We start from the raw sequence: 60,948 nt of genomic DNA, 5'->3' as shown, positions 1-60,948 counted from the left end.
GCAGGTTTTGCATCCCCATTGAATTCAAAGTCAAGCGCTGCGACTTTTGCGGCGGAATCGCAGCGATTATCGCCACAAAAAAAACGCAAGTACGAAAAAAAATAAAAAAGCTATACTTACCCAGAATTCCCTGCTTCTCCAGTCTGGCTGCCTGGGATGTTTCATCCCATGTGACCGCTGCAGCCAATCATGGGCTGCAGCGTTACACGGCCTGCAACTTCCTCGTAGGAGGCTGGACTTCACACAGAAGAGAGGGAAGGAGTAAGTATAATTTTTTTTATTTTTTATTTCAGCGCTTCTTTTCGCAGCGGACATTCCACTCGAAAAGCCACAACACATTGTGGTGTGTTGCGGACTGAGTGTGCTGCAGGTTCCAGATCGTTTACACTGCATAGTTTTTACACAGCGTATCCGATCCGTGGGAATCCGGCCTAAGGGTGCAGTTAAACGTGGCAGTTTTTGTTACAGAAGTTTTCTGCGACCAAATATCAGTTCGTTATTGAATGAGGTTGTTTCTGCAGCAGGTGCATGGAGTTCTGCACGTTCAATAAATGATAAATGAAACCAAGTGTCAGTTGCAGAAAGTTTCTGCAACAAAATCTGCTGTTTGTGACAGCGCTCATGTACACAAGTGTATTAGGGTGCAGAGTCTTATAAAATGAGCAGAACGTATCGCAAGGGTGTGTTCACACGACATCTGCCCATTGATTTTAATGGGAAAAACGGCATTCCGTTCCCACTGTTTATAAAATCTGCTGCGTAAAAAAGTGCATGTCACTTCTTGAGCAGTTTTTCATAGACTCGATAGAAAAACAGCTGTAAAAAATGCAGAAAAAAAATGCAAGTTGCTTAAAAAATGGCTGAAAATCAGGAGCGGTTTACCCTTAAACTGCTTTGTATTTTCAGCCGTTTTTTGTTAAGCATGTGAATATAGCCCAAGGCTTCTCTCACACACACACACACACTTTTTTTTTTTTGTAGTAAAATGGTCCATGTGTTCTTTCTACGGCCAAAAATTGTTTTACTACCTGTGTTTTTTCACATTGCAAATCCATGTTATAAAGAGATTATGTGATGCAAAGATTCCTCTTTGCAACACATGATTCTGAATAAACGCCATTAAAAATGCAATAGAGTGAAAACCCTGTCTATGGGAGAAAACGCCAGTAAGTGTCTGAAAAAAATGCCAAACCAACTCTTTCTGCGTTTCGGAAAAAACGCCACGGAGCCAAAAAAACGCAAGACAAAGTAAAAGAAAAAAACATGCTACCAAAAATACAAAACAATATTTGTAGAGCATTTAATATTTCTTCATGGACTTCCAGTTGACCTCTGGCTGCAGCATTTTCTGCTGCACAAAATTCCAGGAAAAACGGTGCAAAAACGTGGCGTTTTTCTTAAAAATGCTGTCTGTGAATCCATCCTCAATCCTTCTTTGGGAAAGGCTTTCCTTATCTCACAGGACAGGATCTAATACCGTCTTTTATACTAAATCTATATCTAAGGGTATGTTCACGCGCTTAACCAAAAACATCTGAAAATACGGAGCTGTTTTCAAGGGAAAACAGCGCCTGATTTTCAGGCGTTTTTCACAGCGGTTTTACAATGGAGTGAATGAAAAACCGCTCCAAACACGGCTCAAGAAGTGACATGCACTTCTTTTTCACTGGGCGTTTTTTTACGCGGCCGTTTGTTAAAAACGGTCGCGTAAAAAACAGCCCGTCGGAACAGAACGCCGTTTTTCCCCTATTGAAATCAATGGGCAGATGTTTGGAGGCGTTATGCTTCTGATTTTTCAGCGGTTTTTTGGGACGTTTACGGCCTGAAAAATGGCTGAAAACACTACGTGTGCACACACCCTTATGCCCAAACTCACTACTAAGCAGGTAGGGTTGCTCTATATTCATAATGTAATAATGTTCTAGAAGAGTTTATACACTGCAGACCACCTGTTGACAATGAATGCCACCTAGGCAAGAACACCTGAAGTTAGGCCTAGTTCTCACACCCACAAAATAGCACAGAAAGCGATGTGTGAATATAGCCGAATAGGGAAGAACCACATACTTCCCTATTAGGCTATGTTCACACATCGCGATTTCTTGCAGATTTTTCAGCCAGAGGCAGAAGTGGTTTGAAAAGAAATGGGAAATATAAAAGGAAGAACTTCTCCCCCTCTTGTATCAACGTCTGGCATTGACTCAAATCTGCATCAAAATCCTTTTTTATATTCTTACAAGCGCATTTGTAACGTGTTTTGAGGCGCATTTTTATTCAGCAGCGTAAAAATTTGCCTCGTATGAACTACACAGCGTGGAAATCAATGGGTAGTTGTTTGCAGGAGTATTTCAAGTGTCTTTCGGAGATTAATACGAGCAATGCATTAGCACATAAGTGACAGACCGCTGAAATCCGTGTGATTGGTTGTCACTACAATATGCTGCCCTCCGTGAAGGCACAATAATGTGGATGACCGGTTCCCTTTAAGCTGGTGCATGTCCATAAGTAATATATTGTTTGTAATGATCGACGAGTGATATCTAAGGTCTGGTAATGATATGCAATTCAACCTCCCTCTTTCCATGTAAAAATGAGCTTTCTACATGCATTATGCCTCTGAATTCTAAGGGTATGTTCACACGGGCTATTTTCAGCCATTTTTCGGGGCGTAAACCTCCCGAAAAACAGCTGAAAAATCGAAAGCAGAACGCCTACAAACATCTGCCCATTGATTTCAATAGGAAATACGACGTTCTGTTCCAACGAGGTGTTTTTTTACGCGTAGTTTTCAAAAAGGTGCATAAAAAGATGCCACGTAAAAAGAAGTGCATATCACTTCTTGAGCCGTTTTTCATTGACTCAATAGAAAAACAGCTCCAAAAACGGCCGTAAAAAACACTAGTTGCCTAAAAAACATCTGATAATCAGAGGCGGTTTTCCCTTTTAAACAGCTCCGTATTTTCAGCCGTTTTTTGTTAAGCGTATGAACATACCCTTGGGCTACATGAACACAATGTTGATTACGCGCAGATTTTCTGCACAGGTTTTCCTACAGGAAAAGCCGCAGGATAATGCAGTCCCAGCAAATTAAATGAGGCTTCAAGTAATCTTGTCTAGACATTGCTACATTTTTCCCAAACAAAAATTGACCTGCGGTGCATATTTTAAAACGGAAATGCAAGATAAATTGACTTGCTGACTGTCTCAGGCCCCATGCACACGAACGTAGAATTTGTCCGTAATTGCAGACCATAATTACAGTCCGCAATTACGCACCCATTCATTTGTATTGACCACGGACACCATCCCGTATATTTACGGGAAGGTGTCCGGGCCATAGAAAGCCTGGGCAAAACATTGGACATGTCCTATCTTTTTGCTTTTTATGGGCCGTGCTCCCATACAGAGTATGGGAGCACGGGCGAAAATGCGGGTGGTTGTCCACAGCATTTACAGTAGCAGCAAAGTGGATAAGATTTTATAAATCTCATGCCCACCATGCGGAAAAAAAAAATGCAGTGAAAACATTCATAAATTGACCTGCGGTGCGGAATTTAAATCTGCAGCAGGTCAATTTATGCTGCGTTTTTGTTGCTTTTCTGTTGCGGGTTTTCCCCCGTTGAATTCAATGGGGATGCAAAACCTGCAACAGATAGCCAAGTGTTGCGACTAAGAAAAAAATAAAAATTCATACTTACCTAGAACTCCCTTGCTTCTTCCTCCAGTCTGGCCTCCTGGGATGTTTCTTCCAATGTGATGGCTGCAGTGGTCACATGTGCTGTAGCGTCATCCAGAGAGGCCGGACCGAACGACAAAGGAGGGACCCGTCACCATGACAACGGCCTAGGTAAGTATGGGCATTTTTTGTTATTTTATTTCTACACTGCTTACTGCAGGGGAAATTTCGGACGAAAAACTGCACTACACAGTGTATTTGACCCGTGGGAACCACCTGGCCTTAGAGTGTTTCCACCCACAGAATACACTGTGAAATTTCAGCAACAGAAAATCTACAGTGTAATCTTAAAAAAACAAACACGCAAATAGTGCGAGGATATTGCTGGGGAAACGCTGCAGTTTTAAACATGGATTATAGCAAACTTTATGCGCACCTGCAGGTTTCCAGCAGTCATTACTGCGTTTCCGCTGTAAAAACCGCAGCAAAACAAATCTGTTGTCAAATTTATGCTCCCCATTGAAGTCTCTGGGCAAAACACTCAGGATTGTAGGTCGCGCTGCAGAACACTTTCCGCACAACTTTTCTGCGGTTTTTTTCCCGCAGCGTGTGGCTGAGATTTGCTAAATCACATTCGCTTTGCTGCTACTGTAAATGCGGCAGAATTCTGTTGTGGACATTCCGCAGCATTTACACTACGTGGGAACCCGGCCTTATATTACCAGGTATTTGCTCATTCCCCTGAAATACTAGACCCTTTGTAAGTACAAAGCAAGTCTATTTACTGATCGCTAGATTCATTGTGGTCTGGGGGCCAGAAATAAGTGGGAAAAACCATTGACCGTGTAGTCAGCAGCGGTCAATCAATTGCTGTCCTGAGAACACGGACTATAGTGCGCTTTGTTGTACCGTTATAAGAAATTGCTTCGGACCGGCTAAGGAAAGCTACGGTTTTCCATTTGTTGGCTTGAAACTGAAGAGTGAAAGTTTACTAGCTCTGACCTACCCACCCAGTTATGTAGCACTACTTTAGTATTCCGATATTTATATCTGGCTATTTGCAACACTGGTAGCCGCTCCTCCCCCATCAAGTCCCTCTGTAGACTGTGAGGAGGGGGGCCGTGAGGTTCTGGAACGTGCCTGGCCATTGGTTCCACTTGGCGTTCCCAGGCGGTGGCTCATTTGGGAAGCAGTGTCATCCGATTCCCATCGCTCTAATTCTTCTCTCACCAGGCGCTCCATTTGATCTCTATGCATTTCATTATCCCGACCAAGCCTTTCATCCTAGACGGCAAAGACAAAAGAAAATCAAAACTTATGTTCAAACTAAGCAAACATACAAAGTCATTAGGTTGTGGTTTAAATACGACATATTAAAAGGTAATGCTGCCCAAAACCATAAAGAATCCCTTGTGAAGGATTTTGAGCGAGAATTATGGGGTACTCTTTAATTTTATATTTATAGTTTAAATGACTGTTTATTTACAATTCACAAGGATAAACTAATAAAGTAACTGGAGGGTTAGGTATTAACCCCTTAATGACCAGCCTATTTTAAACCTTAAATGACCAAGCCATTTTTTAAGTTTTTCCATCGTCGCATTCCAAGAGCTATAACTTTTTTATTTTTGCGTCGACATAGCTGTATAAGGTCTTGTTTTTTGCGGGACAAGTTGTATTTTTTAATAGCACCATTTTGGGGGACATATTATTTATTCATTAACTTTTATTAACTTTTTTGCGGGGGGAATAGAAAAAAACCTGAAATTTCGCCACTCTTTTTCGCGTCTTAAATCTACGCCGTTTACCGTGTGATATAAATAACACAATAACTTTATTCAGCGGGTTGTTACGATTGCAACGATACCAAATTTGTATCGTTTTGGTATGTTTTACTACTTTTACACAGTAAAAACGCTTTTTTTTCCAAAATTATTTGTTTTTGTGTCTCCATATTTGAAGAGCCGTAACGTTTTTATTTTTTCGCCAATGCGGTTGTATGAGGGCTTTTTTTTTTTGCAGGAAGACTTGTAGTTTTTATTGGTACCATTTTGGAGTAGATGCGACTTTTTGATCACTTTTTATCACATTTTTTTTAAGTCAGGATTCACAGAAAACAGCAATTTTTCCATAGTTTTTTATTAAATTTTTTACGGCGTTCACCGTGCGGGTTAAATAATGTAATAGATTTATAGTCAGGGTCGTTATGGATGCGGCAATACCAAATATGTGTAACTTTATTTTGTTTTTTTAATAGCAAAGCATTTTGTAAGGGGAAAAGCTGGGTTTTTCATTTTTTTTAATTAACTTTATTAAACTTTTTTTTCACTTTTTTACTAGTCCCACTAGGGGACTATAATATGCGATTCTGCGATCACATTTATAATACACTGCAATACTTTTGTATTGCAGATGCCTGTCCGTTTAAAACGGACAGGCATCTGCTAGGTCATGCCTCCGGCATGATCTAGCAGGCATTCGCTCCAGGCAGACCTGTGGGCCTTTATTAGGCCCCCGGCTGCCATTGGAGACACAGACACTTGGTGATCGTATCGTCGGGTGTCAGTGGGATGAGGGGGAGCTCCCTCCCTCTCTCCAAAACCACTCAGATGCGGTGCACGCTATTGTGCACCGCATCTGAGGGGTTAAACGGGTGAGATCGATACTGATATCAAACTCACCCGGCAGAGCAGGGACGCTCCCAGCCCTCAGCTGCCTCTGGCAGCTGAGAGCAGGGAGATTTGACGCTCCCTGCTCTGTCTACTTTATCCGGATGCAGTGCCGTAAAAAGGCATATGCATCAGAATAAAGCCCGTTAGTGGCCGCCGTTAAAAGGCGTATTGGCGGTCACTAACGGGTTAAGGGTAAAGTTCCCAATGACAATAACTACACTGTACTAAGTCTAAGTAGTTCTGCTTTACTATTCGGTACAGGACCATGGAGGTGAAGAAGGTTCAACAAATAATGAAGGGTTATTAGACTTCATTTAAGGAACGGTGGAGGGGTTGTCCCCATAGTAAACGGATTATTAGACTTTGTTTAAGGAACGGTGAAGGGGTTGGCCCCATAGTAACCAGATTATTAGACTTTGTTTAAGGAACGGTGGAGGGGTTGGCCCCATAGTAACCGGATTATTAGACTTCATTTAAGGAACGGTGGAGGGGTTGGACCCGTAGTAACCGGGTTATTAGACTTTGTTTAAGGAACGGTGAAGGGGTTGGCCCCATAGTAACCAGATTATTAGACTTTGTTTAAGGAACGGTGGAGGGGTTGGCCCCATAGTAACCGGATTATTAGACTTCATTTAAGGAACGGTGGAGGGGTTGGACCCGTAGTAACCGGGTTATTAGACTTTGTTTAAGGAACGGTGAAGGGGTTGGCCCCATAGTAACCGGGTTACTACTTTTACTTTACAAAAGACATCTGAAAACCATTGGCTGCCATTGCCACTTTTTCTATGCTCTGGACTTTATAAATCCCTTCACGATTCCACCAGAACGCATAGGATGAGAATAAAGTCTTTAGTGAAGTACATACCTCTGTGACTCCATCCAGAAGCCTCGCCAGCACCTCCCTGCGCTTCATTTTAGCTCTCTCCATGGCTTCCAGTTTAACAATCACTGCATCAATTTTGGACACGATACTTCCAATGGAGTGTTCCATCCGATCAACTCGCCTGACCAGACTAAAAGAGAGACATTACACTATCTGTATCATATGCAGTCAGCATTAGGTGTATCAGAAACATGGAAACTTGATGTCATCTCCACTGTTTAGAGGGGACCTGGCAGCAGGTCTCTTACTTTCTTAGATCCACTTTGTATACACAACATTATACTCTGTATAGAAAGCAAGAAATGGGGTTTCCCAGGGAACCTTAATCTTCCTGGAGAGCAGAAAGTGCAGCAAATGCTGAGCATTATCCAGTGGGAGCTGCTGCCTGCCTGGTAGAGGGCAGATGCCTGCAGGGGGCACCTGTCTGGGTTAAAGTGCAACAGTAAAATCCTTTTGACCTCAGCACAAAGCAACGATTCCAGTTTGTGTTCGCACTACTTAGGGCGGATTTACACGAACGTGTAATATGTCCGTGCAACGCGTGTGGTTTTCACGCGCGTCGCACGGAGCTATGCAAGTCTATGGGGCAGTGCAGACTGTCCGTGATTTTTGCGCAGCGTGAGTCCGCTGCGGAAACTCACGACAGGTTCTATATTTCGGCATTTTTCGCGCATCACGCACCCATTGAAGTCAATGGGTGCGTGAAAATCACGCGCACCACACGGAAGCACTTCCGTGGGATGCGCGTTATTCAGGCAACAGCAGTCAAAACTATGATTGAAAACAGAAAAGCACCACGTGCTTTTCTGTTTACAAACATCCAAACACAGTGTCATAATGATGGCGGCTGTGCGAAAATCACACAGCCGCGCATCCATATGAACATGACACACGGAGCTGTCAAGTGCCTTTTGCGCACGCAAAAATGCACACGCTCGTGTGGATCCCCCCTTAGTCAAAGTTCACAGATATGCCAAATCGTAGGCAGATGTCTCTCTCTCATCTCCCTCTCTTCAAAGGCTCTGCTAGTGCCGTTCAGGATAGAAAAGAACACCCACTGGCTGGTTCCAATATAAAAGATTGCATTCAAATAGATGCAACGCGTTTTAACCCTCAGCCGGTGGATGTTATCCTCTATTATAAACAACGATATAGCAGTCCCTTGGGTAAGAGAAGTACGGTTTGGTTTTACCTGCTTGCTTTGTATTTACCTCGTAGGATCTCCTACCGACAGCAGCTATTGATGCAGATGATATAGCTCCATCCGAAGTGCATTATAGAGTTGTGCCTGTCATCTAGCACAACACTAACAGGTTAGTGGATTCTCACTATCTACCCTTTTTATACCACTGAACACGACGTTATTGTTCTAGGGAGCGCCCGTATTTTTTACCACCAATAGATAAAAAGGTGCACTCACACTTGGAACTCTTCATAGGAGACCCCACTTGAGCTGCTACCTCTCCTGCGGGAGCTGTGTCCACTGTCCTCATCATCATCCTCTTCGGAGTCATCAAGGCTGCGTGGGAAGCTACGACTGCTCATTGGACGAGGCAGAGAGCCCCGGTCCAGCTCCAGGTCCTCCTTGTAGGAAACAAACATGCAGCTACTGATTGCTGATCATGGGCAGTAAAGCAGATTTATCACTGATGCAAAATGCAGGTTTTTCATTATGGCTTTTGTTACTTTCTCATTCAATGTCTTTACTTGAAGTTTAGCTAAACGTTTGACAAACCTCTGACATGTTATAGTGACATGTCAGAAGTTTTGATTGGTGGGGTCCGAGCTCTGAGACCCCCACCAGTCGCTAGAACGAAGCAGCTGAAGCGCTCAGCCGCTTTGTGTCTGTTCTGCTTTTTCCGGAAGTTTGACATGTCACTATGACATGTCAGAAGTTTGTCAAACATTTAGCTACACTCTCAGCTTCTAACATGGATGGACGCAGATTTGTAAAGTTAAAACGAAAGAATATTTTCCAAAAATACATATCTGATACGCTATATACAAACCACCTGCCACCTACTGTGTAAACGTGGCGATTGCAATAGTTTTCAATATTGGGTTGTGGCGCACACAAGCTGGGAGGAAAGTTTGGCTCATACCTTTAGGGTAAATTCACACAGGACATATTTGTTGCAGAAGTTTCTGCACCTGTTCCATACATCTAAATGGGGGTTTGTAAAAATCCATGCACATGCTGCAGGAACATCCACAGTCAGATGCTCGGATGGATTTTCAGTCACAGAAATTTTTATGCAATAAATCTGCTGTGTGAGCACATACCCATACAGACCTACTTAACTCATGGGTGTTGGTGGGCTTGTAGTGTGAACACATGGCTTGTATTAGAGTGAGATCTGGACTTTGACCCAGCCATTCCAGTGTTCATTTTGTTTTACTTCAACAATTCTTTGTAAGGCCAGGATCACACACACATCGTTTTGATGCAGTTTTTTTTAAGACAAAGCCAGAAGTGGATCCAAAAGTAAGGAAAGCTATGAAGAAAAGACGGACGCATCTCTTGTTTTGTCTCCACTCCTGTCATAAAAACGGAGCCAAAAAGTGGGAGGCCTTATTCACACGAACGCGTCCACTTTGCGCGCGTAAAAAACGCAGCGTTTTTCCTGCGTTGCAGTTCCGTGTGACATCAGTGTATGGTGCTTGTCAGCGTTATTTACGCGGGTATGTCATCCGTATGTTACGCGTTTCACGTCAGCAAAATAAACCGAAGGAGGCGTTTTTCTATTTCTCATCATTTCTTTAGCATCTCTTTCGTGAATCACGCACAGCACACAGATGTGCGTCCGTGTGCCGTCCGTGATTTTCACGCACCCATTGACTTCAATGGGTGCGTGATGCGCGAAAAACGCACAAGCATAGGACATGCAGTGACTTTCACGCAGCGGATACACTCTGCGTGAATAACACTGAATGTCTGAATGGCCCCATTGACTTGCATAGGTCCGTGCGACGCGCGTGATTTTCACTCGCGTATCACGGATGTGAAATACGCTTGTGTAAATAAGGCCTAAGTGTGTGTGTTATGTTTTCCTGGCCTAATAGTGTGTTTAGGTTTGTTGGTTTGCTGCACCATCTCCTGCTTGAGACCCAGAAATTCTCCAGCATGATTAAAGTGGATTAGTCACTGGAATATATAGTGTCCTATATAAGGGCGGCACATTATGGTACAGGTCCGCTGCACTCAAAAGGCACAAAAATAAAATTGCGTTTGGTTATTAGATTAGAACACAGAATACAGCGGACTCATAGCTACAGCGGTTCTCTACGATGAGCAGTGAGCACTTTTTTTTCCTCGAGGTTGGCACAAATCTCATGGGAGGCATGGTATGTAGTTACAAGCTTTGGTGGTACAGCCACAGTAGAGCAGGACCATCTGAACTCAGCCAATTTTTACTCCTGCCTCTCACTATCCCCTTTAGGGCCCATTCACACGAACGTCAATCTCATCCGTGTGCTGTGCGTGGAAATCACACACAGGACACGGACGCATTGATTTCAATGGGGCCGTTCACAAAAGTGTGAGTTTTGACGCAGCGGCAGTCCACTGCGTGAAACTCACTGCATGTCCTATATTGGTGCATTTTCACGCACCTACGCGCCCATTGAAGTCAATGGGTGCATGAAAATCACGCACAGCACACGGATGTACATCCGTGTGCTGCGCGTGATTTGCGTATCAATTCCATTAAAAAGAAAAAAAATTAAGTGCTTTGCGAGTGCGTGAATAACGCATGCCCCTCGCAAAGCACACTGATGCATAACGCAGAGCACACAGACCAGATTTACGCGCGTTTTGTACGCGTGTAAATCTGACATGCTTGTGTGAATGTAGCCTTAGGCTTTATTCAAGTGCTGTGATAGAGAAAAACTTGATCGATGAAATAGAACCACAAACAGAACTATGTGGGCTGCAATGAGGTTTGGTTCCGTATTGCGGACCATCTTACGGATGAAAAATACACTTGTGTGCAAAACTGATGACCCTAGTGAAATAAAATCACAACTTTTTACCATGAGGGAACCCCGGGTTAACCTTTTCTTAAGGCCCCATGCACACGACCGCAAAAAAACTCCCGTAATTACGGGCCCATAGACTTCTATTGGCCACGGGTACCTCCCCGTATGCTTACGGGAAGGTGCCCGTGCCGTTGAAAAATATAGAACATGTCTTATTTCAGGCCGTAATTACGGCACGGACAGCCCATAGAAGTCTATGGGGCTCCCGTAATTACGGTTGACTACGTGTGTGCACCTGTAATTACGGGAGCGTTGCTAGGCGACGTCAGTAATTAGTCACTGTCCAGGCTGCTGAAAGAGTTAAACGATCAGCATTAACTGTTTCACCTCCCGGAACAGTGACTACAGATCACAATATAGATAAAGCTGTAAAAAAAAAAAAAAAAAAAAAGAAGATGTTCATACTTACCCAGAACTCCCTGCTTCTTCCTCCAGTCCAGCCTCCCAGGATGACGTTTCAGCCCATGTGACCGCTGCAGCCAATCACAGGCCAATCACTGGCTGCAGCGGTCACATGGACTGCCGCGTCATCCAGGGAGGTCGGGCTGGATATCAAGAGAGGGACGCGTCACCAAGACAACGGCCGGGTAAGTATGAATTTCTTTTACTTTTATTACGGAAAGGGCTGTCCCTTCTCTCTATCCTGCACTGATAGAGAGAAGGGCTGCCGATTAGTGCAGTGCAATTTTGCAGCCAAAATAACGTCCCCGTAAATACGGGTGGAATACGTGTGACCAAGGACCCGTATTTACGCCAGTATTTACGGGTGGACAAAAATACGGTCGTGTGCATGAGGCCTAACCTTGTGGAACTCCAACTAAGGCCCCATGCACACGACCATATTTTTTCCCTCCCGTAAATACGTTTTTAACCCATATTTACGGACCCGTGTCCGTAAATACGGGTCCGTTGTATTCCAACCGTATTTACAGACCCGTAAGAGTGGGGCTAGAAATTATGTCACAATCATGTCCAAACCCCTTAAAAGGGTCACATGATCGCTCAGACACCATTTTCGCTGCTTCTCTTTATTCAAAAATTTAAATCCCCTGACATCGCCTAGCAACGTAGTCACCCGTAATTACGGGAGCCCCATAGACTTCTATGGGCCTGCCCGTGCTGTAATTACCGCCTGAAATAGGACATGTTCTATATCTTTCAACGGCCCGGGCACCTTCCCGTACACAAACGGGAAGGTACCCGTGGCCAATAGAAGTCTATGGGCCCGTAATTACGGGCGTTTTTACGGTCGTGTGCATGGGGCCTAACATAGAGGAGCAGTCACTACGATCACACTGGAAATAAGCACACAGAACGTCATTGCACAGACAAGACACACACTTCTTATACACCAGGGCTGGACTTTTGCAGAATTTATTAACCCTCCCGCTTTTCCCATGCATTTTTTTTCCTGAAATTTACCAAAGAGAAAACAAAAAACACAAGAAATGGTATGTCTTATGTTTGAATACCTTTACAACATATTAGATAAAGATTTAAGTTCAAAGTTCTGCAGAATGTCTTCACAAGCCTTCTAGAAGCTCTGCTCCGCTAGTGAGGTCACTGACCTGGAACAAGTGTCACCTGCAAACATTTTCCCGTTCAGTGACATCAATATACAGTGAAGCGGTCAGAAGCACGGTGCAAAAAAGGATCGGACTTGAATCTGCCATATTTTTCTGCTGACATATTCCTTTAAAGTTAACTGATTGTGTAAAATCAGACAAGTGCAGGTTTTGTTATGTTGCAATGTTTCCTACACCTGAATGACGGGTTATTACACAGAAATGTACATTTATTCTATGTCTAACACTTTCTATGTACAGTAAAACCCTACAAAAGAGCACTTCTTAAAGAGCACCCCTGAACATGTGCTCTCTACCAGTCCTGGCAGGATTTATACATCTTGTTACATTAAAATGCTGAATCCCATCCCAGAAAACTATATCTCCGACCTCTATACCCGATGCTGCCCTCAGGGTAATATAGGAGTCACGTAGCGTAATACCGTACAAGTAAAGTCTATGAGATTCCAGGTAATCTCATGTCCACGCTGCAGTATTTTTCGAAACCGCAGCACGTCAATTTATCTCGCGATTCCGCTTGCGAATTCTATCCCTGTAGTTCTAAAGCAGCAAAACCCACAGCATGAAAAAGCAGCTATTTACGCAGCAAAACTAAAAAAAACGCACTGAAAAACGGATTTAAAAAAATGCACCTTCGGGTGCGTTTGTTTCCTCATACGCACTGCAGCTCCATTCAATCTCTAAGGGAGAGCCGGAAATAGCCGAACGCTATAGTGAATAGTGAGCATTTAGACCCCAGAGGTATTGTGAAAAAGGTAACACACAGCAGATGATTTTCTATACATATATGCCATTTCAGTGACCGATATATTGTGCCCAGCATGTGCCACCGGAGTAATACACCCCATAAATTTGAATGTGGGTTCTCCTGGGTTTGGAAATACCCTCCATGTGGCTGTTATCAGCTGCCTGGGCACACGGCAGGGCTCAGAAGGGAAAGATGAGGGGGATAAGCTGTGCGGAGTGCATCAGGGTAAATGAAAAATCAAGGGATGTATGATACATTTTAAAACAATCTTTCATACAGAGCCCTGGTTTTTCGGGACACGTGTCACATTGATATATTGTGTCCTTCCTTATCCCCCTCTTATAGCAGACTCTGCACCTCTTTTGACTTTTTCCCTTCTTGCCAGTTTGGGGAACTTCTCCTGGAAAGTGTTGCCCTGGTACGATGCGTGTGGCCTCGCTTCCAGAAGTACTGGGTGCCCCCCCTTCTTGGTCCCTAAAGATTAGGTTCTTGATAACCACCTCTTGAAATTCCAGGAAAGTTCCCCTCTGGCCTGCACATCGACGTAGCACGTACGCATTGTATACTAGCATCTGAATGATGTGCACGGCCAGCTTCTTATACCACACCGCATGGTGCTGTAGGGCTTCAGGACTTGATCTGACAAGTCCACCCCTCCCATGTTACATAGTTACATAGTTAGTACGGCTGAAAAAAGACACATGTCCATCAAGTTCAACCAAGGGAAGGGAAAAGGGAAGGAAACATTTCTATACATAGGAGCTAATACTTTTTTGTTCTAGGAAATGATCTAAGCCTTTTTTAAAGCCATCTACTGTCCCTGCTGTGACCAGGATGCAGTCTGGTTTGGGGGTCTCTGTACTGGTACATGGGTACTGGTGTGGCATCTCTCTTGTCCTTGTACGTAACACACAATATGTTGCTGCTAGATTGTGCCCTGCTCTCACCCCTTCTGGGTGTTTGCCCAAGCAGAGTCTTAGGGAGGCCTCTCAGATTTCTTCTAGCAGTGCCGCATGCCGCAGGACTTCTGGAAGCGAGGCAGTTGAAGAGTGGGACGCTGGTATAAAAATTATCCAGGTAGAGGTGGTAACCCTGGTCCAGCAGTGGGTGCACCAAATCCCACACAATTTTTGCGTTAACTCCCAGTAAGGGGGGGGGGGGGGGGCATTCTGGGGGCTGAGCACTAGTGTCCTTCCCTTCATAAATACTTCATTTGTAAGTATACCCTGATGCACTCTCGCACAGCTTATACATCTTCACGCCATACCTTGCCCTCTTACTCAGCAAGTACTGGTGGAATTGAACCCTCCCTTTAAAATGTATCAGGGACTCATCAATAGAAATACACTTCTCGGGGGTGTATGCTTGGGCAAACCGGGCACTGAAACGGTCTAATAGGGGTCTCAGTTTATTAAAACTATCAAAACTGGGGTCATCTCAGGGTGGGCACTGCTCATTATCAGTATAATGTAAGAAGCGAAGTATTGCCTCATAACGCATCCCGGACGTTTCCATGCGGTACATCGGGTGTGGTATAACAAGTATGTGCTCCAGTAGACCATAATGGAGGGCTTCTTCAGAAGTCCCTTGTTCATGTGCAGTACCAAGAACTTGCCTAACTCTGCTGCGTCTACAGGAGTCCACCTGTGGGATTGGGCATAAAATGATGTGGGGTTCTTTGTTATATACTGTTGGGCATATAAATTTGTCTGGGACACCATAAACTTTATAAAGTCATCAGTGAAAAAGAACTTGAAAAAGTCCATCTCACTGAGCCCTGCTGTGGTAAATTTGATCCCTGGGTTGCCCGTGTACTCAGGGCTCATAATTGTCTGGTGATGGGGTCACTTTTCTCGGGTGTTTCAACCATGGTGGTGGTCATGGGGCATCTCCTAGGGGGTCCCTCCTCTTCACCACTTGACAAACGTCTCACTATACGACAAGTCTGTGTCGGAGGCAAGAAATGCATATGCCTCTTCGTCAGTAAATGACTGTCGGGACATGTTTATTATTTATGTTGTGCTTCGACATGTGTAAAAAAAAAAAGGGTATTTGGTATACTGCAAAAAAATAAAATAAAAACCCTGTAGAAAACAAAACAAAAAAAACAAAACTATATATCCCTAACTAGAAGCAATAGGCTGCTACTTAAACTATCCAAAACGGTTTTGTTTTTTTAACTAGAACAAGTGGACTTCCCTACACTAAACCCAATTAGGGCGAGGGTTTCCGAATACTAAACCTAACTAGATTTTTTTGTGACCTTCCCTGGCATGATGGATCCCCAACGCTAAAACTAACTATGGTGACAGATTCCTGATGCTAAATTCCCTGACACTAAACCTAACTATGCTGACAGTTCCCTGACACTAACTAACCCTAATACTAAACTAAGGCCTCATGCACACGACCGTAAAAACTCCCGTTATTACGGGTCGTAATTACGACCCGTAATAATGGGCTGATAGACTTCTATTGGCCACGGGTACCTTCCCGTTTTCTTACGGGAAGGTGCCCGTGCCGTTGAAAAAGATAGAACATGTCCTATATCAGGCTGTAATAACGGCACGGGCAGCCCATAGAAGTCTATGGAGCTGCCGTAATGACCGGTGGCTACATGTGTGCACCCATCATTACGGGAGCGTTGCTAGGTGACGTCAGTAAATAGTCACTGTCCAGGGTGCTGAAAGAGTTAACCGATCGGCAGTAACTGTTTCAGCACCCTGGACAGTGAATTCCGATCAGAATATAGAGCAACCTATAAAAAAAAAAAAAGGACGTTCATACTTACGAGAACTTCCTGCTTCCTCCAGTCCGGTCTCCCGGCCGTTGCCTTGGTGACGCGTCCCTCTCGACATCCGGCCCGACATCCCTGGATGACGTTTCAGCCCATGTGACCGCTGCAGCCAATCACAGGCCAATCACAGGCTGCAGCGGTCACATGGACTGCCGCGTCATCCAGGGATGTCGGGCTGGATGTGAAGAGAGGGACACGTCACCAAGACAACGGCCGGGTAAGTATGAATTTCTTTAACTTTTATTACAGAAAAGGCTGTCCCTTCTCTCTATCCTGCACTGATAGAGAGAAGGGGCTGCCGATTAGTGCAGTGCCATTTTGCAGCCAAAAACGTGCCCGTAAATACGGGTGGAATACGGGTGATACCGGACCCATATTTACGGGCACGGGTCCGTAAATACTGGTGCAAAACGGGTCAAATACGTGTGACACCAAACCCGTATTTACGCCAGTATTTACGGGTGGGAAAAAATACGGTCGTGTGCATGAGGCATAACTAACTGGTGACTATATAACCTAACTTTCTTTTGACTTTTACCTTTTTTTTTTTTTTACACAGTTTTATATAGAAAGAAAAAAAAAAGCACCCAGAGACCAAAAAATGTGGCCCTGAAGACTGCAAAGTGGTTAATGATAAGAGATTACTGACCGCTTTGCAGTTTTCAGGGCCACATTTTTTGGTCTCTGGGTGCTTTTTTTTTTACTGGTCAGTGATAGTAGATCACTGATCAAAAACGTGTGGGGATGATAAGGGGGACACAAGGAGAAGGGTGACAGGAGTGGGAAGTGGATGGAGGACAAAAATTCTCTTAGCAAAAGCACAGCACAATTTTTTCTCTTCACAAACGCTCCTAACTCCTTCTCTGAACGACTCACTAACACCAACAGAGAAGTTCAGGGCGGGTGCAGCAGGATCGGATGTCAGCGATAGCTGCTATTGGTCAGTAGTCACTGACTAACAAATAGTGGCGATTTCTGAGGCGGGACCACCGCAATTGGTCTCTGGGGATTGCGCTGTGATATCACAGCTCATGCACGTGCCAGGGGAAAAATGGCGCTTTATTAAATCCCCAACGTACTATTACTGAGGTGAGCGAAAACGACTCGCTCAGCCCGGCGTAATAGTAATGCGCACAGCGGGAAGGGACTAAAGCTCTACAGATTATTATAAATGACAAACTATATCCTTTACTTATGAGAAGTGAGAGCGGGTGTGGGACAGCTGCGATGTAAAAGATGCCTGTATTCTGTAAATTTTACACAGAAGAGCAGAAATTAGATTTCTATATGGCTTCTCTTCCCTATTACCCAAACTGTTCAACTAAAATCGCGCAATAATAAACTCCCTATACAGTAATTCCATAATATTCTCCTAATACACAAGCAAAGGTTCACCAAAAGGTAAAACTACACTGTAAGTAACTATAAATCGGAATCTTAAAAGGGTAAGACAACAAAACCGCAGCTCACAACTGAGTCATGCTCACCCGCTCCTTCTCCAAATCATCCCGCATTTGCTGATGTTCATGTTCTGTAAGTTCCTGGTCCCCATCTTGGTCATATTTAGCAAAAATAGCCTCGATTTCTGCATCGGTATGGCCTTTCCTGAAAGAAATAAATAGACTTTTTAGAATAGAAATTTAGAAGCTGATATTGAACAGGTAAAAAAAAAGTTGAACATGACCATCCTAAATTATTTATGCTGCCAACATATTCTGCAGCACTTTACAGAGGCTGTCATTCACGTTGGTCACTCCTTAATGGGGTTTACAATCTAATCTTCCTATCTCAGTTACATACACACTAGGACCAAATACCAGTCAGTATATTTTCCTTAGAGTATGGTAGAACGTACAGATGCCATGCAGATGTTGTCCTTGGTTGGAATCACCCTTTAAACGTCTACAAGTTTTAAAGTGTACCTACCATTACAGTTTTGTCCACAAGAAACCAATTGCATCCACTAGGGTGTTGAGCTGTATGTGGCTACTATTCAGATCGATAGGCGCTGTATAAAAGCAGTATATATGGAGGATCCCCCTCGACAAGCAGCTGTATAGGGAAAAAGGTACTACAAATCTGAGCACTGTAGGTGTACTTTACAGAGCAGGTACACTTCACACAGTAGGTGCCCTTTAATGTCTTGCAATTAGAAGTTTGTGTTGTGTGATAATTTTTTGTGCATATTTCAGTTCGGTATTACAGGCACATGCACGTCCTTGTCATTTATCCAAGAACAACAGTCATGATGAGTGATGCATCAGATAAAGCTGGTGGGAATAGGACATTTATTTCTAGGTGACAAGGGGGAAATTTAGGGATTTTTTTTAATATTAAATTTTATTTAACTACTTAATGATCGCTCACTGTCTGTTGACGGCAGGCGGTGCAGGTGCTTCGTCTATAGCGACGTCTTTTGGCGTTGCTGTAGAAGAGGCTGATGAGCGCTCGTGTGAGCGCTCATCCTCTAAGCAGGAGCTGTAACTAACAGCCCCTGAACTTAGAGCAGCCTGCTGAACACAGTTGGATCCGAAAATATTCTGACCTCAGCCGTTTAACCCTTTGATCGCTGCAGTCCATTAACCCCTTGGCGCAGCCTAGTTTAGGCCTTAAGGCTCAGAGCCCATTTTTTTCAAATCTGACGTGTCACTTTATGTGGTAATAACTCTGGAATCTTTATACCTATCCAAGCGATTGAGAATGTTTTCTCGTGACACATTGGACTTTATGTTAGTGGTAAAATTTGGTCGATATGTTCAGTGTTTATTTGTGAAAAATAGCAAAATAGAAAGAAAATGTTGAAAAATTTTCATTTTTCTGAATTTAAATGTATCTGCTTGTAAAACAGATAATAATAATACCACACAAAATAGTTACTAGTTTCCCATATGTCTACTTTATGTTTGCACCATTGTTTGAGTATTCTTTTATTTTTCTAGGAAGTTATAAGGCTCAGAACATAAGCAGAAACTTCTCATATTTTGAAGAAAATTTCAAAAGCCTTTTTTTTTTTTTTAGCTACCAGTTCAGTACTAAAGTAACTTTTAGGAGCCTACATATTATAAACCCCCTATAAATCACCCCATTTTAAAAACGGGACCCCTCAAAGTATTAAAAAAACAGCATTTAGAACGTTTCTTAACCCTTTAGATGTTTCACAGGAATTTAAAAAGAGTGGTAGAGGTGAAATCTACAACTTTCATTGTTTTTGCAAAAAATCCTTTTTACGCCATTTTTTTTTTAACACAGAAGGTTTTACCAGAGAAACGCAACTCAATATTTATTGCCCAGATTCTGCAGTTTCTAGAAATATCCCATATGTGGCCCTAGTGTGATAATGGACTGAAGCACCGGCCTCAGAAGCACCTAGTGGATTTTGAGGCCTCCCTTTTATTAGAATATATTTTAGGCAACACGTCAGGTTTGAAGAGGTCTGGTGGTTCCAAAACAGTGGAAAATTCCCAAACGTGACCCCATTTGGCAAACTACACCCCTCAAGGAATTTATCTAGTGAGCATTTAGACCCACAGACAGGTTTTTTTTGCTGCATTTTGTATAATTAGGCTGTGAAATTAAAAATAAAATATTTTTATGATAAAACGTGCAAATTTGTAATTACTACAAGGAATAAAGGAGAAAAATATTTGAAAATCAGTTTCTCCCAACTACGGCAATACCCCATAATTGATCATAAACTGCCGGTTGGACAAACGGCAGGGCTCAGAAAGGCAGGAGCGCTATTTGTCATTTCGACTTTGCTGGATTGGTTTCTGGGCGCCATGTCACATTTGCAGAGCTTCTTAGGTACCAATACAGATGAAACCCCTTATAAGTGACCCCATTTTGGAAACTAGACCCCTTGAGGAAGTCATTGTAATTTTCATGGGGTGTATGTGACTTGTTGATCAGTTTTTATTCTATTTTTTAAGAGTCGTGGTGACTAAAAAACAGCAATTCTACTGGTTTTTTTATTCCTTTTTCTGTTTACAGCGTTCATCGTGCGCTATAAATGACATCCACTTTATTCTGCGACAGTTTTTTTTATGTCTCATGGCGTTTGCACAATAAAATACTTTTTTTTTAAAAAAATCATGTACTTTTTGTGTGTTACTATATTCTAAGAGCCATAACTTTTTTATTTTTCAATCAAGAAAGCTGTGAGAGGACTTGTCTTTTGCGTAATGGACTGTAGTTTCAATCAGTACCGTTTTTGGGTACATGCGACTTTTTGATCTGTTTTTATTCCATTTTTTGGAAGTGAAGAAAAAAAATTGTGATTCTGGTATGGTTTATTATTTTCTTGTACGGCGTTCACCGTACGGGATAAATACCAAAATACTTTTGTTAGTCAGGCCGTTACGAACGCAGCGATACCAATTATGTATAGTTTCTTTTTTTTAATAATAAAAGGACTGAAAGGAAAAAAAAGGGGGATTTTTACTTTTATTACTTTAAAACTTTTATTTTTACACATTTTTTTTTTTTTAAGTCAGGAAGCCCTAAACACTATTCTAATACACCCCACTACATGTAGTAGGTGGCATAGCCGGAGGCCATTGATAGGCCAATGGTGTTTTAACCCCTTAGAAGCCGCGATCGCTATTGAACACTGCTTCTAAGGGGTTAATCATTGGGGACCACCTTGATCGGTCCCGGGGAAGGAGCTGTGACAACTGCTGTACGTGACAGCAGTTGTCACAGCTCATAAGTGTGACGGGAGTTGGGGCGGAATGGCGGTTATTCCCAGAACGTACTATTAGGTCACTGAGGACAAACGATGCGCTCAGCATGACCTAGTAAAAAACCTACACATATTAGCTATCCACACGACGGTAACAACCTGAAGAATTAATTTAATAAGTTATTTAGCGTGAAATGTAAACGGGATAAAAAAACAACAAAAAAAAACAATAATGCAGAGAGTCGATTTTCCCTAAATTTACACTGTGAAAAAAATGATATAAAAACTTACAAGGTGAATTTTTTCCACCCCCAAACTGCGCAAAAAATTATAACATTTCTGGTGCATAAAACAAGGCCTCCTACAGCCACGTCAATGAAAAAAGAAAAAAAAAAAAAAAAAGTTATGGCCGCTGAGTGGCAGAGGCAAAAACTGAAAAATGTATCTGGTCATTAACTGGTTGCCGACACAGGACGAGTATGCTCGTCCTGAGCGGCGAGCACTTCGCGCATTAGGACGAGCATACTCGTCCTGTGTGACAGCAGTCTCTGCCGTCTCTGTGTGTGCGATCGAGAGCGGGGCAACGGCTGTAATACACAGCCACGGCCCCGCTCTGACAGCGGAGAGGAGAGAAACATCTTCTCTCCGCTGTTAACCCTTTGAACGCCGCGATGACAGCTGATCGCGGCGTTCAAAGAGAGGGGACTGCACATTGATCGCGTCACAGAATATAACTGTGACGCGATCAAAGCCCACAACTCGTATGGCCAGACAGCCCAGGGTCCAGTGAAGGACCCCAGGGCTGTCTGAACATATTTCCTGTTGTTAGGGCATACTGAGGTATGTCCTAACAACTGCCTGTGTACGATCAGTAACAGGCTAATGTACTGGCATATAGATCTATGCCAGTACATTGCAGTTACAAAATAAAAATCAAAATGATAAATCCCTTTATGGGATTAACAAAAAAAGTTAAATGATTGTAAAAAAAAAAATAATGGTAAATAAATAAATAAAAAGTAAAAAAAATACACAGAAACACACATTTTTTATAATAAATAAACTTTTTAAAATATAAGTCCAAAAACATGAAATAATATAGACATATTTGGTATCGCCACGACCGTAACAACGTGTACAACAAATGTATACCATTATTTATGATGATCGGTGTATGGTGTAAAAAAAAAAATATTAAAACTGCTGCGCAACTGCTTTTTTTCTGCATTTTAATCTAATTAAAAATTTATAGAAATTAAACGATAATGTATTTGTACCAAAAAATGGTACGTACATAAAGTACAACTCGTCCCGCAAAAAACAAAGTCTCATACAACTATGTCGTACAAAAAATAAAAGCGTTATGAGCGTCGGGATGCAAAGAGGGAAATGTAAAAAAAATTGCTCTGTCCTCAAGGCTAAAATTGGCCGTGTCCTTAAGGGGTTAAGGCCTTTTCACTTCCAGTCATTAAGGGGTTAAGGGACATTGGAAGGTGTACACTACTAAAGTTTGTAAACATAACTCAAGCTTTATCCCAAACTACAACATTTTAATACAGACAAGAAAAATTCTCTGCTAAGATGTCCATTAAATAAATCACTCCACTAAGGCTATGTTCACACGGAGTATTTTGCAGGAGGAATATCTGCCTCAAAATTTCGTTTGGAAGTTTGAGGCAGATTTTCCTCTCCCTGCATGCCGATTTTCGCTGAGTTTTTCGCCCGCGGCCATTGAGCGGCGCGGGCATAAAACACAGCGAAATACGCTTTCTCTGCCTCCCATTGAAGTCACTGGGAGGTCAGAGGCGGAAACGCCTGAAGATAGGGCATGTCGCTTCTTTTTCCCGCGAGGCAGTTTTACTGCTCGCGGGAAAAAGACGCCGACGCCTCCCATTGAAATCAATGGGAGGCGTTTTTGGGCCGTTTTTGCAGAGTTTTGTGACGCGGTTTCCGCGTCAAAAAACTCGTCAAAATACTCCGTGTGAACATAGCCTAAATGTGACAGTATAATAAAGACCTGATTGCATTTTACTAAAAATAATCTTACCCTTTTAAGTCCTGTCGTAGTTCATCAAAATTGAGCTTCCCCCCTCCTTGCCGGAGGCTCTCAGATATATCATCCACCGCAGTTTTCTTGAGCTTCATTTTCACCATTGCTTTGCAACAACCCTGGAAAAATGAAGTCTATATAGTATCTATGAGTGAAGCCCCTAGACAGAATGCTTACTATAATACAGAATGCCATAATACATAGAGAGGAAACCCACTAAGGTATACCAGCTTGATACGCGTTAAAGCTCCATTTTCTCTGCTGATCATCATTTAAAAAGGTCATCCTAACAGGAAAATATTAAACTTTTTTAAATACTTTCCTAAAAAAAATTCTGCTCAGATGACTTGTTATCCTAAATAACGAAAAGTCATGCGACTGCAACAGCCAATCGCTGCTGGCCACAGTCACTTTTTGTCCATAGTGACAGCATGTGCATGGATTTCTTCTATTCAGAAGAATGGGTAGTCACAGAAATGTCTGCAACAAATCTTCCACGTGTGGCTGTGAGTCCTTCCATACGTGTAATATACAGTATTTATTCTGATTAACCAGTTCTGGAAGGGATTCTCATCTTTAGTGCCTGGAGGCTGCTAGGATGGGTGAGGAGAGGCTTCTTTAGTAGGAAAACTGGACTTGGAATCAAGGAGAGGAGGGCAGGCACAGGGGTGTTAGGAGGTCATGGAGTTATACAAGGAAAGAGTGGCCTTCCAGAGAGGTTTAATTTTAGGGGTGCTTCACCAAATGTGATCCACTGTCGGAGAAACACCTCCAGCATGAGTCCGGGACTGTAGGGTATATGCAGTGGAGGCAACCTGGACAATGATACCATTAGTTTGCAGTTCTTCTCTTGGGCATAGCCTGGTATGGAGCTCTTGTGCGCGAGTGTAAAGATCTTGGATAGATCCTCTGGGTCAAAGTAAATTCCGAGATCTCTTCCCATCTCAATAGGTAGGGGGGGGGGGGGGTCGAGGTTTAATCGGTCTTATTCCTCAGCAGTCCGTAGAGCAAAGTGATTGTGTGGGGTAGAGGATGTTCTCTGGAGAGAGCTACAAAGAAAAGATTCCATGATCTGTTACCAAGGAAGAAATCCAAGGAGGAAAGTTCGGATTGTCCCCTGGCGCTGCTACTGTTACACTTGGTTACAATAAAGTTTAATTTATTGTGTCTAAAATGCTTTTAGACACAATAAATCAAACTATTTATTATTAAGATCGCATCCAGCTTTATTGTAAGCCAGTGCAACAGTAGCAGCGCCAGGGGACAATCTGAACTTTCCTCCTTGGATTTCTTCCTTGGTAACAGATTATGGAATCTTTTCCATGAACCTCTCTCCATTGTGTATCATCTGGACCATATTTGCCCAGACCGGAACCCAGGCTGCAGCTCCTTTGAGACGTCCTGATTATATATATATATATTATAATTTTTTACGTGCAGTATTAATAAAGATCTCCTTCCCTAGAAGTTATTCAGTGTTCCACATACCAACAGACATGTGCTGGGAAACTTTGCAGTGCGGTTATGTTATAGATCTCTGACTATGGAGGTTTGCTGCAATGCCGGTCATTCCTAGTTTTGGGTCAGAGTTTTGAAGGATGCACAGAATAGCTATCGGAGATGTCCTCTGAAGTATATTCCTGCATAGAAAAACACTGAATGGTGACACAATGAAGTCTTACCTTTTTAATCAGATCGGCCAGTTCCATTTCACTTTTTTGCTGAGCCATATCAGTTTTGACTTCTGAATAGGTGTCGCTGATGATGGCCAAAAACATGTTCTGTTAAACAAGGATTGTATTAATGAAACAAAATCACATTAAAGCGAATGGGACTGAGCTGCAATCCCAGCCGCAGCCACTATGAAAGCGTCAGAACCTAAGCCTGGTGAACAATAAAGAGGCCGCTGCGATGAACTCTGCCGCCCCTCCAGTCAGCTGATCGGCGGAGGTGCGGAGAGTCCGACCCCAACCAATCTTATATTGATGACCCATCCGAAGGACAGTCCATCAATATAAAAAGTCCCAGAGAACCCTTTGAAGGGTCTGTTCACACTAGCGTCAGGGTTTCCATTCATAACGGAGCCATGACAGATCTGTTTTCTGACTTATAAATGGGTCTGTTAGGGTTCTAGTATTTTTGACAGAAATGGAGTTGCAGACTGTGCTATACATGCCATCCAATATAACAAAACCCCTGAAAGAATGGCAAAAATTACAATGTGAATAGAACCTAGATTGTAGATATCTGAAAAAGCACTTGTGTCCTGTAGCCATCTAATAGTTACACTTTTTCAACTAGCAGTTATTATGGCAAACTTATCTGACATAAAACATTCCATATTCAATAGCTCTTGGGACAGCAGTGACAGGTCTGTGAATCACATCATTATCACTTAAAAATATATATGAAAAAAATCCAGTAGTTCACAAAACACGACACCAGAACAGGCTGTAATCTAACACAAAAACGGTGAAGGAGAATACACAAATTCCTACGCAGTTTTATTAAAATATCCCTTAGATTTTTTCCCATTGAAGACAATTATGGTATATCCATAAGATACGCCAGAAATGTTTAACAGATGCGGGTGCCAGCTCAAACTTGAGAACAGGGTACCCCTATTCTTCCTGCAGAGTCGGTCACCATGAAACGAATGAAGAGGTGGCCATGCACAAGCCTAGCTCTCTCCATTATGTTCTATGGGAATTATAAAAACAGCTGAGCCAGCTGGCTTCCTATCAGACATTTATGGCATATCCCGTGAATATGCCATAAATGTCTTAGGCTGGGTTCACACAGAGTTTTTTGGAGCGGAAACCGCTCCGCAACACTCGCCAATAAACGGCCGAAAATGCCTCCCATTGATTTTAATGGGAGACGGGGGCGGTTTTCTCCTGCGAGCGGTAAAACTGGCTCGTGGGAAAAAGAAGGGACATGCCCTATCTTCAAGCGATTACGCCTCTGACCTCCCATTGACATTGGGAGGCAGAAAAAGCGTATTTCGCTGCGTTTTATGCTCGCGGTGCTTAATGGCCGCGGGCAAAAAACGCCCCGAAAATCGGCATGCAGGCAGAGGAAAATCTGCCTCAAACTTCCAAACGGAATTTTGAGGCAGATTTTCCGCCTGCAAAAAACGGTGTGTGAACCCAGCCTTAGATGGGAATACCACTTTAACAGAAATGGCATATACGTATATATACATCTACTTTCCAAATGACTCACAGGTCAAAGCAGAATATCTGTAAACAACTTTTTTTATATCATAAAACAAAGTTACCAAACCAGAACTTACAATTGAAAATACTAACATAAGACCCTGCATTAGTGTAAGGCTACATTCACACGAGCGTAAAAGATTTAAGCACGGAAAAAATGTGCGTAAATCTGTCGGTGTGCGTTGCGTTATGCATCAGTGTGCTTTGCGTGTGGCATTTGTTTTTCATGCACTCGCAAGCACTTTTTTGTCATTTGTAATTGATGCATGAAACACGGACAGCACACGGATATGCATCCGTGTGCTGTCCGTGGTTTTCACGCACCTATTGACTTCAATGGGCGGCTAGGTGCGTGAAAACGCACTAATATAGGACATGCAGGGAGTTTCACGTGACGGACACACTCTGCCTGAAAAATAAACGCATGTGTGAGAGGCCCCTTTGAAAACAATACGGGGGGCCGTATGCTGTGCGTTGTTACAACGCACAGCACACGGACGAGAATCACGCTCATCTGAATAAGCTCTTAGATAACGGAGCATAATGAACGGATGGAGGTTTTCCACTAAATAAACAAATGTATTTAACACAAAGAAAAAAATCAAATAAATAAATAAAGGTGACAGTCTGATAAAGACAACATATAATAATATGAATCACGTACCAAAAGGATGAAGAACATAAAGAACACAAAAGACGTGAAATATATGGGCCCCAGGATTCGATTTGCGTCCTCAATCTCAGTGAAGTTGAAGTCTCCCAAAATAATACGAAACTGGGTAAAACTAAAATAAAAGAACCAAGACAAGTCATTCAGTTCATCTCTACCGACAGTACATCACAAGAGTTCTGCAAAGCTGGTACCGGCACAAAGGTAATAAAAGGTGTCCGCCGAAGCGTTACGCAGGACACTTCCCACTTCACTTCGCAGACACCTTAACCCTAATTGGCCTATGGCACCTTGAGGAATAAATCAACTTTTTCTACACTTTTGAAAGCCCCCACATATGTAATAATGGTTTGTGGTCCCTGTGTTACCCTATTCCCATCTAGCGGCTGGGGGGGGGGGGCTGACTCCATTTTAAGAGGATCCACGATGGATTGATTTTGTAACTTATAAACGCAGTAGACTTTACTATTCTGCCCATCAAGAGCAACGGAAATCTGACTGGATGGAGTCATGACACAAGTGTTAACAGAGCCTCTACCAGATCTGATGGTGGTCATAGAGGGGAACTATGAAGAAAGACACCGATATTAGAAGAGGGAGAGGGAAGGGGGGAACCAAGGTCCTGGAGACATCGATCCTCATCTAAACGACATCATTTCCATAGTCTCCCGAGTCTTAGAATTCAAGGCCCTAGAGAAGTCAGTCCCGCTTACCAAGGTCATGATGTTCTCCGCTCTTATACTTCCAGTCATGTTTGAGAGCCGGATACACAATATGGGAGGGTTTATCCATTCCTTTTTTTGTATTTATTTAACATGCCAAAACTTGGTAATAAACGATGTGGCTTAATTTGGTTCCCAACCCCTTATCAAGGGTGCAGGTGCTGGAGTGACAGACGAGTGACAGATACATGTGGCTGTCCATAGTTGTAAGTGAGAGCACATCGTATTAGATAGGAACGCACTATTGGCTCTGCACAGATGTCACTTTGTCACCTCCCATCAATGGCATATGGTTTGACACCATGTCAACCTTGTAACTGGCTAGTCTTGCTGACATTTCAGTTCCCATGTTGTTTCCCTCTCAGTTTGCACTTTTAACCCTTCTATAACCAGGCCTACTTTGGCCTTAATGACCAGGGATTTTTTTTTTGTTTTTTCATCTTCGCATCCCAAGAGTCATAACTTCTTTATTTTGTTGTTTGTAGAACGAGTTATAGTTTTTAATGGCACCATTCTACAGTACATATAATATATGGATCAACTTCTTCAGGGGGGGGGGGGGGGTGAATTTGCACAATATAAACACTTTTGAATTCAATTAATTTGTTTTTGCATCACCGCTGTCCGAGTCATAACTTTAGTATTTTTTGTCGATGTAGCCATATGACAGTTTGTATTTTGTGGGACGAGATGTAGTTTTATTTGGTAGCATTTTGAGGTACATGGGACTTATTGGTTAACATTATAATAATTTATTTTTGAGGGGGGGGGGGGTTGGAAAGAAAATGCAAATTCGGGTTGTTATGATTGTGGCGATAACACACACACACACACACACACACACACACACACACACACACACACACACACACATATATATATGTATTTTTTATACTTTTACAAAATATATCCATTTTTTACGGAAAAATAAATTTCACTTTATTTTTTATACTGCACACTTTTTTTTAATATAAATTTAACAATTTTATTTAAAGGGGTTTTCCAGCTTCTGACAACTGATGACCTATTCATCAGTACATGATCTGTGGGGGTCCGACACCGGGCCCCGCACAGATCAGCTGGTCCGGTGCGTCCGTGCACCGAACGTACAAGCCGGAAGCAGTTGGCTCCGGCCACGGAATAGCAGCCGAGCTGCAGCTCTGTTCCTATTCAAGTGAATAGGAGCAGACCTGCAGCACGGCCACTATGCTATGTACGGAGCCAACTGCTTCCGGCTCCTTACATAGCATTATGTGCCACAACATCCGGTGCCCGCAGGCAACCAGAGCAGCTTATAGGTGCGTGGTCCGGGTGTCGGACCCGCACCGATGACATACTGATGACCTATCCGGTGGATAGGTCATCAGTTGTCAGAAGGTGGACAACCCCTTTAAGCCCTACTAGGGTTCTTCACTATGATCTTTTGATCGCTTAGGCCCCATGCACACAAACGTATTTTTGCAGCCACATTCATTTCAATGGGCCCATGCACACGAACGTGGTTTCCACGGTCCGTGCATGGCCCAGGAGCCTGGACCGCAAAAAGAGCAGACATGTCTTATTACGGCCGTGTTTTACGGTCCAGGCTAAGAAATGAATGCACGCCGCCATGTGCACTGCCCGCGATTTGCGGGCGGCCCGCAGGTGACACTCTGCGGCCATCCGACCCGAAAATCACGGCCATGCATATGGCTACGGTCGTGTGCATGAGGCCTTATAATGTGGCTTTTTGTACACTCCATGAACCAAAGCATTACTGCCTGTCAGTGTAAGACCGGATTCACACAAGCGTGCGCGTTTTGCGCGCGTAGCAGATCCGTGTGGCATCAGTATTTGGTGCGTGCCTGCGTGATTTTCGCGCATATGGCATCGTTCTGACACTCTGTTTTTATCTTTACAAACATAAAAGCAGGAGGTGCTTTTATGTTTTCATTCATTTTACAACTGTAGCGCGAATCACGCGCAAGTGCTTCCGTGTGCTTTGCGCGATTTTCACATGCCCATTGACTTCAATGGGTGCGTGATGCGTGAAAAACTGGCAAGTATAGGACATGTCGTGAGTTTTACGCAGCGGACACATGCTGCGTGAAAATCACGGACAGTCTGAACGTCCCCATTGCCTAACATAGGTCTGTGCGACGCACGTGATTTTCACACGCGTATCACAGACGTAAAATACGTTTGTGTGAATAAGGCCAAAAGCTAGATTCATACGAACCTTGTATACGTAAGTGTTCTGTGCTTGAAAACAAGGGACAGCACACGGAGCAATGCAACTCAATGGGGCTATTCAGACATGCGTGTTTCTGTTGTGTGAAACTCATTGCATGTCCTATTTTGGTGTGTTTTTGCGGATCACGCACTCATTGAAGTCAATGGGTGCGTGAAAATCACGGACAACACACGGACGTCTTCCGTGTGCTTTCTGTGATTCACATAGCAGTTGCTAAAGAAATGCAGAGAAAAAAATAATAATTTCAATTTAAAAAAAGTGCACCGACACAGACATAAAAAACAGATGCCACACTGAACAAACACTGATGCAACACAGAACTGCAACGGAGGAAAAATGCTGCGTTTTTTGCAGACGCAAGAAGGACACGTTCTAGCCTAAAACTGACAAGAAGTCTATTAGGGTGTGCCCCTGGCACGTCCAATGGACCTACAGTCATGACAGACCTGGGAGGCCTTTGTTAGGCCCCAGGCTGGCATGGCAACCCATCGGCAGCCAGCAATCGCGTTCGCGGGCATCTATAGTGTGGAATTGAGAGCGCCATCCTTTTGTCAGACCAGTTAAATGCCACCATTGCTATTGATTTAAACGACCGGATCAGTCACAGCCAGGCTGCCGCGGTGATAGTGCGCAGCTTCTTTGACCGCGAAATCACCATCACGTACATGCATGTCAAGATGCGGGAAAGGCCACCTTTCCTGTGATATACATGTAAATGAAAATGTGGGAAGGGGTTAGACTGATGGACAGCACCTCATCCCTTAACACCCTTTCCAAATTACACTGTGATGGTTTATCACCATTACATACTGCTAGGTTCAAACATACAGAGTAATGTGGACACTTAAAATATGCCCACACTCTAGAGCTGGGAAATTAATCGGAAAAAAACTCTGAAATTCAGCACAATTAACAGACCTCATCTTGCGCATTTCGTTTTTTTCAATCGTTATTTCCTGGTTTAAACTGTATCTGCATCTTCAGGACACAGATACAGTTGTATGCAATGGTAGAGCAGGGAGCCATAAAAGTCCCTGCTTTACCATTCACTATTTATTGCCGGATGTGAGGCAGTGATGTCATCAAGCCTGTCTGCGCCAAGCCGCACAGACCAGAGTAGCAGAGGGATCTCCTCCACTTGTCCTTGGAACGGGGTTAGGCGAGTATGCATAGTATTATTGGAGCTGTGTGGGGGCAGCTATGGGGGCATTATACTGCGTGGATGGCAGTTATAGGGGCATTATACTGTGTGGAGAGCATTGCACTGTGTGAATGGCAGTCAAAGGGGGCATTGTACTTTGTGGAGAATTGTTATGGGGTGCATTATACTGTGTGGAGGGCAGTTATGGGGGCATTATACTGTGTGGAGGGCAGCTATGGGGGGCATTATACTGTGGAGGCAGTGTCAGGGGGTATATTATATACAATAGTATACAGCAGACTCAGGGAATAAATATTAATTCAATGACGTAGCATGCAAATAGGGGGTGTGGTGTGTGAAAAGGGGTGTGGCCTAAATAATAGTTCATTAATCGAGGTTACATGTTCAATACCACACTCCACATTCCAAGCAAACCAATGATCTGATCTGTAGCTCCAACACAACCAGAATGAAAATAAGTGCATCATATGATCACAACATAAGTGGTTTCAAATAGAATGCACTGAACTTCTGACACCCCCTGAAAACCCCTTAGCAGTATAAACACTAATATTGTAAATGAAAAACAAAAAATTGCTCCGTATTAACTACTTACATGCAATCAAGGAAGCTACTGAAGTCATCGACCTGGGTGCCAAACACAAGGTAGGCAAACTGGGCATATGCCAGGAATATGATGAAAAACATGATGGAGAAACCTAGGATGTCCTTGGCACAGCGAGACATGGTGGTTGACAATTGAGTCATAGTTCTGTTGAAGTTCACATACTTAAAGAGCTTTTAGAGACAAAATAAGATAATATTTCAGTACCTATACAATATACGACTTCTTACATTATTCTTTTATCAGTAGTGAGCTTTGGAGGTTCAAAATGTTTAGGCAAGGGGTACATACAGATTTCTTGCAGTGCAACAAGCTTCCGTGGCAACATAACCGTAAGATTGAAAAAAAGACAGAATTCCATCTAGTTCAACCCATTCCACTGCACTGTTGATCCAGAGGAAGGCAGGAGCGGAATTTCCTCATTTTAGGGAAAAAAATTCTTGGATCAACGACCAATCTCCAGTAATCTAGTACTCATAACTTGTAATATTACATTCAAGAAAGTATGGTCAATGCAGGCAGTGAACCAGCAGGAGGTGCAGTGAAGTGCAAGTTACCTACAGCCTATGGAAAGCTCAGAGGGAACCATCAGAATTGTGAATGACAAGAAAGCTGCGGCCGTGAATAAAAGTATCTGTAAAGTTGCGCAACAGCAAATGAAGAACGAAGCAATCAGATTATAATCCACTAATGTCAATGGCATCAGTGCAGTTTTGTCCAATCTCTCCACTGACAAATCATCTCTGGTTGGCATGTAAGGCATCACCATGGCATATCAATAGGGTATGGCTGTCTAGCACAGCTGGGTCACTACACCAGTTAAAAAAAGTCACTAAGCCTGAAAACACCGGAAGACTTCGGACAACCTTCAGCAGGCTGAACCTATACACTCTCGGGCCAGATGAGATGTATGCGGGCCCGGTATGTAGAAATTAGAGAAACCTTCCGGCAGTAGCTTACAAAGGGTCAATTCAATATGTTCCTCTCATTTTGCAGTGAAATGAGAGAAGATTTAAATGGTGCAAAAACCATTGAGTAAATGCATTTAGGATTGTGGTCAGCAACTAACCACCTACAAGACAATAGTGGTGATCAGTGAATGGTTAAGACATCCAGCTTAAGACCCTGACAGCCTTGTGTTTTTATAATATACACACATATATATATATATATTCTGCCGGTAGGGGATTGTGAAGAGGGGAAAACCACATCCCAGGCCAGGGGTGGACAAATTGCTGGATACATTATAAAGCAAAAAAAAAATACTATAATAAATATAAATAAATATATATATATATATATATATATATATATTTATTTTATTTATTTTTTTTCCATAAATATAAAAAAAAATTCTCTTTCTGACAGAAGTGACTCTTTCAGAAATTGCAGCGAATGCAATGCTTTATGTAAACAAATGGGGTTCCATGTAGGAATACACACATGATTATGTGTTATTGAATAGAATTCTTTTAGATAAGAGAACGGCATGCACAGCAATTCCTTAATATGTACTGATTATCAACAGAATGTGTATATTACTTTATTGAACCCCGACCTTTTACATAAATACAGCATGCAGAGAAAATTCCTAGATGTCACTTATTAAACGTTTCTCTACTTTTATTCAACGTAGCTGCATGCTCCATGCACATCTCACGACCTGGTACCGGGAGAGGGAATCTGGTATATTTTGTGCGGGCTTCCGACTACCGCTACCAGCTTTGATGGCCGTTTCTTCGCTATACAGTAGTTATTCATAGCTGGATGGTGGAATGAGGAAGCCTGTATCAAATATATCTAACTCCTTCCAGCGACTGCTCACTGAACTTTTTTTAGTTTCTTTTAGCAAAAAACAAGAAAATCGCCCATAAGCTTGAAAAAAATAAATAAAAAATAACTGAGATTTTACTTTTAGGCCTTATCACTCAGCCAGTGTTAAAGCTATGGTCCTGGGTATAACTAGACCGTTAGACAGATCTCTATATTAACCTTTTATATGTTTATAGATGGTTACTAGATCTTTCAACCATAATTTTTTAAATCCTGCAGTCCCCCCAACTTTTCTAGGAGCAGTATAACTATAATGGAAACTATTACCTTAACCCAAGCGAAGAATACGGTTACTGCCGCCACATTATTAAACTGGTTCTGCCAGTAAGCCAGAGATTCAAAGTTGTGGAAGGAATTCATGTCCACTAAAAACTTGCTCAGAGGTCCTTCTATTGACATCCTGTATAGGTTTATGGCCATCGCCACCACAGAGAGCTACACGCAAAATAAAAAACAATCATAAAAATAATCAACTATATATAAATGTTACAACCAACCAAGGGAGTCACAGTTACAGAAAAATACAAGGGTTTGTCCGATGACTTTTATGACATGTCATTAGGAGCACAACCTCTGACCTCAGGCACATGTCCCTGTCTCTTTGGCAAATTGTCACTGTCATTTCCATAAAACAAGCCTCTGCTAGAAAAGATTAGGCAGGAAAATCCATCCAATCCGATCCAGGTTTTCGTTCTATGGCCAGCTTAAAGGAGTAGTAAACACTCTAAATGTCTAAGTACCAACTTACTTATCTAGAACTTCTAAAATTGGATAATGTTGTATTTTCTGGGTACAGACAGACAAGTCTAGACAGTGAAAAAAAACACAACTAAATAGTGTTAAAGAGGCTCTGTCACCAGATTTTGCAACCCCTATCTGCTATTGCAGCAGATAGGCGCTGCAATGTAGATTACAGTAACGTTTTTATTTTTAAAAAACGAGCATTTTTGGCCAAGTTATGACCATTTTTGTATTTATGCAAATGAGGCTTTCTAAAGTACAACTGGGCGTGTTTAAAGTAAAAGTACATCTGGGCGTGTATTATGTGTTACATCTGGGCGTGTATTGTGTGTTACATCTGGGCGTGTATTGTGTGTTACATCTGGGCGTGTATTATGTGTGTTACATCTGGGCGTGTATTATGTGTTACATCTGGGCGTGTATTGTGTGTTACATCTGGGCGTGTATTGTGTGTTACATCTGGGCGTGTATTATGTGTGTTACATCTGGGCGTGTATTGTGTGTTACATCTGGGCGTGTATTGTGTGTTACATCTGGGCGTGTAATTGTGTTCGTTACATCTGGGCGTTTTTACTTCTTTTACTAGCTGGGCGTTCTGACGAGAAGTATCATCCACTTCTCTTCAGAACGCCCAGCTTCTGGCAGTGCAGACACAGCAGTGTTCTCGAGAGATCACGCTGTGACGTCACTCACTTCCTGCCCCAGGTCCTGCATCGTGTCGGACCAGAGAGGGCACCAGAGGCTAAATTTGATTCTGCAGCAGCATCGGTGTTTGCAGGTAAGTCGATGTAGCTACTTACCTGCAAACTCTGATGCAGAATCAACTGTAGCCTCTGGTGCCGATGTGTCCTCGCTCGTCCGACACGATGCAGGACCTGGGGCAGGAAGTGAGTGATGTCACAGCGTGATCTCTCGAGAACACGCTGTGTGTCTGCACTGCCAGAAGCTGGGCGTTGTGAAGAGAAGTGGATGATGCTGATTCGTCAGCGTCATACACTCCCATTCACAACGCCCAGCTAGTAAAAGAAGTAAAAACGCCCAGATGTATGCACACAATACACGCCCAGTTGGACTTTTACTTTAAACACGCCCAGTTGTACTTTAGAAAGCCTCATTTGCATAAATATAAAAATGGTCATAACTTGGCCAAAAATGCTCGTTTAAAAAAAAACAAAAAAAAAACGTTACTCTTATCTACATTGCAGCGCCGATCTGCTGCAATAGGAGATAGGGGTTGCAAAATCTGGTGACAGAGCCTCTTTAACAGAATTGTCATATCTAAAAAAAAATAAAAATACGGCAACCTTGGCTTTCCTCCTCCCACTCGCCGGACTTACAATATTATCTCGCTTTGCAAATCTTCATTATTGTCTTATGGTCAATTTCCAAACGACACTATGAACCTTTGGACTACAGTATCGCAGAGCTTGCAATTACTTTATTGGTGCCTTATAATGCATATTTCTGTCAATGATGAATTCTCGGCTCTAGTTTATTACTTATTTATGTCTCATGTCCGTTTATTTTCTTTCTGTACCCGCCTGTGTGGGGTCCACAACATTGTTTTGTAATTCTAACCTTAGGCCCCATGCACATGAACGTGCTTTTGCGGCCGCAATTCCCCCAAAAATCCACGGGAGAATTGCGGCCCCATTCATTCCTATGGGGCCATACACACCACCGTGGTTTCCACGGTCCGTGCATGGCCCAGGAGCCCGGACCGCAGAATGAACGGGCAAGTCTTATTACGGCCGTGTTCTGCGGACCAGGCTCATAGCAAATAGTGGCCCATGTGCACGGCCCGTGATTTGCGGCCGGCTTGCGGGTGACACTCCGCCCCCGGCCGATCCGAAAATCACAGCCATGCACATGGCTACGGTCGTCTGCATGAGGCCTTATTGTTTTTAATACAATAAAATACACTTTTGAAACAATAAAAAAAACAAAGTGCATGTTATTCCAGTAGTTAAAGAGCACGACATACTGCGGACAGCTCATCTTGATAGGTCTATGACCTGGTGTAGGTGAGCAATTCGTAACTACGCCCCATTCATAACTGGAAACTGGTACGCAGAGTTTACGTTGCTGCGTTAAAAACAATACGTACCACAATGATGACAATATCTAGACAATTCCAGAGACTATGAAAATAGTGCAGGCGGTGATTATGGATCTCCAGGAATTCCTCCACCATGTAGTACAGGATGAAGAGGCAGAATGCTATTTCACAGGCAGCCAAGAAATAGTCATACGTGGAGACATAGTGAATCAGCTTAACCGTCTGAAACTGCGACGACGTAACTAGCCCTCCAGTTGCTGGGAACTCTACCAAAAACCTAAAAGGAACATAACATTAGCATCAAAGATTTATTGGTAAGGTAATATAATACAAATAGTACAATAAATATCAAATTGACAATTTCCATTCACGGGCATGTAAATCATGAAGGTGTCAAAAGTGGAACCCTGTCAAAAGTGAGTGTATGAGATTTCTTCCTGCTCCGGTTAGAGGTTCCACAACTTTTTTCTTTACAATGTGTTTCAGTATTAGGTAGCATTTCAGGTCATATAAAAGTTGTTGACATGATGAACCCCTTTTCTCTTCTAAAAGAAGTTCTGCAACAGGTGAAATATACCATAGCCTAAAATTCATGTTCAGCTGCTGTGAGAGATCTTTGAAAAGAGAGAAGTAACATTTACACCAACCAGTAATTGACATTAAACGCCCCATTCTCTTCTCAGAGGTTCTGCAGCAGCTTAGGTTAGTAAGCAGGCACAATATAGCCCCAACTGTAAATTATTAAAACTATTAGAATGAGTAGACGGGATCTGTGACCTGTAGAAGAGTACCTTGTACGTTTAAGCCTTTAGTACTTTGGAGTAAATTAGAACGCCTACATTTAGCTTGAAAATAGTAATTATATTTACATTAGTGTTTCAAGATATTTTGTCCTATAAACAGGAACACTCTGCGGCTCTGTTCACACTTGCATTATACAGTTACCATCAGGGCTTCTGGTATTTTTGCAGTCTGCAGCACTATTCTTGGTGTCAAAAGTACCAGAACTCAAAAGGAAACCTGACGGACTCCATTATAAGTGGAACATCATGATGGGATTGAAGATCTTTGCTAGCCGTGACGCTAGCGTGAACAGGACTTAAAGTTTACACTTGTGATATTACCTGATAATGCAGAAGAGATTTATATTGGCATTGTAAACTGTAAAGTCAATAAAAACTGCTCGGGTGCCTCGGTCCAGCCATAGGTTATTCTTCATAGTTCCTATCTGCGCAGCAGCCTCATCTCGGTTCCGTGACAAATCCAAGTAATACCCGGACCCGCTGTATGTGGATATGCGGCCCCACTGACTCCTGCCATTCAAATCTCTTTCTTGGGTGTACGTCCACCTGTATGAACAGTAACGGAATGATAAATTAGTATTAGATAGAAGAGATCATAACTGCATAGCGAGGCATTATCTACCAACATTGCTTGCGGGGACATATTTGTCACTATAACTGATGAATTCATAATGAATTTGCTTTTTACCAATACAATCTCAGCACTGAAAGCACATGCCTACTTATAAGGCTAGATTCACACGGGCGTTGCGCATCTCGGACGTGAAAAAACGCCGCTATCACGCATCCCCCATAAACTAGAGTCTATGGAGGGATGTGTGAGGCGTGAAAAAAATGGAGATGTCCTATTTTCTCACGGACCCGTCACACGGTCCCTTGACACAACAGCAGTATGAACGACCACATTGAATTACATAGATCCGTGTGAATAAGGCCTTATACACATGCTATTTATGACAAAATTTCACTGTGGTAAATAATGTGAATATATAATCCTAATGGTTTTCTATCTCTGAAACCTAGCACACTGCGAAGCCGTATTTTCATTATGGCATTTTATTAAGCAATGTAGATAAGAGCTAGTGGTACATACGCAGTTCCATTGCGCAGTCCAAAGGGAGCAGTATCTTCATTCCTGACTGAATACATATCATAGCAGTCCGTAATTTCATCCTTCAGGTCTTCTGGAACTGAACAGGAGCCGTTCCTCACTTTAAGCTGACGCAGTCGGGGGACGCCAAGCAGCAGGTTCTCATAGTAGATGAAGCTTTGATTTTCTGCTATCGTCCTGTTGTTGTACCACATGTCCCAGTATAAGCCATCAACAAGAGGCCCCTCTGTAAACTGCAACACAGCAGAAATTCAGATTAGATTAAGATTTGTCAATTTGTGTTTGCCATTTTAACGACAGCAGATGTATTAAAACACACTACCTGTAGGAGAGAGTGAATGTTGTGTGACTGACAGATTTTTTAGCTGGGGTGTGATCATTCCAGAACAAAAACGTTCCAAAGAAAACTTGACATTCAAAAGTTGTAGTTTATTTTATCTAAGATGCATTTAACCCCTTCCCGACCACCCCACGTAGATTAACGGGCTGTAGCACTGGTCCTTGTACCTGCAGCCCGTTAATCTATGTGTGCTCCTATCAGAGCACACAGGCACTCCCCGCAGCCCGGGATCTCCCAGTACAGCCTGCTACTAGAAGCCTTAGTACTGGGGGAAAACATCAGGTCGGATCACAGTGGTGATCCCTGCCGATTAACCCCTTAAATGCGGCAGTCAATAGCAACCGCCGCATTTAAATTTATTAGAACATCGGAACCCCGCTACGTGATTGCGGGGGCGATTGTTGCTATGGCAACCGGAAGCCTAACAAAGGCCTCAGATCTGCTATCTACGGAAGGCGATTAGCCCCGTCAGTATGAAACTTACAAAAAAGAAAAGAAAAAAAAGTTACATTTCAAAATAATAAAAGTTTAAATCGCCCTTTTTCCCTTATAAAGTTCTTTATTATTAGAAAAAAACAAAACTATGCATAATTGGCATCGCCGCGTCCGTAACGGCCTGAACTATAAAAATATAATGTAATTTATCCCGCACGGTGACCGGCAAAAAAAATAAAAAATAAATAAATCATAAAACAACAATACTAGAATCGCTATTTTTAGTCACTTTAGCTCCCCAAAAATAGATTAACCCGTTAGTGACCGGCCCATAGTCTTTTTACGTCGGTCACTAACGGGCCTTATTCCGATGCCATAGACTTTTTACGTCGCGGCATCGGAATAAGTAAACAGAGCAGGGAGCTGTCAAATCTCCCTGCTCTCAGCTGCCAGAGGCAGCTGAGGGCTGGGAGCGTCCCTGCCCTAACGTGTGAGATCGATATTAGTATCGATCTCACCTGTTTAACCCCTCAGATGCGGTGCTCAATAGCGTGCGTCGCATCTGAGTGGTTTTGGAGAGAGGGAGGGAGCTCCCTCTCTCTCCCCCACCGACACGATCGCCGAGTGTCAGTGTCTCCCAAGGCAGCCGGGGGCCTAATAAAGGCCCCCAGGTCTGCCTGTAATGAATGCCTGCTAGATCATGCCACAGGCATGACCTAGCAGATGCCTGTCCATTTTAAACGATCGCAGAATCGCATATTAAAGTCCCCTAGTGGGACTAGTAAAAAAGTTTAAAAAAAAGTTTAATAAAGTTACAAACTGCTTTAGTATTAAAAAACCAAAATAAAAGTAAAAAAGTTACACATATTTGGTATCGCCACGTCCGTAACCACCCCGACTATAAAGCCATTACATTACTTAACCCGCACGGTGAACGCCGTAAAAAATTAAATAAAAAAAGATGGAAAAATTGTTGTTTTCTGTGAATCCTGACTTTAAAAAAATGTGATTAAAAAGTGATCAAAAAGTCGCATCTTCTCCAAAATGGTACCAATAAAAACTACAAGTCGTCCCGCAAAAAAAAAGCCCTCATACAACCGCATCGGCGAAAAAATAAAAACGTTACGGCTCTTCATATATGGAGACACAAAAACAAATAATTTTGAAAAAAAAGCGGTTTTACTGTGTAAAAGTAGTAAAACATACAAAAACGATACAAATTTGGTATCGTTGCAATCGTAACAACCCACTGAATAAAGTTATTGTGTTATTTATAACACACGGTAAACGGCGTAGATTTAGGACGCAAAAAAGAGTGGCAAAATTTCTGATTTTGTTCTATTCCCCCCCAAAAAAAGTTAATAAAAGTTAATCAATAAATAATATGTACCTCAAAATGGTGCCATTAAAAAATACAACTTGTCCTGCAAAAAACAAGACCTTATACAGCTATGTCGACGCAAAAATAAAAAAAACTTATAGCTCTTGGAATGCGACGATGGAAAAACGTAAAAAATAGCTTGGTCATTAACGTATAAAATAGGCTGGTCATTAAGGGGTTAAATAGGGATCAAAAAGTCGCACGTATCCAAAAATAATAGCAATAAAAACTACAGTTTGATCCGCAAGAAACAAGCCCTCGCACAACTTTCTTGATGGAAAAATAAAAAAGTTGTGGCTCTTAGAATATGGTGACACAAAAACAAAATAATTTATTTAGAACCGTGATTTTATTGTGCAAACATAAAAAACCTATATACATATGGTATCGCCGTAATCGCATCAACCCACAGAATAAATATGTCATTTATAATGCACGGTGAACGCCATAAAAAAAAAAAAAAAAGAAGAATAAAAAACAATAGAAGAAGTTTTCACGGCCTATTTATAGTAAATTCAGCAAAAAACCTATGGGATCAAAATGCTCACTATACCCCTAGATAAATTCTTCTTAGGGCTGTAGTTTCCCAAATGGGATCACTTCTGGGGGGTGTTCACTGATTTGGTCCTGCAGGGGCTTTGCAAATGCGACATGACAACCGAAAACCAATCCAGCAAACTTGAGCTCCAAAAGTCAAATAGCGCTCCTTCCCTTCTGAGCCCTGCCGTGTGTCCAAACAGCCGTTTATTACCACATATGGGGTATTACCCTAATCAGAAGAAATTGCTTTACAAATCTTGGGGTGCTTTTTCTTCTTTATTCCTTGTAAAAATTTATAATTTCTACGTTTTATTTGAAAAAATTTAGATTTTCATTTTTACGGACGAATTCCACTAAATTCAGAAAAAAAACCTGTGGGGTTAAAATGCTCACTATACCCATTGATAAATTCCTTGAGGGGTGTAGTTTGCCAAATGGTGTCTTTTTGGGAGTGTTTCCACTGTTTTGGCCCCACAAGACCTCTTCAAACCTGACATGGTGCCTAAAATATATTCTAATAAAAAGGAGGCCCCAAAATCCACTAGGTGCTCCTTTGCCTCTGAGGCCGGTGCTTCAGTCCATCACCACACTAGGGCCACATGTGGGGTATTTCTAAACACTGCAGAACCCGGGTAATAAATATTGAGTTGCGTTTCTCTGGTAAAACCTTCTGTGTTACAGAAAAAAAATGGATTTTCTGACAAAAAAAATAAATTTGTAAATTTCACCTCTACTTTGCTTTAATTCCTGTGAAACGCCTAAAGGGTTAAGAAACTTTCTGAATGCTGTTTTGAAAACTTTGAGGGGTGCAGTTTTTAAAATTGGGTGACTTATGGGGGTTTCTAATATATAAGGTCCTCAAAGCCACTTCAGAACTGAACTGGTCCCTGTAAAAATAGGTTTTGGAAATTTTCTTGAAAATGTGAGAAATTGCAGCTAAACTAATAAGCCTTGTGACATCCTAGAAAAAAACGATGCCAACATAAAGTAGACATATGGGGATGTTAATTAGTAACTATTTTGTGTGGTATTACTATCTGTCTTACAAGCAGATGCATTTAAATTTAGAAAAATGCTAATTTTTGCAAATTTCCTGTAATGACGGGCGTGGGGAGACAGACAAGTGAGCCCTAATCTACCCGCCACTCAGTCCCTGCCTACTTGCAACGACCCGCCCTAGGCGACGGCGTACAACTGGGCGACGGTCCCTACGCTCAATAAGTGCACGACAGACAAACAGACAAAGGTACACAGATCTAGGGGGAGAAAGGGGCAGTTGCCCACGGCAACACCGTGAGCAACAAGAGAAGTGAACAAGCTGAGTCAAAACAGGAGAGCACGAGGTGCCAAACGCAGAGCAGGAGAGTAGTGAACAAGCCGAGTCAAACCAGGAGTGTACGAGGTACCAAACGCAGAGCAGGAGAGTAGTCAACAAGCCGGGGTCAATATGAAGCAAGGACAATAGTACAAGAAGCTGCAGCAGGGCCAGGAAACCTAACGAGAAGAATCACAAGCAAGGAGGAACAGGAAAGGTAGGTATAAATAGACAGAGGGCGGGAGCTAGCTCCGTCTGGCCAGGCTGTGATAGGTTCTCCCACTCCTAAGCCTGCCACCCTGAGTGGTGGAAGATGGAGTCAGTCTCACAGACATAGAAGCAGGTGCAGACTGATTATCTATGGGCGTTAACCCCGAAGCTGTGCCTGGCAGATCCTTTACATTTCCTCTAAAGCTTGGTGATTTTCACAAACAAATACTGAATTTATTGATCAAATTTTCCCACAAACATAAAGTACAATATGTCATGAGAAAACAATCTCAGAATCACTTGGATCGGTAAAAGCATTCCAAAGTTATTACCACATAAAGTGACACGTCAGATTTGAAAAAAAATCGGCTGTGTCCTGAAGGCCAAAACAGGCTCAGTCCTGAAGGGGTTAAACTATTTTGCTAAACTAAATGCTGCCAAATCAGTAGTGAAAAAAAAGAAAACAGATTTGCAATGTACTTTATTATATTTCTGAAATGTTGCATCAAAAAAAAACAAAAAAACAACAATAGTTAATGGGCTGTTCTTAGCATTGTCCTTTAGTACAAGTCAATAGCTTCCCCTGCTCTGTATTCCAGTAGTACTCCCACTCCCTCTGGATGTCTCCTCCAGGATCTAATTTCTCTAAGAGAACAGCTCCTACCATTAGACCACATTGATGTACTAGTGTAAAAGTCATCTATACCAAGAAGAATTAGAGCAATAATCATGTATGGTGAGAAAAAGGAGACACCCAGAGAGGGCAGTAGCAGAGGAATACAGAAAAGGTCTTCAGGACTTCTCTTGAGCTGCACCCACTCTCCCTTACCCGGTCAGACAAGCTATGGGAACCCACCTCTCCTCATCAATAACAAACAATACCACCCCTGAATGCATATCACTATTACCCTTAGCAACTGAACACCAGTTCCCTGGACAGCTGTACTTTTTAGGATACCAACATTGACGCTATTTTTTTCATTTATACAGAGAACTTTAATTTAGTAGTTCATATTGTGAAGGGAATAGGCAGAGGGTACACCAGGAGAGGGAGATTGATCAAATGACTCAAATGCGAGGTAAGCATCACATAGGCATCTATTATTTTAATCAATTAAATTTATGAGGTTATTAAATGGGGCTGGAATGGTATTGTTTGGCCTCATGCACACTTCAGTTTTTTCCTTCAGGGTGCTATCCGTTTTTGTCACTGATAGCACCCTGAACCCATTAATTTCAATGGGGCCATGCACACTTCAGTTTTTTTGACGGTCCGTTGCTCCGTTCCAAAGTAGAGCATGTCCTACTTTGGTCCGAGAATCCATGACCGTGAGGCCCATGCAAGTCAATGGGGCCGTCAAAAAAACTGAAGGCACACGGAAGGCATCCGTGTGCCGTCCGTGTGTGACGGAGCCGTTGCCTAGCAACCGCTGGGCGGGCAGAAAAACATTAGAAAAATATTACACTAATCGGCAGCCACTTGTCTCTATCAATCACTGTCGCTATCAAGCATTTCATACGTACCCGGTCGTTGTCTTGGTGACGAGTCCCTCTTCTTCCTCCAGTCCGACCATCTTTTGTGACGCGACAGCCTGTGATTGGCTGCAGCGGCGACATGGATTGAACGTCATCGCTGGAGGCCGGACAGGAGGAATGTAAGTATGAACTTATTTTTTTTATTACATTAAAATTTTATTTTCCGTGCGCCGAGCATGGTACTGTCACCCTGGACAGTACCATGCTCGGCGCACGGAAACACGGAGTGCACACGGACACCACACGGCCGCTAAAACGGGTTCACGGACCCGTCAAAAGCGGCCGTGAGAACGGTGACGTAAGTGTGCACGAGGCCTTAGTCATACAATTTTATACACTACACTGACCAATCTGTTGTATAATTGTCACAATCTTTTCTGTGTAGCAGTGCTCTTACCTCAGACTTCACAAATCAAATGAGTTTTCTGCAGATCATCTCTCATAAAATTCACCCATTGAGTATCTGAACGTCCCAACACCATCACCAGTGAAAATCTACCAGCACTCCCACCATCATCTATTTATTACGCAATTCTGTACCTTCCAAAAGTCATCCATCGTCATCAAGGTCTTGAAATTGGTCCTTTCAGTTTTGGACACCGGTGTATCCAGAAAAAGCTGAGTCATAACTTTAGTATAATAAAACATGCTGGAAGTCACCATGCCATATGTTACTGCGGAAACAAAACAGGATGTCATGGCACAATACAGATCCATTTACATCAGTCAGTCAAGTGTAGGGTTAGACTAATAAATCAACATTTTTTTGCTCGAACATTAGGAAATGTCACCATCAGAAATTCCTTAATATTACCATTATTAATATTGTTCCCTTTAGGGCTCATGTACACGACCACGTTTTTCATTAGTGTGCGATCCATATTTTTTTGGGGACATGCAGACATCAGTGTTTTTTGTGCATTCGTTTTTACAATCTGCAAATGATATAGCGTGTCCTAACCCTGTGCGTTCTTGCAGACCTGTGATGCTATTCAAGTCTCTGGGTCCACAAAAATAACGGAAGTCATCCGCGTATTGTACGCATTTTGCGGATACGTTGCTAGGAAACACCTGGATAACTCAATCATGTGACCTTCCTACGGGTGCAGACCGTGAAAAACAAATAACATACAGAAACACAGCCGTAATATACGGGCATACGAAATGGTTGCGAGAGCAACTCGGAGGCATTACAGACCAAAATACGGACACTATGGCATCAGTCACGTGCATGAGACCTTACAAGCAGGAGGAGGGAATACAGGGCAGCACCACATTTTTTGACCGGTTCCACACTTCAATAACCGTAACCACAGAGATAATGCGTAATAAAGCGCTACAAAGAATATGGTTTAGGCTGGATTCAGCAGACATAGAAAGGAGTGCCGATCCTAGCACAAGGAGGAAAAAGGAACTGTTGGGTTATGTTTTGCTTTTTTTTCCCCGTTCTGGGATCCAGTGCGAGAGCGTTATCCGGTCACATCCATTCTGAGATGACCACACACAGCTCACATTTATATGTGGACTCACGTGAATGACTTATTCATATTAGTTCCAGCTCAGTGGGAGAGCATGGACCAACTGAGAGTAAAAGAACCTTGCTCTGCAGGAGTTCTGTTTGCTCAGGTACAAGGTCGCTGCAGAATATTATTTTTACAAGAATGTAGGAAATGTAAAGTTCATTAAGTAAGAACTGCAGATGAAGCAGAGTTGTCATTGTCATTTAACTCTTTGATGCTGCATTATAAGAACACCATGCTAATGATCAGAACAACAACAACAACAACAACAACTAGTAGCTTTACCTGCAGCCCTTTTTAAAGAATAGTGATAACACATCACGGTAAGAAAACATGATTTCCAAGAACGCTATGTGACGTCTGTACAATAAATACACAATGCCTTGCATTTTTCTTTGGCATGAAATTAAAACAAACTTGATAATACAAAACATGCAAAAGGTAAAAAAAAAAAAAAGTTTTTAATAAGACAGCAAAGAGCACAGATGAATAGCTCTGCCATCTAGTGGTCAGTCATACACATTACTGGAATAAATTGCTAACTGCAAAATCTGCACTTTTTTTCTCAACTATTTTGAAATATTAGGGACGGTAGAAAATACAACGCAAGAACCTCGCTATCATTGCATTTCTTCTTGCAGCCACAGAATGTGATAATACCTGGATAACTTTGTCAAAAATGTACTTACAAACACATAGAAGAAATAGAAACGCCACATAAGTGATCAGCTCTCGGAGGATAGTCTTTAGATATTTTTCCCTTGTAGTTACTCGGTCTGTTGTATATCTTGTACCCCATAGTCCTGTAGAAAGAAGGGTAAAAAAAATAAAATCTATATATTAAAAAGAGAAGAAAAACGAAAAATCCAGATTTTTTCCCATAACAACTAAAAAGGCGAACAATGTATATCATTAGTAACATGAATAGGGATTCCCCCAGGGGTTGTAGGTCCAGCTACTGAAGGTAACAAAATCCTCCTGATACATAGCCAATAGGACAAATGAGCCGTTGTTCTATTAACGCAGGCATCACCCCTCCCCCTCTAGGTTATGTGCTGACACCTATGACAGAACAGGGCAGTAATGTATCATTTCTGTGGCAAGTTACTTTACAATAAATCAGCATATATGTTTTTTATGAATGAGAAGAGACATTATGTTCCCATTCATACAATGCTTCTGAGCCTCCGCTGCATTATTCTTGTGCAGATATGCCCTGGACCTGTGGTTGCCCAGGCTTGTAGTACTTTCTAGCACGATTGGGTTCACGTTCATCTTAATATATGTGTCTTTATAGCTTTAGACTATGAAAACCTTTCATGCATGTAATATAAAAGCCGTAGAGTCCACGCCAAGAATCAACAAGAGATCATTACCCAGAAATGAATGGAAAATAACAAGGAAGGAAACACTCTCCAGCGCCACCTATAGGTCACTACACTGCAATTCGACACAGCTATGGTTTGGGCTGGATATTTGTCCTGGTTTTATGGAATGTGAGGCTATAATGGAAAATAACTGCACACCGCTCACTCTCAGCCATATTATTAAAGGGAGATGGAAAATAGCTAGAAAAGACAAGTAAAACTCCATGACAAACGACAAACTGGCTGCAAAAAAAAACTAAATAAAAAATCAGCTGTAAATGAAAGTAAATCCCCTTATTAGACTGTGTTCACATCACAAGTGTAACGTACATTGGCCGTAGACACCAGGAGCACTTCTGGGTGGATATGCCAACGTGTCTCTATACTGTATTAGCCAAATGCATGCCAAGGCAGGGTCCTTTTGGCAAACATCAGCATTCTTTTTATTTTTTTATTAGCGCTAAGTTTTTTAAATAGAATGATCAACACATACAGAGCCCGGTTCATCATATGTGAGGCTGGTACAGTCAGGTCACGCTATATAATTATAAGGCCTCATGCCCACTTCAGTTATATACCGGAATTCTCGGACTATAAGACATAAGGATCCATTCACACGTAACGGTTGAGGTACGGTTAGAAATCGCATCAAAAAACCAAATGCATTTTAACAGCGATTCGGTGCGTTTTTCAATGCGATATAACCACAACCGAATCGAAAAATTTACTAAATCATGGTAAAAAAACCTCATGCGGTCAATGGTGAAATCCAGTACAGATCGGGCATTCTACAGTTACTTCACCCATAAGCTGCCATGTTAAATAAAACGGTATAGGTTTGTTTACTGGATGCCTCCAGAATGAATAGTGTAGTCAACTAAACTATTCCATACAGCAAACTGCAGTGTGAATAGAGTCGGAGGTAAAAAAAAACAAAAAACTTAGATTTATTTTACGAAGTAACAAATTGCTACAAATATATAGGAAACCCCTTTAATAAGATCTGTCACTTTCATGAAATGTTTAACTCTTTAGCAACTTGGTTATATTAAGGGTTAGGCCTCATGCACACGGCCGTGTGATTTCAATAGTAATGCTTCCGTTGGTCTCCATTCCGTAAGGTTTCTGTTGTTTTGGCGGAATCAATAGCGCACAGTCGGCTACGATATTGTTTCCGCAAAAAAAAAAAACCTGAAACCTTACGGAACGGAGACAAACGGCAACCATTAGCAACGGAAGCATTACCATTGAAATCAATGGTAATGCAAACGGAAGCTATGGTTTCCGTTGAGGTGTTCCTCCGACTGAATGGTATGACGGAAGCCATCAACGGAAACCGAACGCTGATGTGAACAGGCCCCAACAGAGCATACAGGGCTTTTGGTGGAGGTGATGGAAATGTAAACCCCTTCCCCAATATAAGTTTTATAATGTATGACTAAGAAAAACCGGACACAAACAGAATTGTTTGCTGTAGGGAAAATAAGGTTCAGGGTGGTGAAAAATAATGACACAATACTTTATTAAATATGGAGATAAGCGGTGCCATAGGTATCTGTCAGCTGCTTATCCCTCTCCCTATGGCAATAAACATGAGCGCTCGACCACTGGATTTCTTGTAGTCAGTAGTCCAGGCAGGAGTAAGAGCACAGGACACTAGTAATATATAAAGGATGTGTTAACATCTGCGTCAGAGCCTCTGTTAGGCCGGGTTCCCACGTAGCGTAAACGCTGCGGAATTTCAGCAATGAAATGCTGTGTGGAAATCCTGCAGCAAAGTGAATGAGATTTAGCAAATTTCAGGCCCACACGGCAGAAAAAAAAAAAAGATGCGCGGAAAGTGGTCTGCGGTGCGACTTTCAATTCCGCAGCCTGTCAATTTACGCTGTGTGTTCTGTGCGGAGACGCTGCGTGTTCTGTGCGGAGACGCTGCGTGTTCTGTGCGGAGACGCTGCGTGTCCTGTGCGGAGACGCTGCGTGTTCTGTGCGGAGACGCTGCGTGTCCTGTGCGGAGACGCTGCGTGTTCTGTGCGGAGACGCTGCGTGTTTGGTCCATAGACTTCAATGGGGAGCAGAAATTCCGCAATAGATGAGGAGTTGTGAGGGGTTTGTACAGCGGAAACGCAGCAGAAAATGCTAGAAATCCACGCGTGCACATAAAGTTTACTATCATCAATGCTTGACACTAAACCTGCGGGTAAAACCGCTGAGGTAAAAAAAAATTCTGCAGCAATATGCGCAGCAAAAACACACTATTTGCTGCAAATATCTGGGACTGATTTACCTGCGTTTTTGTTTTTTAGATTCTGCTGCAGAAAATCTGCATCATATCTGGCCTGTGAGAACATACACTTAGGAGCCTTTGTTGCCGATTTCATTGTTCTTGACTGGAAAAAAACCACTGATACCTCGGCGAAACCTGATGGTCCCTATTTTAAGTCAATGGGATCCGTTCTCCTGATAATCCAGCCCTCGCAGTATAAGGCTGGGTTCACACGAGCACATTAACGTCCGTAATGGACGGACGTATTTCGGCCGGAAGTCCCAGACCGAACACACTGCAGGGAGCCGGGCTCCTAGCATCATAGTTATGTACGATGCTAGGAGTCCCTGCCTCTCCGTGGAACTACTGTCCCGTACTGAAAACATGATTACAGTACGGGACAGTTGTCCTGCAGCGAGGCAGGGACTCCTAGTGTTGTACATAAGTATGATGCTAGGAGCCCGGCTCCCTGCACTGTGTTCGGTCCGGGACTTGCGGCCGAAATACATCCGTCAATTACGGACGTTAATGTGCTCGTGTGAACCCAGCCTAAGGGATAGTTCACACAGAGTATTTTGGCGTTGTTTTCGATGCGGAAACCGTGTGGGAAGCAGAGCCAAAAAACGGCTGAAATCGCCTCCCATTGATTTCAATGGGAGGCGGAGGCGTTTATTCGGACATGCCCTTTCTTCGGGCGTTTCTAATGGGAGGTAGAGATTGCGTTTTTCGTGGCGGTTTTTGCCTGCGGCGCTCAACGGCAGCGGGCGGCAAAAAACGCAGCAAATGTTCTGCCAGCAGGGCAAAATCTGCCTCAAAATTAGATTCCACCTGCAAAAAAAAAACTGTGTGAACAGGGACTAAAAGTTGTGACAATCATCTCCAGATGTCATCTACGTCACCAAAATATTTATTTTCAGTTGTAAAAATTGAACACCGCTATCGTTAACCTATGGTGGCGTGGAGTCCGAGCCTGAAAGGCTCAACATTTCTGTTTAGCTTAAAGGAACTTTCCAGATTTACATAATTATTTATTTATTTTTTTAAAAAGTTTTTCAAATGTCTAAACAGTAAATTCCACTACATCTGTGCGGTTCTGCCATGGTGCCACACTAAACCCTTACCTCTTAAGATGTGCAGGATTCTGCCAACTCCGTGCAGCTCCGGAGGCTGCTCAGTGCCTTGGCCGACTCTGCCAACACCAGTGCCAGGATCACCCCTCCTCCTGCGACCCCTTTGCCCCTGGCTACCGATGCTATTGGGGTGATGATGATACCCAACAAGCCCTGTGCTGCCCCCACTACTCGAGGAAACCAAAGAAGACGATCTCCTGCCCGGTCCAGAAGGATGCCACTCCACATCCATCTCCACGACCATGCCCTCCTCTCCGTCCTCTTCTTCCTCCATCCCGTCCTCCTCAGCCTCGAAGCCGGGATTATCCCTGCTCCACGCCTGACGAGAGCAGGAAGACAGAGGTGACGGCGTGGATCCACCAGGGGGCAGCCTAAGAGCTGGTGCGGGGGGCAAGTCTTGCCTGGGCAGGGTATCCATTTCCAGCATTGTGGGGGAGGAAGCAGCTGGCACTGCCCTCCTCTCCTTCTTTCTCTCCTCTCCCTCCAGCTCTGGCTGAGGCTTTACTTTGCTAGGGTTCACCATGCTGCAATAAGACTTTCCCTGCTCCCTGCCACAGCAGCCATTTTATTCTTTGGGGTCTTCTTGTGTTTCCCGTCGTTAATCTCCGCCCTCCTTCCTCATCCTCGGCCCGTTATACGGAGGCAGGAAAGGGTTGCGCTCCCGCCTGCACTGCCCAACTCCAGGACTCGCTCTTCTCATGGGCAGAAGCTTGTTAACCCCTCCATTGCCGGGTCCCCAAACAACCGTGCGTATTTTTGTGGTAAATTCGTCTCCCACAAAGCAGCCCACTACTCTATTAGAGGAACGTAAGGTCTGTTTGTGAGTCTGGTCTCCAGGCAACAGAGTAAATACAGCTCCATGATTGGGGGAGGGCTGCTAATAAGTAACCAATTACTGCCCCATACATAGCGGATACACAGCCTGCAGACAGCAGTTCTACGGCGTTGGTTGCATTCCAGTGGTCAAATGAGCAGCTAATGAGCAATGAATGCCAGCACCAGATTGCAGACCTCCCAACTTTTAAGCATTGCAAAGAGGGACATCTGGGGCGCAAGAAACGCGCTAAGGCCTAATTCACGAACGTGTCCGTTTTGCGCGCGTTGCAGTTCCGTATGTCATCAGTGTTTGGTGCGTGTCTGCGTTATTTTCCGCGTACAGCATCCTTATGTCACGCGGTTTTGATGTTTAGAAAAAGAAATGAAGGAAGTGCTTCCGTGTGCTGTCCGTCATTTTCACACACCCATTGACTTCAATGGGTGTGTGAAGCGCAAAAAACACTCAAGTATAGGACATGTCGTGATTTTTACACAGCGGACACACGCTGCGTGAATAACACGGAATGTCTGAATGGTCCTATTGACTTGCATAGGTCCGTGCGACGTGCGTGATTTTCACTCATGTGAAATACACTCGTGTAAATAAGGCCTTATTCACATGAGGCCTCATTTACACGAACGTGATATACGTCCGTGCGACGCGCGTGCTTTTCACGCGGGTCGCACGGACCTATACAAGTCTATGGGGGCAGCGCAGACAGTCCGTGAGTTTTGCTCAGCGTGAGTGCGCTGAAAAAAACTCACGACATGTTCTAAATTTCTGCGTTTTTCGCGCATCACGCACCCATTGAAGTCAATGGGTGCGTGAAAACCACGAAGGTCGCACGGAAGCACTTCCGTGCGAACTGCGTGATTCGCGCAAGAGCTGTCAAACTCTGAATGTAAACAGAAAAGCACCACGTGCTTTTCTGTTTACAAACATCCAAACGGAGTGTCAGAATTTAGAGATGAGCGAACCGAACTTCACCGGGTTCGGCCGAACTCGTTTTGACCAAACCCGGCAAAAAATGTTGCGGTACGCGACGTCAGGAGACAGTCACTGTCCAGGGTGCTGAAAGAGTTAAACTGGTTCAGCACCCTGGACAGTGACTTCCGATCACAATATACATGAACGTGTAAAAAAAAAAAGAAGTTCTGACTTACCGATAACTCCCGGCTTCTTCCTCCAGTCTGACCTCCCGGGATGATGATTCAGTCCAAGTGACAGCTGCAGCCAATCACAGGCCAAGCACAGGCTGCAGCGGTCACATGGACTGCCGCGTCATCCAGGGAGGTGGGGCCGGATGACAAGAGAGGCACGCGTCACCAAGGCAACGGCCGGGAGAGCGGACTGGAGGAAGCAGGAAGTTCTTGGTAAGTATGAACGTCTTTTTTTTATTCACAGGTTGCTGTATATTGTGATCGGAATTCACTGTCGAGGGTGCTGAAAGAGTTACTGCCGATCAGTTAACTCTTTCAGCACCCTGGACAGTGACTGACCTCGACTAGCCTCATCTCTATGATGGCGGCTGCGCGAAAATCACGCAGCCGCGCATCATACACTGATGACACACGGAGCTGTCAAGTGCCTTTTGCGCACGCAAAACGCTGCATTTTTTTACGTGCGCAAAATGCACACGCTCGTGTAAATGAGGCCTGAACGTGTTTAACGCACGTGAAAATCACGCGCGTGTTGCACGGACCTATGTTAGTCAATGGGGCCGTTCAGACAGTCCGTAATTTTCACGCGTGTGTCCACATGTCCTATACTTGAGCGTGTTTTGCGCATCACGCACCCATTGAGGTCAATGGGCACGTGAAAATCCCGCCCAGCACACAAAAGCACTTCCGTGTGTCGTGCGTGATTCGCGCAACAGTAGATCAAGAAATGAAGGGAAAAATAAAAGCACTTCCTTCATTTCTTTTTCTAAACATCAAAACCGCGTGACATAAGGATGCTGTACGCGCAAAAATAACGCAGACACGCACCAAACACTGATGACATACAGAACTGCAACGCACGCAAAACGCAGCGTTATTTGCGCACGCAAAATGCACACGTTCGTGTGAATAAGGCCTAAGGCAAAGGTTTTTTTAACGTTAAGTCACTTCTTGAACTCCGCCCAACCCATGCCCATAGACACCCAGTTCAGCCGACGCAATATAATGCCCCCCATAGTGCCCACAGTATAGTACCCCAACACAGTCTCATGCCCCCATAGTACCCCCAATACAGTATCATGCCCCCATAGTGCCTCCCACACTGTATAATGCACCCATAGTGCCCCACACACTGCCCAAATTGTGTTCCTTAGTGTATAAGAATCTAAAAGAGAAAAATTGCACAGCGCCGCATGGTGCAGGTTACCCAGGGTGAAAATAACAGAGAAGAGGTAGCAGATATGCTCATCTGGAGTACCACGGGCACACCACTGGTGTACTATAAAAAATGCAGAGAAAACAAGAAAAACGTACGTTCCAGCACACATTAGGGTGGAAAAAATTCTATATCAATTTATTAAGACCTAAATATAATACAGTTTCCTGGGCTATTGCCCTAAATAGATTCTTCAATAAGAACAATACAAAAATATAAAACCCACCTGGCCAGGTAGTTAACCCCTTCCCGTCGTAAACCACTTTCAGATTTTCATTTTCGTTCTTTTCTCCCCACCTTCCAGAAGCCATAATGTCTTTATTTTTCCGTCGATATAGTACTAGGAGGGCTTGATTTTTGCGGGACGAGTTGTAGTTTTTCGTAGCACCATTTATTTTGCCATATAATGTACTAGGAAACGGGAAAAAAATTATTTGTGGGGTAGAAAATGAAAAAAACAGCGATTCCTCCATGTTTTTTTGCGCGCCGTTTTTACGGAATTCACTGTGCAATTAAAACAACATGTTAACTTTATTCTGTGGGTCAATACGATTACGGCGATACCAAATATATATAGTTTTTTCTATATTTTACTACTTTTACAAGTAAAAACCTAAGTGTAAAAAAGAAAATGTATATAGCGTCGCCAAATTCCAAGAGCCATAACTTTTTATTTTTCCGTCGATTAAGTGGTATGAGGGCTTATTTTTTGCGGGATAAGCTGTAGTTTTTAATAATACCATTTTGGTGTTCATGCGACGGTTTGATCACTTTTTATTTCAATTTTTGTGGGAGATGAGGTGACCAAAAAATAGAGATTCTGGCGTTTACAATTTTTTTTTTTACGGCGTTCACCGTGCGGGTTAAATAATGAAATATTGTAATAGTTCAGACTTTTACGGATGCGGCGATACCAATGTTTATTTATTTTTATTTTTTTACTATGCTCTAGTGGGAAAAGGGGGGTTTTTTGAACTTTTAATTTGTAATTATTTTTTTTACACAAAAAAAACTTTATTTAACTCATTTTTACTTTTTTTATTAGTCCCCCTAGGGGACTTCAACCAGCGATCGTTAGATCGCTTGCACGATATACTGCAATACTAATGTATTGCAGTATATCGTGATTCTGACAGGCACCTATTAAGCCCTGCCGAAAGATGGCGGACCTGGGGGCGTCCATTAAGCCCCCAGGCAGCCATAGCAACCATCGCCCCCCGCGATTGCGTTGCCGGGGGGGCGTGATGAGCTGTTAGAGGGGGTCGCCCCTCTCTTTCTGACAATTTAAATGCTGCGGTCGGTATTGACCGCAGCATTCAACAAGTTAAACTAGCGGGATCGCGCTCGAGCGCGATGCCGCTAGTTACTCTGAAGTGTCGGCTGTAACATACAGCCGACACCGGCATCGTATGGAGCGAGCTCACTGCGCGAGCCTGCTCCATACTTCCCCTACCCGACTTTGGCGTATGGAGACGTCAAATGTCAGGAAGGGGTTAAAGGGTAATTCAATTTTCAACAAACTTCTGACATGTCATAGTGAGCACTGAGACCCCCACCAATCGCTAAAACGAAGTGCTTGGGTGATCGCTGAGCCGCTTGATTTCTGATCGGCTTTTCTCGGAAAGCCGATGTAACGGTGTACAGACTCAAAAGAAAGTCTATGGGACCGTACACCAACTGCTCCGCTTTCCGAGAAAAGAAAGAAACAAAGCGGTTCAGCGCTCACCCGCTTCTGCCTCTTCGTTATAGCGATCGGTGGGGGTCTCAGTGCTCAGACCCCCATCGATCAAAACTTCTGACATGTCAGAAGTTTGTTGAAAGTTTAGTTACCCTTTAAGAGACCACAAAGGTCACAAATATAATAATATACATTAACATTCCTATACAGGAGGGAGAATATTATCTCCATCTACAGTCGAGTCACATTATTATGACCACCTCCTACTTTTGACGTCAGCAGCACGTAGCCCATGAAAGAAGTGAAGTTTCGTATATAAGGCGTTCGATAGGGTGTCTGAACAAATATCACTCGTTGTTGTCATTCGTAAAATGGGCGATTTATCAGAGTTGCAAAATGATTATTGCTGATGATTATTGGCTTTCGGGCCAAGGGTGGCAGTGGTACTCAAACAGCGCAGTTTGTGAACTGTTCGCGTGCTGCTGTGGTGAAAGAGAGTGGACAAATGGCACCATTGGGAATAACCGATGTGCGAACTGCGGAGCACCACGTGCCATTGATGTGAGGTGAACGTCGACTACGCGAGGGCCGAACGACACGCTACAGTGAAGCAGCTCACCGTGAAAATCAACCAGGGGGCTACCAGGAGTGCGACTAAAACAATTCAGCGAACCCTACTACGTATGGGGCTCCGAATCAAACGTCACTGTATGGCCACTGCTCCTATGCTAACAAAGGTGCTTCAGAAAAAAGGCTCTTATTTGCAAGGCAGTATCGGAATTGGACCACCGATGATTGGCAAAGGATTGCCTTCTCCGACAAGTCATGTTTTCTGCTTCATCGAACAGATGGACATTGGCATGTCAGGCATGAAGCATCAGAGAACAAACACCCTGCAACCATTGCTGGAAGAACACAAGCTGGTGGCGGCAGCGTAATCGTCTGGGAATTTTTCATGGCATTCTCTGGGCCCATTCATCCATGTGGAGGGCACTGAACCCATTTGGGTATGAATCCATCGTTGCAGATCACGTCCACCCATACATGCTGTTTGTCTTCCCTGGGGCTGATGGAATCTTCCAGCAAGACATGTCACACGGCTAGAAATGTCCGACAGTGGTTGGAAGAGCATGACCAAGACTTCCAAGTACTTCCCTGGCCCCCTAACTCGCCAGACTTGAACCCAATTGAGCAGCTGTGGGACCACCTCGATCGTCTTGTTCACTCTATGGATCCTCCCCCACGCACCCTCCAGCAAATCTGGGATGCACTGCAGTCAGCAAGGCTACAGATACCGGAGACAACCTACCAGCACCTTATTGAGTCACTCCCAGCCTGTCAAGCTGCTGCCTGTGCTGCACACGGCGGTTACTCCGGATATTAGATGGTGGTCATAATAATGTGACTCGACTGTGTATATACCCAAAACAAACTGAAGATAGCCTAACATGCCAGAAATAATAGGCCATGCAAAAGAACAACCAATGTCCGCATTTAACATCAAATCTAGTAGATAATATATAGCCCAGTCATGGAGGAGCCACCTTCTGCTTCTTTAGGATAAGTTCACACGTAGCGACATCACAATAGCGACCATAGTGACATCACAATAGCGACCATAGTGACATGACAATAGCGACCATAGTGACATCACAATAATGACTATTATTACATCACTATAGCTATCATTGTGACATCACAATGGCGAAAAATGACGAAAATAGGCACAGCGAATAAACTAGACCACAACCTGTAAGGTTTGGAAAAATATATATATTCTTTGTATTAGGCCTCATTTACACGAGCGTAATATACGCGCGTGCTTTTCACGCGTGTCGTACGCACCTATATTACTCTATGGGGCAGTGCAGACGATGCGTGATTTTTGCGCAGCGCGAGTGCGTTGCGTAAAACTCACGACATGTTCTATAATCGTGCGTTTTTCGCGCATCACGCACACATTGAAGTCAATGGGTGCGTGAAAACCACGAAGGTCGCACGGAAGCACTTCCGTGCGAACTGCGTGATTCGCGCAAGAGCTGTCAAACTCTGAATGTAAACAGAAAAGCACCACGTGCTTTTCTGTTTACAATCATCCAAAAGGAGTGTCTTAGAGATGAGCGAACCGAACTTCACCGGGTTCGGCCGAACTCGTTTTGACCGAACCCGGCAAAAAATTTTGCGGTACGCGACGTCAGGAGACAGTCACTGTCCAGGGTGCTGAAATAGTTAAACTGGTTCAGCACCCTGCACAGTGACTTCCGATCCCAATATACGTGAACGTGTAAAAAAAAAAAAAAGTTCTGACTTACCGATAACTCCTGGCTTCCTCCAGTCTGACTTCCCGGGATGACAATTCAGTCCAAGTGACAGCTGCAGCCAATCACAAGCCAAGCACAGGCTGCAGCGGTCACATGGACTGCCGCGTCATCCAGATAGGTGGGGCCAGATGTCAAGAGAGGCGCGTCACCAAGGACGCGTCACCAAGGCAACGGCCGGGAAGTTCTCGGTAAGTACGAACCTCTTTTTTTTTAAACAGGTTACTCCATATGGTGATCGGAATGCACTGTCGAGGGTGCTGAAAGAGTTACTGCCGATCAGTTAATTCTTTCAGCACCATGGACAGTGACTGACGTCGACTAGCCTCATCTCTATGATGGCGGCTGCGCGAAAATCACGCAGCCGTGCATCATACACGGATGACACACGGAGCTGTCAAGTGCCTTTTTCGCACGCAAAACGCTGCGTTTTTTCCGCGCGCAAAACGCACACGCTCGTGTAAATGAGGCCTAAATATGATAATATACAAACTCACTATAAAATAGTGCAAAAAGTGTTCACCCCATATGAAGAAGTCCTTTTTCGTTCAGTCAGGCCGGGGAGATGTTGTATTAAAAAATAAGCTTGACACTAGTTAGAGGGTATAAGTATTATCTTTTAACGTATCAGGATGTTATGTCATTATCGTATTTATTTAGATTTTCTGCCCTCTAAACGAATGGATGTAGTGAGTTTGTATATTATCATATTTATACAAAGAATATATATATTTTTCCAAACCTTACAGGTTGTGATCTCGTTTATTCTCTGTGCCTATTTTTGACATTTTTGACTATTTCTGAGATCAAGTGAAGCAGCTCAAATGGCACACCACACCCCTATGAATTACAAGGTCTATCTAATCATTTGTATACAGACATCACAATAGCGACCATTGTGACATCACAAAAGCGACTATTGGGAGATTACAATAGGACAATTGTGGCATCACATTAAGACAATTGTGACAACACAATAGGACATTTGTGACATCACAATAGCGACAAATGTGACATTACAATAGCGACTATGATTACATCAAAATAGATATAATTGTGACATCACAGTAGCGACTATTATTACCATCACAACAGCTATCATTGTGACATCACAATAGCGACAATTGTGGCATCACAGTATCGACAATTGTGACAGCACAACAACGACTATTAGTACATCACAATAGCTATCATTGTGACATCACAATAGCGACCATTGTGACATCACAATAGCAACCAATGTGACATTACAAGAGTAACCATTGTGACGCCCCGAAAAACGGCTGAAAATAAGCCGTGTGAACATACCCTAAATTTGTATTTGTAATATAGTATAACGCCTCCATAGTGCCCCCACTGCATAATGCTCCCATAGTGCCCCACACACAGTATAATGGCCATATACAGTATAATGCCCCTCACACGGTATAATACCCCTATAGTGCCCCCACACACAGTATAATGCCCCCATATTGCCCCTACACAGTATAATGCCCCCATATTGCCCCCCACACAATATAATGTCCCCATAGTGCCTTCCCAAATAGAATAATGCCCCTATAGTGCTCCCCACACAGTATAATGAATGTCTGTACCAGATTGTATGCCTCCAAACTTTTAAGCATTGCAAAGAGGGACATCTGCTATGGAGGCAACATTTTTTCAGTTAAGCCAAGCCCCTAACTCCGCTCAATTCCCGCCCTTAAACACCAAGTTCAGCCCATACATTATAATACCCCCGTAGTGCTCCCCAACAGTATATTTCCCCATAGAGCACCCCACACAGTATCATGCCCCCATAGTTCCTCCCCACGCAGTATAATGCCCCCATAGTACACCCACACAAAGTATCATGCTCCCATAGGGCCTCCCCACAGTATAATGCCCTCAAAGTGCCTCCTCACCTACAGTATAATGCCTACATAATGGCTCCCACATAGTATAGTGCCCCCATAATATAATGCCCACATAGTGCCTTGCAACACAATATTATGCCCCCCCACACAGTATCATGCCCCCATAGTGCCTGCCCACACAGTATAATTCCCCCATAGTGCCCCCAACACAGTATAATGCCTTCTTAGTGCCTCCCCACAGTATAATGCCCCCAAACAGTATAATGGCCCCATAGTGCCCCACACAAAGTATAATGATCCCATAGTTCTGATAAACAGTATGATGCCCACCACACAGTATAATGCCCCCATAGTGCCTCCCCACATAGTATAATGACCCATAGTGCCCCCATTGTATAATTCCGCCATGTTGCCTTTCCAGAGTATAATGCCCCCAAAGTGTCGTCCCCCCCCACAGTATAATGCCCCCACATAGTATAATGCCCCCATAGTGCCCCACACACAGTATAATGCCCCCATAGTGTCCCCACACAAAGTATGATGCTCCTATAGGGCCTCCTTACACACAGTATAATGCCCCCATAGTGCATCTTGACACAGTAGAATGCCCCTATAGTGCCTCCCCATCACAGTATAATGCCTCCATAGTGACTCCCCCCGCACATTATAATGTCCCTAAAGTGACACCCACATTGTGTAATGCCCCCACAGTGCCTCCCACACAGTATAATAATGCACCCATAGTGCTCTCCACAGAGTATAATATCTGCATAGTGAATTCCCACAGTATAATGCCCCCATAGTTCTTCACACAAAGTATAATGCCCCATAGTGCCTATTCACACAGTATGATGCCCCCATAGTGCCTCCCCCACATAGTAAAATGCCCATAGTGCATCTCCCACACAGTACAATGCCCCCATAGTGCCTCCACTCACACAGTATAATGCTCCCATAGTGCATTACACACAGTATAATTCCCCCATAGTGCGTCCTTATACAGTATAATGCCCCCCATAGTGCCTCCCCCTCACAGTATAATTCCCCCATTGTGCCTCCGTCTACACAATATAATGCCCCCATTGTGCCTCTTCACACAGTATAATGCTCCCATAGTGCCTCCCCCCACACAGTACTATTCCCCTATAGTGCCTCTACCCACACAGTATAATGCTTCCATAGTGCAATACGCACAGTATAATGCCCCCATAGTGCGTCTTAACAGAGTATAATGTCCCGATATTGCCTCCCAAACCCAGTATAATGCCTCCATAGTGTGTCTTAACAGAGTATAATGTCCCGATATTGCCTCCCAAACCCAGTATAATGCCTCCATAGCAAAACCTAATTAAAAAAAAAATACTCACCTAGTCTCGTTCCCGCTATGAGCAGAGGAGATCTTCCGGTCTGTGCTGTGTAAGGCTTGGAGCAGACAGATGCGATGACGTCACTGCATCGCGCCTGTATGCGAAAAGCCACTCTCTGCTGGCATTAGATAGTGAATGGTTGAGCAGGGAGCTGACTGCTCCCTGCTACACCATTGAATTCAACTATAGCTGCATCCTGAGGACGCGGATGC

The 60,948-nt window shown here is 43.3% G+C and overlaps 1 protein-coding gene across 2 annotated transcripts; it reads right to left on the bottom strand.

Annotated features, from left to right (window-relative positions):
* Positions 1–296: 296 nt before the first annotated feature.
* PKD2 (polycystin 2, transient receptor potential cation channel) lies at positions 297–51,179 on the bottom strand. 2 transcript variants are annotated; one of them, XM_075860711.1, is made up of 15 exons: positions 50,316–51,179; positions 46,254–46,367; positions 44,585–44,718; positions 38,270–38,520; positions 37,498–37,722; positions 36,422–36,650; positions 33,841–34,008; positions 31,732–31,913; positions 27,014–27,134; positions 24,814–24,912; positions 23,129–23,250; positions 17,888–18,005; positions 8,652–8,815; positions 7,214–7,361; positions 297–4,960 (listed from the first exon to the last, which is right to left on the bottom strand). In XM_075860711.1, exons 1-15 carry the CDS (start codon positions 50,845–50,847, stop codon positions 4,721–4,723), a joined length of 2,847 nt encoding a protein of 948 aa, XP_075716826.1. In that variant the 5' UTR covers positions 50,848–51,179; the 3' UTR covers positions 297–4,720. The 2 variants fall into 2 exon arrangements, with proteins under 2 accessions (XP_075716826.1, XP_075716827.1); XM_075860712.1 differs by having other exon boundaries at positions 8,652–8,812.
* Between the last annotated feature and the right edge of the window lie 9,769 nt (positions 51,180–60,948).

This window comes from Rhinoderma darwinii, chromosome 1, assembly GCF_050947455.1.
Source record: "Rhinoderma darwinii isolate aRhiDar2 chromosome 1, aRhiDar2.hap1, whole genome shotgun sequence".
NCBI classification, from domain to species: Eukaryota; Metazoa; Chordata; class Amphibia; order Anura; family Rhinodermatidae; genus Rhinoderma; species Rhinoderma darwinii.
This window is presented reverse-complemented; position numbering and strand designations above follow the sequence as displayed.

What these genes read in the sequence shown, in the direction of transcription:
- PKD2 (XM_075860711.1), bottom strand. Translation starts at nt 50,847, where the DNA reads ATGGTGAACCCTAGCAAAGTAAAGCCTCAGCCAGAGCTGGAGGGAGAG. An exon ending in TCTATTTCTTCTATGTGTTT is followed by an intron (nt 44,719 to 46,253) that starts GTAAGTACATTT and finishes TTGTTTCCGCAG; the next exon opens with TAACATATGGCATGGTGACT. An exon ending in ATGATTTGGAGAAGGAGCGG is followed by an intron (nt 8,816 to 17,887) that starts GTGAGCATGACT and finishes GTTTCCTACAAG; the next exon opens with GAGGACCTGGAGCTGGACCG.